A 72089-nucleotide genomic window follows, 5' to 3' on the forward strand; every position below is an offset into this window, starting at 1 on the left:
CATAAAACCATTTTAACTGACATTTCAAACACGATGTTATCGAATGACAAATAGGATTGTACTGAACCATGCGTCGTAACCATTGATCCGTGAACGGCCAAATATTCATTTCATCATGTAAACAAGTCTCTTCTACAACATATAGTCAAACCAAATACCATGCCGCCATTTCGTCGGATGAAAGAACCCTAATATGTTTGAAACGTTTTTGCTCGTTTCAACGAAACCATTTCAAATAAAGCTAAGCAAACACCACAAAGACAAAACCTAAAGCATTAATCAAAGTTTAAAACTTTTATTCTAGCGTAATACTTGATTTTTTAGCTTTATAAGAGTTAGTTAACAACGATTTAACTGAGGAACAAAACAAACTTGTACGAAGGCTTTATGAATGACACATACCGATTACCAGTGTCATTTCACCGGAATGAACTGTTTTACGCACTTCGTCATCAATAAAAGAATACTTCTACATGGTCGCCGATGGAGATTGGGGTTAGAATCGATCTTCAGTAACCCATGCTTGTCGTAAGAGACGACTAACCTGATCGCGCGGTCATCCTCGCTGACTTGGTTGTCACATGTCATCGTATCCCAAGTGCGTAGATTGATGATCAGGCTGTTGATCACTGGATTGTCTGGTCCAGACTCGATTATTTACAGACCGCTGCCATATAGCAGTAATATTGCTGAGTGCGGCGTTAAACAACAAACCAACGAACCAAATTTCTACATGTAATTATTTCATATATTTGGTAAACTAAGTTGAATATTTCATTTCGAACTTTTACAAATTTACAAATGGAAGGAAAAATGTTCAAGGCATAAAAGCCATGGATTTTCTATTTCGGCACAAATTTCAAACACGGTATCATCATTGACCCGATAGTTCTTTACACAACATTACCAGAGACCAGTTTTCATAAACTGTAGAACAGTGATGGCTTATTGGACATATTCAAATTTACAACATTTTTTTCAGCTGTCAAAAGCCAACTTTTCTTTTGCCTCACGCATTCCATTTCAGGGTTCAATTGGTATACCAATAAATCCGTGTCAAAACTTATAGAAATCAATAATAAACAACCAAGCATGGCCTCATTAAATACTGCCGGAGGAAATATGAGACAACTGGAAATAATTAAACGTGAGTCTTGGAAAACACACAGGATATTTTTTAGGTATGGCTAGGATGTTATCTGGGGCAAAAATCAAGAGAGTTTATTTCATCTCTTCGCGCAGTTATCCCTCGTGATGAACTGAAAGATTCTCTAAGAGTTTTTGTTTTCACGAAAGAGGCGACCTATCTATATATTGCAATGGAAAGTGGTCAGTTTTTAAGACTGAAGTATCTCTTCTAAGAAATATTCAGATTTTCAGTGTCGAGTCGCTGGATTTCCTAACAGTGACCTTATTTATTTCAACAGATGCCTAGATCTATTCAACAAAGCTGAAAATCGCACAACCAACAGCAAAAGTCATATTTAGTGTTTCATATTAATGTGTGTATCGAAGCAAAGCAGGATCTGTACCAAGTTGTAAAGGGATTAGAGGGGCGATTTTGATTTTCCAGTCGTACATTTCTACTTCTCCAGTGTTATATATGTAAAGACCATTATCAAAAACCAAAACCACATTACTATTTTGTGCTGCTGGTGTTTATTGAAGGTACTTAATGGTAATATGTGTTCATCAAGGTGCCTTCAATCTGGCTGGGTGATGGGGTATGTTATGAACGTGCAATAAAAAGTCGTCTCACCGAAGACCCGCATCATCAGTAGAATTACAACGTGTGATGCGGCTGTACTTTTACTAACAGCAGCGTATGAATTAAACTCTCTTTCTCACTTCACTCTGAGAACACATCTTTCCTTTCATCTCAGTACATCCACAACATTTTGCAACCCCCATGTCCATTCTATACATACCAGGTAATTTCTCTCTAGTCATTGCCTGTATTGAAAAAACTGGCCCGAGGACAGGACCAGAATGAAAGTGGCGGCGATTAGAGCTGAATATACTCCAGTAAATAGGTTGTGAAGAATATATTTCAAACTTACACATACAAAAATCTCTTTACCGAGATAACCATTTCCCAGGACATGAGAATCAATGGCCTGTTGCCTCCCAGAGGGAGAAAGATTTGTGAAAGGACGTTGACATCAATTCTTGGCTTTGTCGGACTCACTGATATTTATGACTATGGATTGGTTTAATATGAATGGTGATATAAGTCATAATGCCTGATGAATAAAGGGTTTAGACGAAAATACACATGGTCTTGTCGTCCAGCTTTTCTTTCTACACCGTTCTATCACTACCATGGGATGTGCTTGCTTTGCCTGAGTGGTACTGACATGATGGGAGGGAACGTCCTCTCCGACTCATGAATTATCATTTACAAAAGGACCAGAGAGGTTTCTTCCCAACGAGTGTCGATTGGCTGACCTACAAATGTCCCTATGAACTAGAGAAGTAGATATATAATCGAAAGAAGCAACTTCTCATCTAAATTCAATACTAGTTCATGTGCGACTGAAACATTCGTGATGGTGCTCTAGAAATGAGTCTTACACCGTATTCGACAAATCTAGATGTGACATATGCATGTTATATTGATACGAAAATAACTCGTACATTCGGATCGAATTAGAAATATCGAATACCTGGAACATGAGAATTAAACGTCAATTGTTAGGAACATTTATTCTTACATCTATTTAGGTAACCAATTCTATTATAACATGCTCAACGTCTGATCATCTGTAAATGTCAACTGTAATTTAACTATTTTCCCGACATGTAGTTGACATGGATGAGTTGTCGAGATCTGGAACTGGTAAATTCAATCATTCAATGTTTTATGATCTATTTTTGGTTTATTGATTTTATTATGATCCAGAGAAATCACAGCAATAATGTTGGTGTGCATCTTTGAAGTTATATACATGTACCTCATGTGAGTGGAAGTGGTTGAGTGATGATGTAAAGATACACTACAAATATAACGAACATGTTATTGAACAATATTTTGAAATAGCAAAATTCCCACAACTGATATTTTGATCAAGCTGTTCAGTTCAGTAATGAATATATCAGATAAAAAAAGCAAAACTAATACTGACACTTAAGGTTGCCACGTTGCATTCATTTCTTGCTTAAACAGGCATGATAAACCAAAGTTTTATAATGTTCGGAATGTCAAAATCAACAAATTCAAAGAAGTATAATTGGATGCGGCTTGTTGGAGAGAATAAAAAAAAATTTTACAGATAGTTCATTCGTTTTCAGCTAAGATGGAGATAACGTTTGAAAGCAGTTATCAGTTAGCTTCTGAGACGTCATTAGATACGACAACCAGTTTAGCATCCTCAAACGGTTAACACAATAGTGTAGATAGACCAGACACATTCGATATTTCTCAAGACAACTTACCAGCTAACTATAACCCTTAGTATATTTGAGGGAGGGTTTTCTTCATATTTACAGGAAGTATTAGAGACAAGCAGAATATTATGATCATACAAGTCTCTCAAAAGAATTGATATTTTTCGCTTTGGACTACTATCCCACTTGGCAAAGTTGTTAACGATTCCTTGATCCTGTGGGCTTTGGGTACAAAACGTGACCAGTTACATGTGGATATTTAGGGCTTCAGGGCAATTTGTTACAATAGAAGCCATTGGTGTCTACATTTCACAACTTGTGAAGTAAACTAAAGCATGTTCTTTCTATGAAGGCATCAAAGAGCATCCTACGGCTCTTGATCAGGGTTATAACACACACGGCCTCAACAAAACTTCTAAAACGGTTTATGAAAAACACGTGAAGGACATTTCTCCAAATTAGACACTTCGACTCCTTAAGTTGAAATGTATCTTATAATCCCAGGATAAGCTCTTTTTCACGACTATCTTGTCGATTCCCCACATGGACACAATGTGTGAAGCCCATTTCTGGTGTCCCCAGCCCTGATATTGCTGTAATATTGCTAAAAGAACTGAACTCACTCACTCACTCTCTATTCTGTGAGAAGTTTTGATCTGAAAACAATACCGGTGTCAAGCCATAGTTCTTTTTTATTATAAATGTAGTTGCAGGTGTGTAAGTTGTGAACTGTAAGAAAATTGCGAAGTTTAACGGTCATCTTTGATGAGCATTTTTCATTGTTACTGGCTATTTTTTGAATCACAAGATTGCTGTTAATAATCGGTCCGGTATGTCTTCACAACATCTTTATCCATAAAAGTTTTTCTTTGTAAAATACTGCATCCAAGTACGCATGTGGACGTATAAATAGTGGTCTATGAGGGTGTTTGCTTTGAGGAGGCATGTGGGCATCACAGGTGTCCTGTTCATTCAGTTTATCAGAGGCTTCGGGATATCGTGTAATTATTCTAGATCCCTTCTTTGCAATTCACACTGGCTCCTAAATGAGCTCTTAATCTCAAAACCTGCTATAAATACGTCAGTACAGTGTTGTATGTTTACATGTGGGTGTGTAGGACGTGGTACAGATTCATGGCACGGCAACTCGGAGATGTTCCACAGAAATGTCCCCAGGGATGTTTCACATAAATGTCCCAAAGGGATGTTTCACGGAAATGCCCCCAAATGGATGTTCCACAGAAACGTCTGGGTCAGCATGTGTATGCTGGTATTGATATAGTTGTTGTTGACATAATTTTCTCTACCATGATCGAGATTATAGGGAGCTGCCAAAGGAAGTGTCGATATGACCTTGGTGACAACATCAGCAACGTAATGGCAGACCTCAAATTGATTATAGAAACATAAGGTATCGATATTATCGATGTTGACAATTTTACACTTTCTGTATTGATGCATGATAAATTCTCTTTGCATGTGTAAGTTCTTTAATATTTCACTCTCCGCCGGATTGTCTCGTGTTAATGGGGGGTCATTGGCTAGGAGTTCACTGTATCAATTACATGGCTTGAATTCTGCTGAGCCCGAAGTTAAACAACAAACGCTAGAAACCATTCTAGCTCCCACATTATTACCTTGAACTCTCTTGATAAGAGCTGATGGATCTGACTTAGACAGTCAGGGGAATAATAACCTCCTGCACGTACATGTTCTACCTGATCCCAGGGCCAGTAAAATTCAAATTTAATTGGTTCCGTGGGGAGACTACGTAAATTAGTTTTGACGATCACCCTTCGGCTTTTCCATTCTGGTGTTGTTTTTTTCACCTTATTGGATCGTCACAATTGGCTTATGTGATTCACAGTCAGAACTATAATAGTAATATATCTTGTGTCTTCATTGATTGTCAGATGTTAGTAGAGACTTTAAGTGAAAAGCACGTCGTGATGTGTTAACTTTACATGTGTCTGGAGGGTCGTGCTATGACATTCTGTACATGAGCACCATCTAGATAACGGAAAATGAAGTAAGAAGCCTGTCGTCTGTAGACGTTGCATTAACTTCATCGTTAATCATTATGACTTCAACACATGCTGTGACCAGTGAGTTTCATTGGACAATTCATAACCATTCAATGCTGTTTTATCCCCAACAGAATCTCTTTCGCCAGATTATCGAGATTATCTCTAAAGCTGCCGTCCCATATTTCATCAACGGGGAAAACACTGGCTCAATTGTTCGCAGTGATAAGCATTAAAATTCAAATGTAAGTTAATGCATCATCTTGAAAAGGACACTGAACTAGAAAGACCAAAGGGTTAATTTGTGAACAATGCCTCTGACAAATGAACTCATCTCCATTCACGGTAACCTACAACAGTTCGACACCCTTCCATAGTAACAGTTACGTTAGACAAAATCATCCCTCCATCACTTGCAAGGGGCAGGCTGAATAAGCATTAAGTAAACTTTAAGTGCAGCTTTAGTGACAAGACTCTTTTACTTACAAACGTAAATAAGATGTACTTATTTTGAAAGGAGAGCGTTTCAATATGTTTGTGGATCTTGTCACTCGTGATCTCACCGTGGATCATCTTCTCACTCGTGATCTCACCTGGATCATCTTCTCACTCGTGATCTCACCTGGATCATCTTCTCACTCGTGATCTCACCGTGGATCATCTCACTCGTGATCTCACCGTGGATCATCTTGTCACTCGTGATCTCACCTGGATCATCTTCTCACTCGTGATCTCACCGTGGATCATCTTGTCACTCGTGATCTCACCGTGGATCATATTTTGCTGACTGATTACTGCCAAATTTCAAAGAAGTGAGATGGTCTATGGCAACGTTCCTAAGTTGCTAATGTTTTATGAATGCTAGACACCAGCTTCTTGACAATAATCACATAAGTATACACATTCCGGGAAGTTGTTATATTGGATTAAAAACAAAACTGCCCGCACGATGTAATTAATTGACAGTTGTAACATATTGAGCTCGCAAAGGCTTAAAATACAACACAACTAACTAAATTTCCCAAGTGAATACACATGTATTGACATAAGAGTTAAATTTGAAGTGAATTTATTCACTCGAACAGGGAGAGCAATGGTCTGTTTGATCATTGCGCAAGGCATAACTAAGTTATTTTTAGTGTGATGAGGACCGACCTTCTTGTCCTTTGAAAAAATGATTTATGAAAATAATCAACTATCTGCGTCCTTTCAAGTATTAGCCACTTAAAATTCATAGCCGAATTGAACTAATTTCAAATGTAAAGGGGGTTGGGGAGTATTTTGACACAATTAAGATTTAATATCCAAGCTGTAACATTGTACAAGATGCCTTCAGAACCATGATATCCCTATGCTGTATTCCTTATGTGTACATAACACCATAGTAGAGATAGAATCATTCATGAGACACTGAACTTAACATAAAATGTCAGCGCAAGAGAATAACCAGTCTCGTTTGTCCACCGAGGGAACATGATTGGATAACTGAAGACCAGTGATGACCCTTGGTGTTCACGAAAAGGGTGTGCGTGTCAGCCAAAAATGCCAACTCACTTTTACGAAATCATTAGCAGTCTTAGTAAATATCAGAATCTATCCTAAGCATCAATGTACATTAGTTTATTTTTATGGTAGCATTAGACGTCCAAGATATTTTTATGGATTAAATGTCTTTATAATTAATCCATAAAAATATCTTGGACATCAATGTACAACTTCTAAATGCCACTGAAAGACATCGTAGCATTAGACCTTTGAAAATGGCTTATAGCAGGTATTTATGTTCTTGCAGTGTCTATAAATAAAAGTGCATTTTCTGGTCTTGATCTTTAATAATCTGTTTGCAGTCTATCAGTTAAGAAGTAACGTCTCTGGTACACAGGTATATGTTGTCTCTATCACTGAACTCCAAGAATAACTCAAGTTTAGATGAACTATTGCGCAATTGACATCAACGTTAATGTCAACAAAACATTGAATATCTGATATTTTCAGACACACCCAAGCAATATATGTTGTATTTGGGATTACACTTTCTTAGTACACACAAGCAGTGGACCATCCTGATATCCGCAAGTGGCTGCTTCTCTGTCCAAATGGCCTCTGTTTCTTAATAGCATAAAGAAACAGGAAGGGTCTGGACATTCACAGCACCTGCGCCATGGTGTACGTTGGGAGTGATCTGTTGAATCGATTTCCCCCAAATCACAGTCAGCTTAACATATATAATAGTGAAGGTGACTTACTGAGGATCATTTAGTGAGAGTAGAAACGGGAGATAATGTCGCACCTGACACTCATAGAACCAATGCACAGGCTCTGTGATTCAGAAACACATAATATACTCGGAAAATAACCCGTACAAATGATTCTTTTGGTAGAGATTCCTTATGAATGTGTACAATGGTTTGGTTCCTTTTATTAGTTGATTGACTCAATGGAGTCTGGCGTCGTTGCTCATAAAATCGAAGGATACCATTTATTGTCTTTCAGAGACACGCATATTTACAAGGCGCTGTGATAAAGCTTGAGTAAATACTTACTGTGGAGAAAAATCAAAGCTAGGATTCTGTTACTCTGCAGATGGCACATTTCCTTAATCACAAGGCTTAAAGCTAATGGTCAGAGACTTCAACCCTTTTGTATCCAGAGCCTGTGCATAAACATACAAGTCCCTGTCTAAATCTAAGCTTTTAACCTCCCCAATATACAGGCGTAGACATTCTCAGGTCATCCACGAAACCTTGATAGGCTAAAATGTCCATTTACTGACTGCACAAGTCATTCAAGCAGTGTTTACAATAGTTTAATTTGCCAGTTGGCCATCTGGGCCCGCTGCCGCGTGCAGGATTTAAAATCTACAGGCCCTGAAAGAAATCTGCAGGCCCATTTTGTTGAAATCAAACCCACAAAAACAAAAAAGACTACAATGTACATAACTTCACACTGTTTCTACAAGATCAAGTAGCGAAGTCAATAGTGCAGAGGGACATTTTCATTTGTTGAAGACTGGTGTTGACATTAGTATGCGCAAAGCGCTGAAATACCAGGAAGTGAAACTGTAACTTAACTGTAACATGATGGATCATGGATGATTCCCGAACGTTAATAAAGAAGAAAATTATGGGAGAAATTCCAGTTGAAAAAAAACAACAAATGACAGATAATTTACTGAAGGCCATAAGGGCCGGCAAATATTTGAAACTGCCGGCCCGATACAATAACAGCCGGCGCTGGGCCTCCGGGCCGGAGATTATTTCGAACGCTGCATTCAAGTATACAAGATTTCATCTGGCCACAGATATACCCATGGTCACCCCATAAACAATTCAGATGGTCCGTATTTACAATCAAAATATAAAGTCTGGCTCAGAAGGAGGTTATTTAGGATTACCGACTCAGGGTTATGGGAAGCTGGAACATTTAATATTGGGACCTACATTTACACATGACCTGTTCATGATGTCCAGACACTTGAGTGAATCTGAACACTTACAGGAAATATTGACAATGCTGACTCTGTGGTCACTGTGGTCATAACCTCTTTGGAGATATCTTAAATCACACGATCCCCTCAGAATAGGACGAACTAAAGCTCTCTTATGAGACTTTGCTTCTATATTTTGCCCTGGTGGTCTTCACATCTATTGTTGATAAATGTTCTTGAGACTCAAGTTGACTGACCTTGCATTCGCATTTATTTTTCATTTATATGAATTACAATCACTCTCATTTGCTCTTGTGTCGGTAGCCTCCAACACTCATTTGTCTGATGATTCATGATGAATGATTACCGGTCTTTAAACGAGCCAAGGATGGAGGACTAAGTTAATATGTTTGATCCACCAAGTGACGTTCCATTTCAAATCACTGTTTAGTGCTTACGCTTGGATAAAGTTGGCTGTTTTGAAACGTGAAATTTAATGAGACTGTCCAACACCTTCTCACTGGAGGCTCAGCGTTAGCATCTTAAGTCTGTCACATGGTTGCGTGGTACGATCCTCTTAGTACCGTCTTTGACAAGTCATGCTTGTGGTTTTGATTCAAAGGTCCATTCATGGTAGGACCCAGAGTAAGTAGAGGGCGTTCTGGAAAATAACAATAACATAATTATCTGGTCTGTAATAAAAATATGTTTAAACCATAATTATCTGGTCTGTAAACAGCCTGAGACGCGTCCAGACCACCAAACCTGACCTGGTCTTTTTTTTATAAATCCAGTGAAATAATTTTGATCAACCGTTTTAGGCACTTACAAATAGCGTCATTTACCTAATGGCACTCTATATCTAACTGTTGTTTCAGTGCGGAACCGGCAGAGAACTCTTGAAGCTCTTGGGAGGCATCCATCCAACTGTTTCATCCATATAACTACTCCATCCGTACAACTACTCCATCCATACAACTGTTTCATTCATATAACTACACTGGATGCTTTACGTCACCTGAGTTGTGAGCTGTGTATGTACACGTATGTACAAGTACCACCACAACTGAGCCTGTACAGACTGATATGATAACGTCCCTAGAACATACAGGAGTTTGTCTGTTTACTCTAAGTAGATAAATCTAAACTGAAATCATTATTTACACGGAGACAATATATCAGTTTCACACAATACACAATCCATTCTACTGGTTGATAGGCTCATAATATATCTAACTCTGTCTTCTGAGGCAATATTAAAGAGACCGCGTAAATAAGAACCCTGAGAGATGTTTGATTGCAACCCAGTTTAGATCTTCAGTGCAAATATCACAGATTATAATAACACGTTGGGTCGGTGGCGCCAGGGGACGTGGGCATATATGTCTACGTTGATGAGGACTTTCATCTTAAACATCTTAAATAGATCAGTTTCTTCAGTAAATATATTGGTGCCTTGAGGTCGCATCAGTTGAATTTACCCAACGAAACCTTGCTTAAAGAATGTAATTATGCCGTTTCTCTTCTGAAAGTTTCATCTCATAATTTGAACAGTACTGTACAGTCCCACATGGGTACAATATGTAAAGTTATCGACTGGAGTCTCCCGTCATTTAATTGGTGGTCAATTTAAACTTACCAGGACTTTTAAACGTAGTATTCTTGTTATTTTAATTTTGGCAATCGCCAGCAGCTGAAGGGATGGTGTAAATCCAACTAGGGTCCATGCAGGTAGCAAAGGTACTGCAAGTCCCCATGGCCCCTAGTATGATGATCTACCTTCTGTTGTTGGCGATCTATAGCCTGTTTTTAAATTGTATTGTCCAAATAGTGCTCTTAGTTTTAACTTTCCACGCTAGTTTTTTATAATATAAACTCTGTCAAAGAAACGCAACCCCTGTCCTCAGATATGAAAAATTCGTTTGAATGAAGTTATTGCTTCAAACTAAATTTTATTCGAATGTATTGAAATGATACACGTAATTAATGAAGATTACCATCCAAACAACTGCATTTGTACGCATAAGTGTATTTTATTGCTTATTCCGTCACAACGCATGAAATGACCCTCATGGTGACTTCGCACAAAAAAAAACACATGCAAAATCATGAAAATGGCAGTTAATGTAGGGGTGTATAAAGCCCATGTGCTTCCGTATTATATTCATTCATTTGTCGCCGAAAGCTGTGTTAAAATGCCACGATTGAGTGCTGCCGACCGAAATATCGCCATTGGTCGTGTTCAAGCCGGAGAAAGTTTTGGAACTGTTGCACGGCACCTAAATGTTCACAAAACAACGATATCCCGACTTTGGAGCCGCTACAACAACTTCAATTTGACCAACGATCGCCCGAGAAGTGGAAGGCCAGAATCACGACCCCCTTCAAGATCGGTACATCCGGGTCCATCACCTGCGTAATCGGCATGCCCTACCAACCGTGACTGCCACACAAATACCAGGTTTGAGGAGAGTGTCAGCTCAAACGATTAGGAACCGTCTGAAAGAAGCGGGTTTACGTGCCTGTAGACCAGTTGTTGGACCTGTACTACGCCCCTACATCGACGCCGACGACTCAGGTGGTGCAACAACGTAAGGATACGGACTTTACAAAACTGGAGGCGAATCTGGTTTTCTGATGAATCACGTTTTCTTTTGCAACGTCACGACGGAAGACAGCGTCTGTATAGGAGACGTCATAAACGTTTTGCGCCCATCTGCGTCCGACAGGTGGACAGATTTGGCGGAGAAAGCGTCATGGTTTGGGGAACCATCTCATACAACCAGAAATCAGACTTGGTGATCGTTCCAGGGAACCTGACAGCCCAACGTTACATCAACCACGTGTTAGAGCTTCACCTTCTCCCGATTATTGACCAACAGACACAGATTTTTCAACGGGACAACGCCCGGCCTCATACTGCACGTGCAACAATGAACTTTCTGCAGAATTCCAACGTCAATGTCTTGCCATGACCCTCTAAATCACCAGACCTCAACCCTATTGAACACCTGTGGGATACTCTGGATCGACGCGTACGTCAACGTCAGCCGCCGCCACAGACGCTGCAACAGCTCGCCGTTGCACTGCAGGAGGAGTGGAGAGCCATTCCCCAGGAAAGAATCCGGCGTCTTATCCGTTCTTGTCAAGGAGATGCCGTGCAGTGATTGCAGCGCGTGGTGCTCATACGAGATACTGAGAAAGACGCCCCCTGGTGACAAACTGGTGTCTGTGAGATGACTTTTGAAATGACAATTTTAAACATGCCCATCTGGGTTATTATTCTGCCAAATTTCAGACTTCTGTCTTAAATAATAAAAATGCCGTGTCGTCCTAAAACTTCAGATAGAGAAATCTCTAAAATACAGGGGTTGCGTTTCTTTTTGACAGAGTTTATGAAGACAGATGAGACCTGATGTCCCCGTCTACTCATGGTATTGACACCCATTCATCGTTTACATGGACTGGTGTCCTTCATACCACAAACACTGGACACAGTTTCGATTAACGCTAACCAGGAAGTGGCCTTGAGTCGTTTCACAATGTCTGGCTTCTCGGTAGAAATGACAATGTGACTAAGGGATTTGTGGGCGATAAAAACTTATCACAAAACTTTCCTTTCACAATCGTATGATGTGTTGATTTCACTGGAGGTAAGCATGTTATCTGGTATCAGACTGGCTATAATATCTAGACGTCAATGTCAGAGAATAGATTATTTGCCGAAGTAGATTCCATATCGCGTCAATGGCAATTAATGAAAAAGATTCCAAGAATGGATACCTGAAAATCAGTGACTACAGACCACGCTAGCGGTGAACTATTTTTTCCAAAAACAACAAGAAAAAAATCACGGGAAGATCCAGGCTCATTTCTTCACACTGGTGTAATGTATGAAGCCCAGTCCTGGTATCTCCCCTTCGGGATGTTGCTGGAATATTACTAAATGGGGTGTAAAACCAAATTCACTTACTATTTCAAGAAATGAAATGAATAGATATTTTGAAAAGGGAGTATTTCTCTTTTCGGGTCACTGTGTATCCTTTCTTCAATAAAGTTGTTCTTCTACCAACTTCACGCGCCATGGACGGTGGAGAGGGTTTCAACTGTTGAAGCAATGGAAAGCAGAACACACTTAACACAGAGTGAACGCGCAGGGTTTTCAGAATACTGGTACCTGGATACAATGTTGTACAAACAGAGGCAGTAAAAATACGCGGCTTTGTTTAACATGTGATAGCCTGGAACCAGAGCAATCTTAATGATAAAGTGTCGTATTTACACTACAGAAACAGATTACCGCACATGCATGTACGCCATCACGTTGTGAGGTGGTTGAAACAAGATGGGGAGGCAATTACCTCACTTCCGTTCCATTGATCTTTAATTTCCTCTTCCAGTCAAGATGTTTTCAAAGCGTGTGTCTCACTAAGGGTCGTCCTTCTAAATCTCACCTTTTAACTGTTCGCTTTATAAACAAAGCACTGATAATTAACTTACGCGTATTTGGTGCACTGGCAAACGCTTAAGCGAGACTTAATGGTGTTATCATTTTCAGGGTGCTTCAAACGCCTGCGTGTCGAAATAACAGTTCCAACGCACACAGTGTGATACAGTCACAGTGCATTAGTCGAACTTAGGTGAATCGAACTTCAGGATAACTCGAAGTAAAAGCGAGGTATATGTCTATTTTAGTGGTTGTGTCGAACCTTGGACATCTCGAAATATCAATGTAAATTTCTTTAACTTCGACACAACGCTATACTCATATTTGCCATGAATAATACTGATCCATTGCATATCATTACCGGATAATAGTTTCATAGCAGGAACTACCATTATGGAGACCCGTGGTGATCCGGGTTAGAATTGATCTTCAGCAACCCATGCTTGTCGTAAGAGCCAAGGATCGGGTGGTCAGGCTCGCTGACTTGGTTGACACATGTCATCGTATCTCAGTTGTGTAGATCCACACTCATGCTGTTGATCACTGGATTGTCTGGTCCAGACACGATTATTTACAGACCGACACCATATAGCTGGAATGTTGCTGAGTGTGGCGTAAAACTAACTCACTTACTCACTTTGATATATTTGACATCAAAACACTGCAGTGAGGGTTATATTATTCTTAACATGAAAAAATAACTCTCCCAAGTTCTTCAATTTGTAAACTGTAATAGCCAGTGTAGAACCAATTTCCTCCTTGGAATCACCCTCAGCACGACCGCTCGTCAGTATCCGTCGAAAAAATCATTTTGCTTCTTCACAACATCGTCAAAAAAACACCCCACGTATTCCTCCAATACAATGTCTGCTTCGTATAGACAATGTAGGTCTGTACCTTATCTATTAACACAACCAATTGGCTTCATACACGCATCGTCAGCACCCAGCCCTCTGTAAGGTCGTAAGCACTTTCGTTTGCTTTGGTTTTAAACAAATTTCGCTCACCTGCTCCTTTTCAAGGTTTTTAATCGTAAAGTCCACGGCGAATGCAAATTAGAATATCGTATATTTTGATATTTTGATACATTACGCTCGTCTTTTCTTTCCCAAGGTTACTAATCGTAGCAATCAATCCTAGTCGGAATGTGTTCCCAGCATCCTAATTTCTCTCAGCCAATGACGGCTTAATAGATAAGGCTGTCAAGCTCGGTGATTTGGATGAATGCGCGTCATGGTACACGAAAGCGTAATCGATGCTCAGAATATCAATCACTGGATTGTCTAGACCAGATTCGATTATTTCAGGCCGCCATCATATAGCTGCACGATTCCTGGGCATGGAGCACAACAACAAACACATTAACCTTTACCATACACACGATCACAACCTGAGGCTCTTGTACAAAAGCAAACGGGTAGAAATTACCACACGGTTTACGTCATTGACTTCCTGGCACCACAGCTGGGTACCTCGTTACGAGTACAGGTAGCTACACCTGGACAAACCGTTGCTAAAAATGGTACAAAAAGCTGTCGGAAATTAGCCTTCTATATTAAGGATGCACAGCAAATCTGCAATAGAGCGCCTATTTCTGTACCACCTCCAGCCATAGTGGTCTTTGATCTTTGTCTCCGTGTTGAGTCTTGCAAGCTCAGAAAGCCTTACTCCAGGGCAACTCGCCCTGGATTGTATTTAGACTATTTGCTTCCATTCTCAATAACATCTCTATATATAGGGTCCAGACTGATTTCATTTTACAGTGTCATGTTGTGGTCGGAATAGAACTGAATGTGATATCACACACAAAAATTAAATATTTAGTCGAAGTAAACATTCTGAAAAGGTTTCATATTGAATCTTATTACTTTTGGCTACCATTGCCTTCGACTGTTATGTCAGTATCAGTTTTGTAAAAGCCCAACGTTAACATTCGCAAATATTATTTTAAAATATGCGGAATGAATGCTGGTTGCAATATTTGTATCACATTAAAAGAAATGTGTATGATGAATATGCCATTTGAATTGTTGTGTCATAGTTAACGTCGCTTTACGTTTAATGTTTAACATTTATATAACCTTTGTAAAACGTCAAACACAATTGAAGATTTATCGTCGTTTCAATTATTAAACACACAGTCGCATCTTAATTGTTGTTTTACAGCAGATTTAAAACAAACTCATATTGAAATCAGCAATATTCCAGCTATATGGCGGCTTCTGGACCAGACAGTCCAGTGATCAACAGCATGAGCAACAATCTACGCAGTGGGGATACGTTGTGATGTGTTAACCATGTCAGCGCACCTGAACAATACCGTTAGCTGCATGTTTTGCCTAAGACCAATTCCAACCCGGATCTTCACGGGTGACAAGGTCATGCCAGTCTGACTTCACGTAATGCAATGTGAATGCAGGTTCACGTCGACTTTACGTGGGCAGCTGCACAGGCGTATCATACACATCATCTCTATTGATAATTAGGAAGCGGCGAACTGTTTTCAATGTTATTAGAACTAACAATTCGATGAGCAAATTTCAGACGCTTAATTGAATAATACACATTAGAATAATAGTTATATTCTTATTTAGTAAAGATTCAGAATTATCCTGTTCTAACATATATATTGCGCATTTTTAGGAAGGAAGCCAAAGAGTCTAGTTTCTGCTAAACAACAAACATCAGACGATTTTGTAGTTCTCGATTGTTTGACGAACCTGTCTGGATGATTCCGTGAGTTTCTGGGTTTTCTTTTATTGTTCACTCTGGAGAATACGTGTTGACCCAAACTACACAATGGCGCCAGTGATGGATCATCTGCCTGTTGAGATTTTCATGATAAAGATAGAAATACACCACTGCTTTTGTACGTCTCCATGCAAACGAAGAGTTGGTAACCTCATCCACATTTCCGAACGACAATACTCAAACATAACAACAATATCACAGTGTTATGATGACTTACGGGAACATGAGTGAGTGAGTTTAGTTTTACGCCACTTTTAGCAATATTTCAGCAATCTGCAATATCGCGCCGAGAACATGAGGAACGGGCTTCAGCATTGTATCCATGTGGAATCATGTGATTCGGCGTGACGAGCGAACGCTTTAACCTTGAGGCCAACCCACCGCACAAACGCGAACATGATAATATCGAAAAGTAATTTTTTAATGCCTACTTCTTTGCAATACAGCGTTACACTTATAGGTGCAACATGGGTAGTAGTAGTAGTAGTAGTAGTAGTAGTAGTAGTAGTAGTAGTAGTAGTAGTAGTAGTAGTAGTAGTAGTAGTAGTAGTAGTAGTAGTAGTAGTAGTAGTAGTAGTAGTAGTAGTAGTAGTAGTAGTAGTAGTAGTAGTAGTAGTAGTAGTAGTAGTAGTAGTAGTAGAAGTAGTAGCAGTAGTAGTAGTAGTAGCAGTAGTAGTAGTAGCAGAAGTAGCAGTAGTAGTAGCAGTAGTAGTAGTAGTAGTAGTAGTAGTAGTAGTAGTAGTAGTAGTAGTAGTAGTAGTAGTAGTAGTAGTAGTAGTAGTAGTAGTAGTAGTAGTAGTAGTAGTAGTAGTAGTAGAAGTAGTAGTAGTAGTAGTAGAAGTAGTAGTAGTAGTAGTAGTAGTAGTAGTAGTAGTAGTAGTAGTAGTAGTAGTAATAGCCTTTACTCCACTGGCTTACCACGCGAGCTGATGCAGTGGTCGTCGAAGGTTGAACAGAAGGTTGTTGTAGATCTTTCTAAGCTTTTACATTTTGCTTCAGTGGTGAATCTCACTTATCCTCGGCAGTTCTGTTGTCCCACGTGAAAGTTCCAAATGTACCATATGTACATATTTTGGCAATTTTTCAGGCAAAATGCACCATTAATAAATGACAAAAGAACACGATATTCTTTATGAAGTGAGTTGAGTATCACGTCACTATTGGCAATGTTCCATCAATAACACAGCGGGGACATTAGAAATGAGCTTCACACAATTCATCCAGGTGGAAAATCAATGAATATCCAATTTATATTGCGAACACTTATGTTTCACTGAACGTGTAATCACATTGGGACCACTGTGTTATTTTCAAATATAGTGAAAATGTATTCGATCAGACAGTTCGAAACAATTACCAGAAAAAGGTTTACCACAAAAGAATACATAAAACTGACAGCTTATTACTGAATAGAACAATCTCGCAATTTTCGTTCACGTAGATCTCGATCACTTTCAGTTCAGGTCTTTTTTACCTTCCTAGTTTCTTCTTATTGGTCTTTCATTAAAACCTCTCCTTGGTATTTACCCCTAACTTGTAGGTAACCTTACCTAACTCTTCTGATGGGAACAGCATCTTACACCACGTGGAGTGTTAATGTAGATGGCATCAAAGGACATGGTACAAGGAACCATTACGTCAGTAATTGCTTGGTCAGCGATATCCTTCCTCATTGGCTGGATGACTGACGGGTTAATAATAGCTCCTGGACATTTCAATTTTAGATAACATTTAACAAACATAACCAAGTATCTGGTATCGGACATTCGATACCTACAAGATGTTCCCGAGGTTCGTGGTTCTTGTATGGGGAATGTGTCACAGTCGTATTGCAGGATGGTACCTTTTACTTCGATACCATTCCTGTCTGTATGAAGATCTGACTTTGTCGGATGTCACATGCTAAGGAACTAAAGCGAACTTTCACTGCCCAAACTAAATGAAAAGTACCTGACGTTTTGGGCAAAGCATTTGTCATATTTCTAAAACCATTCGCTTTCATTTCTCCTTTGTGAAAAATGACAGCAAATGTCATCCGAAGTTGTTGGTTTGTTTTGTTTTGTTTTTTTGAGAAAAGGAGGAAGGCTGGACTTCTTCGTTGATACTGTTTTTGTAAAGTGTGGGGTTAAGACTTAAGGAAATACGAAGGCATCCCCATTGGGAGGCCTACTTGCTGATCCGTTTCTTTGTGCACGTGAATTTGAAGTTCTGCTCTGATTAACAAAGTCTAACCAAGCGGACGCGGCCAAGTTTCACTTAAGCTTCAGGTATATCGGTAATCTGATATCGTTTAATATCCATTAAATAGCCAATTGCCTCCACTGATTTATTCGTTTAAACGAGAAATAAAAGAGATCTGTGAGGCCAACTCATCTAGTTCATATCTAGATCAATGCATAAAGACACAGAATGCCAAAGCACTCGGCACATGACTGCACTTCAGTATATTTGTTGTGGCGTTCACTTTAAGAGCGTGTGGGTCACATCAGTGTACACATCAGGTAGAAGCTAGTTAGACTCGAATTTTCACATAGAATTTATAACCATGTGTGTTCATAAGCTTAGAGGTAAATACTTTATCGATTTGTCACTTTCCGCAAGATCACGGTGGGGGACACCAGAAATGGGCTTCATACATTGTACCCATGTGGGAATCGAACCCGGGTCTTCGGCGTGACGAGCGAACGCATTAATCACTAGGCTACCCCACAGCCCCATAAATCAAATGAAGTTAACGTCGGTCTCAGAGAATATTTGGATGGCTAAACAAACGCTTGCTTGACCGTTGAGCGTTTTTGTGACATCGCTCCTATGCAAATGTGTAGCGTCTCCGTGTTCGAAATGTGCCTCATTTCACCCTGAAGTAGGTGGGTACCCGGCAGGATGAACTGGAAGTGAGGTGACGGTTTACCTTCTTGCGTCTCACAGGCAGATTGGGTCCATATACCCATGGAGCGCGTTCACATGATTCATGGCATGGAATTGGCGCAGTATAATGCTCTGACAGTTGTATAAATGCAGTGTTGGATGATGGACAAGAAAACTGAAGTGAGCAAACTGTTTCTTTAACACTGGTACATTTCGCCCGTATTACAGGTTTAATAGCTTATGTATTTGAATACAAATACTTTGAACAGAAACATAATAAAAAATCTTTTCAGCATGAACGTTGCATGTTTTGTGACGGGTGCAACAGTGGTTCACGATACGCTTACCTGTTCGCGAACACATGGTACCATCTGAACACCTGGTATCACTATTTGAAAATTATTCATAGTCACATACTCATATACAGAGGGAAGCGCACAATGGAGATTGGAAATATTTTCGTCGCTTATTTTTCCATATCAGACATTTTTTGCCATAAAACCTTGGCCCGCAGCCGTTTTTCAATCAATTATTACAGCCAGTTTGTGCTATACATGTCTGGGCTACGTTGACTTCACTGTCTGCACGTCATCATGGCGAAGTCAGACAAGACTCATCAGGGCACCGATGGCACTAAGACTTTGACGTAAATGGGATATCCCGTGTATTTCAGATTTGGCCACCTATCCATCGTCTAGATTAGTGCATACAAGTTGCATACAATGCTGCTGTAAGAGCCTCGTCAATAATTGGTGATGGCTGCCTCCTAAGATGACGATAAAGAGCAAAGAGATGTATGTATATTTAAGTTGGAAATATGTCCCCTACATCCCTGTTTACAGGAGTATAATCAATTCTAATAGCTATCACGTTCACGCTTGTCTTGCTGTGGGTATTAGTAGGGCAGTAAACACTGCGGGCGGGACTATACATCATGGGCTATGAATAGAGAAATCGTGAGGGGTGACCTCTATATGAGTTCCAGAACGGGGAATATTGCCATAGAGATATATTGGGGTGACGTCTTTGCGTATTCGTCGGTTTTAATGAAGAAGCGGTAACTTCTTTATAGGTGTCAGTGATATAAGTTCTTCGTGAACATTCAGCACTCTGGTTTTTAGCATAAACCAGTATGCATATGTCAGTGTCATCTCCTTACACGGGGGTCTGTCACCAGCACACTCGTGTTTGCGTCAGTCAACACGTGTCTGTCACTGTTTGTGCAATCAGTAAACACGTGTCAGTGCCACTAGTATGCTCGTGCTTGTGTCACTCAACACGTGTCTGTCATTGTTTGTGCAATCAGGAAACACGTGTCAATGCCCCTAGTATACTCGTGTTTGTGTCACTCAACACGTGTCTGTCATTGTTTGCGCAATCATGAAACACGTGTCAATACCACTAGTATACTCGTGTTTGTGTCACTCAACACGTGTCTGTCATTGTTTGTGCAATCAGTAAACACGTGTCAATGCCACTAGTATACTCGTGTTTGTGTCACTCAACATGTGTCTGTCATTGTTTGTACAATCAGTAAACACGTGTCAATGCCACTAGTATACTCGTGTTTGTGTCACTCAACATGTGTCTGTCATTGTTTGTACAATCAGTAAACACGTGTCAATGCCACCAGTATACTCGTGTTTGTGTCACTCAACACGTGTCTGTCATTGTTTGTACAATCAGTAAACAGGTGTCAATACCACTAGTATACTCGTGTTTGTGTCACTCAACACGTGTCTGTCATTGTTTGTGCAATCAGTAAACACGTGTCAATGCCCCTAGTATACTCGTGTTTGTGTCAGTCACCACGTGTCCGTCATTGTTTGTACAATCAGTAAACACGTGTCAATGCCACTAGTATACTCGTGTTTGTGACACTCAACATGTGTCTGTCATTGTTTGTGCAATCATGAAACACGTGTCAATACCACTAGTATACTCGTGTTTGTGTCACTGAACACGCGTCTGTCACTGTTCGTGCAATCAGTAAACACGTGTCAATGCCCCTAGTATACTCGTGTTTGTGTCACTCAACATGTGTCTGTCATTGTTTGTACAATCAGTAAACACGTGTCAATGCCAGTATGCCACTAGACTCAACACGTGTCTGTTCGTGTTTTCAATCAGTAAACACGTGTCAATGCCTCTAAATCATGTGTCACTCTGTCTGTCATTGTTTGTACAATCAGTAAACACGTGTCAATGCCACTAGTATACTCGTGTTTGTGTCACTCAACATGTGTCTGTCATTGTTTGTACAATCAGTAAACACGTGTCAATACCACTAGTATACTCGTGTTTGTGTCACTCAACACGTGTCTGTCATTGTTTGTGCAATCAGTAAACACGTGTCAATGCCACTAGTATACTCGTGTTTGTGTCACTCAACACGTGTCTGTCATTGTTTGTACAATCAGTAAACACGTGTCAAAACCACTAGTATACTCGTGTTTGTGTCACTCAACACGTGTCTGTCATTGTTTGTACAATCAGTAAACACGTGTCAATGCCACTAGTATACTCGTGTTTGTGTCACTCAACATGTGTCTGTCATTGTTTGTGCAATCAGTAAACACGTGTCAATGCCACTAGTATACTCGTGTTTGTGTCACTCAACACATGTCTGTCACTGTTTGTGCAATCAGTAAACACGTGTCAATGCCACTAGTATACTCGTGTTTGTGTCACTCAACACATGTCTGTTACTGTTTGTGCAATCAGTAAATACGTGTCAATGCCCCTAGTATACTCGTGTTTGTGTCACTCAACACATGTCTGTTACTGTTTGTGCAATCAGTAAATACGTGTCAATGCCACTAATATACTCGTGTTTGTGTCACTCAACACGTGTCTGTCATTGTTTGTGCTATCAGTAAACACGCATCAAAGTCACTAGTAAACTCGTGAATGTGTCATGACTATAAACGTGTGTGCATCGCTACTTTACATTTCTGTGTCCCCAGTATATATATTCGTGTCTGTGTAATTAGTAGTACACGCGAGACTGTGTCAAACGTTTAATCGTGTCTGTGTTACTACTATACATGTGTCTGTGCCACCAGTGCACACCTTACACCTGTGGAATTCAGTCGATAACCAGTTTATACACGTGTCTCCAGTATATGGGTAGATCGATCTCTGAGACCTGTGGTTTCAACTACACCAGTGAGGCAGTGGGAGTAGCCTAGCGGTTAAAGCGTTCGCTCGTCATGCGACCCATGTTCGATTCCCCACATGGGTACGTGTGAAGCCCGTGATATTGCTGGACTATTGCTTAAAGCGGCGTAAAACTAAACTCTCTCACTCAACTACACGGAAAAGGAAGGGAACTCTGCTTATCCGTTGAGAGACGAGAATTGATGCTGATGCCCAGTCCTCGAAGGACACTGATTCCTGTGTCCGGGCACATAAGGGGGCATAACTCGTGTGTGCCTATATTTGCACGAACGTAATTCTGTTGCCTGTGTGGTCAGATTCCTGCAACAAAACTCATCAATAGTTAATGCACACCCGTCCGGCTGTCCCATATACCTAAGAGGATTGTTTTTCCACCTCAACAAGCACTTTGAACAGGTCTGAATATTGTTCGAGAATAATTTCAGCTTTACAATAGTTTCATAATCGATAATTGTGGCGACTATTGCCCCATCAGGTATCATCGATCCCCCCCATATTGTGGTTACACCTTTGCGTAAGATCAGAACGTTAAGAAACTAATGTCTTTTTGCTGTTGGCAGATATTTTGAGAGCCCGGAACGACTATCTAGAGAATAACATATCCGTCATCTCCGACATTAAAACATATGCATTACCTTCCATCTGCTGTAGTCGTTTCAACACCTCTCAGGAATCACATTCTGTTATTGTTGCGTGCGTGTGAAGCGTTTTTGAAGCGAGTTTACGACATCTCGTAAACCGTTTCTCAGACACAATATGCCCATAGTTCCTCGAATGAAAGCCAGGCAGCATATGTCTTCTAGATATTGAACACATTAACTTGACTTGAGTGTATGTGTAGGCTGCAGATAGTGAACACACATTAACTGATCATTAAACGTAAAACAGGCTCAAGTAGAGTTATTACCGACTATACCGGGATATAAAACCATATTATAAAAATACTGCCGTGAACATTCTTGGGATATTCTCGATTCCAAGACTGCAGAAATCTTACATTTGTTTTTACTGTGTCTTTACCTTTGATGATTGAGCCGCACAAAGCCAACAGCTTTTCATTATCAGCCTCAAATTCATTACAGTTTCATGCCGTGCAGTAAGATAAAAGATATTCAACGTTAGGTGGTTTGATATTTGTTTAGATATCACCATTTGATGTAAATGTTGTATTTTATTTAAACCAAGGTTTCAGGTTCCCCAAAGTGAACATTGGTATCATGTGCCTATTTTCATGCCATACTGATTGAAAGGAGTAGTTGAGTGAGTGAGTGAGTTTGGTTTTACGCCGCTTTTAGCAATATTCCAGCAATATCACGGCGGGGGACACCAGAAATGGGCTTAACACATTGTACCCATGTGGGGAATCGAACCCGGGTTTTCGGCGTGACGAGCGAACGCCTTAACCACTAGGCCACCCCACCGCCCAAAAGGAGTAGTGGAAGTAGTTGGTAAAATAGGTGTAATGTGGCGTATGACATGAGGCCAACATTTCTAATGTGAAACTTAACCTGCTCGTATAGTTGATAGTGTCCGAAGATATATATGGTGAACAGGTTTGCTGACGGCGTAAGGGGAGCTTTCCCGATTGGGTAATATCAGAAAGTAACTCTTCCACCTTCCATAGAAAAACACATGCACGCACATACGCAAACACCATCACCAAAAGTGAAAACAATGCCAGGTGAACATTTGTAATATTGCGAATATTGATCAGTGATGGTTTATTACATATTTTAAGATTTTATACTTTAATATTGTAACACAGAGATCCAGACAAAACTGATCTTCATCAACCCATAAGCGATCGGATGGTCAGGTTTTCTCACTTGGTTGATGCATGTCATCGTATCCCATTGCGTAGATCGACGCTCATGCTGTTGATCACTGGATTGTCTGGTCAAGACTCGATTATTTACAAACCGCCATGATATAGCTGAGAGTAGCGTTAAACAACAATCAAACGAATATCACACGAGACTTGATGTTCCAATCCATGATGCTTGATTTTTATGACTTAATGCATCTTTTTCACGGCTAATTTGATATTATTTGGCACTTTATCGGCGATACTTGATGTCACATATATTTGGGATTACAATTTCTTCGTAAAGTACAGATTCTAGTACTTTTGTTGGGTTGAGTACCACACCCTCAGAGTCAGGCACCTAATCGCCAGCACACAAAGTCAGACGCCTAGACCGCTCAGCCACAGCGGCCTCCACAAAAATGGAAGTCGGACAACTGGTAGTCTAGACTGCGGACTTTGTGTACCCCTCTGATGAGTGTTAATTGGCACGGCACCCACGGCCGAAAGCCATGAAATACACAATGCCCTTTAGAAAGTGGTCAAATCTAGCATATGTTATATTTGGGATTACACTTTCTGACTTTGTGTGCTGGCGATTAGGTGCCTGACTCTGAGGGTGTGGGTTCGAATCCCGGATGGGACTCAACCTAAAAAAAAGTACTAGAATCTGTACTTTACTAAGAAAGTGTAATCCCAAATATAACATATGTTACATCTGACCACTTACTAAATGGCATTGTGGATTTCATGATACTTGATGTCATATTTTAACTGTTCATACTGTAATATGATAACAACTCATATTGTAATATGATAACAACTCATACTGTAATATGATAACAACTCATACTGTAATATGATAACAACTCATACTAATAATGTCCCTCCCTTTTTCAAAAATACGACTTAAAATATTTCAAGGCGTTAACAATACTTATACCTCTAACTATTACAAGGCCCCAATGAGATCTCAATCGTGACTACTACCAGTTACTTATATAATATAATATATCCTAATACGTACTGACTGCCTCCGTGGTGTAGTGGTTAGAGCGTCCGCCCAGAGAGCGGAAGGTCGCGGGTTCGATCCCAGACCCCGTCATACCAAAAGACGTTAAAATATGGTACTTGTTGGTCCCTGCCTGGCGCTCGGCATTAATGGGTACAACAAGGACTGGTCGGCTCGGAGTCAGTATAATGTGTCTGAGTGGGGTATTCATGCTTTACTGCGGCATGGTATCTCAGTGGGCCAGCACTATAAAACCAGCTTCAGTCTGGGCTAGTACAAGCAGCAGCACATACACATACACACGCATGCACGTCGTCATATGAGCGAAATATTCTCAAGCACGACGTTAAACCCAATTTCACCTCACCTCACCTAATACGTACCTAGGCGACTAACGGGATCTGACTTAGTGGAGGCATGTATAATATACCGTAGACCTATGCTGATGATATCAATCACTGGATTGTCTGGTCAAGACTCTATAATTTACAGGCTGAACTCTAATGACACTAAATTCTATTATACGACAAAAACACGTATAAACTCTCGCGTGATCAGGAATGAAAACGTGACCGCACACGCACACGCACACGCGCACGCACACGCAAAAGCAGACATACACATTTTTACACACGAGGAAAACGAGACCAAAAAGTCTTCAACAAGTACTTCGACACGATATGTCACTCAAAAGAATTCGTATGTGTGTTTAAGGTTCTGTGTTAATGCAGCGGTTAGAGCAGGTTATGTATTTCTGTGATCAAAACAAACTTCAAGCAAGATTAAACCCGATTCATTCTCGTTAGAACGTTTCACTGAACAAACTATCTCCATCATATTCGAACGTCAAACCATGACAAATACGATAAAATAGCCGTGTAAGGACGATTAAGCAAGACTGATTACTGTTGTCAAGCCTGACCCCCCTATTTACAATCATGCTTCAGCCATTAAAAGCGATTCATTATCCCATACAGTTATGTACGGCGATTTTCAAGCTGTATCAAAACATTCTATTTTTTTGACTGCCGATTGACTTGATGCACCATTCATCGATCACTTACATAAAACACAATCCGACAAAATAATGAATCAAGAATGATATGAGTCTGCTCATGCGAGTTGTTGCATCAATGGTGTATTCTCCAGGCTCCGGGACGTGTTAATGATGTCAGTGACAAAACCGTCGTAATTAAAGCCTTGTGTGTGTTGCTGAAGCTCATCGTACATACATAACACATTGATTTCCCCAGCGACAAGATACTGAACCTAACAATACCCTGCACACACGGGCATCCTTACATCCAGGGAGGGAGAAACGGTACATGGACAGAAGCCAGTGTGTGGTACCGTCAATGCCAGAATTTTGGACCTGTCAAATACACAATTCGTTGGATTTGATTGTGTTGTGCGCTTTGTCCAATTTGATGACCAACTTAACAGTTTAGCCGTGTATTAATATTCCCGCCTAATTTAGCCGGTCTAACTGTTTATCTACATACCAGGCCAGCTATTTAACAATAACCAATACTAGTATACTAGCCTAGCCACCCGTGAAGATCCGGGTTAGAATTGATCTTCAGCAACGGTTACCCATGCTTGTCGTAAGAGGCGACTAACGGGATCGGGTGGTCAGGCTCACTGACTTGGTTGACACATGTCATCGCATCCCAATTGCGAAGATCGATGATTATGCTGTTGATCACTGGATTGTCTGGTCCAGACTTACTTACTTACAGACCGCCGCCATATAGCTGGAATATTGCTGAGTGCGGCGTAAAACTAAACTCACTCACTCACTAGACTAGCTGTCTACCAAAATACCAGTCTAGCTGTCTATCTATATGCCACACTAGCTGTCTATAGATGTACCTGTTCAGTGATTTGATTTATTCATGTCTAGCTGTATATCTATCTACCTTTCAGGGTTTATATATAACTATATATTTATGTACCAGTTTAGGTGTTTACCTCTCAAATTGTCTACATAAATACTATACGCTGTCAACATTCTCCATACCTGTGTAATTGAATACTTTCCAAGCAATCCAACAGATCGATTTACCATCTAACATGCATGAAGGCACAACAAAGACAGGCTTGTGAAGAATGTGATTTATTGAGTGCAGAAAGCCCCAGGGCGGGAGACGGAGTCTACAGTCGGAGAACCAGTTTACATGGTGGCAACGTTTGGAGACAACCTAAAGTGTTATGCAGAGAACAGGTGACCCTCCACTGTAAACGTAGAGACATTCTTATTACAGTCAGAGAACCAGTTTACATAATGGCAACTTTTGTAGGCAGTCTATAGATTTACACTCTTCGTGTACACGTCTTGAAATATCATGCTGTTTAAACACGCCATGTGTAATTTGAACTGTATGAATTACGTTATGCGTTATGCATCGTCTTAGATGATGGCGAGTATTGTGTACGCCGCTTTTAGAAATTTCCAGCAATAAAACGGTTCATGGCTGGGCAGACCAGAAATGGGCTTAACACAATGTACCCATGTTTGGAATCGAACCTGGGTCTTCGGCGTCATGAGCAACAACTTAACCACTAGCGTACCCTAATGATAAGGATAACGCATAACGTAATGATTCGTGTATTGTGCCTGGCACAATGTATACCTTTACAGATAATAAAATGCATTCCTTAAATGATCCGCTCCAGAGCAACATTAATCTGCCTAACACATATATGGCATGAATCAACTAGTGGTACCTCAGAGTAGCATGGATGATATATACGACTAGTCACATTTTGTATGGATAACCGAGTTTTCTAGTCGCTGTACAGTGTCAACCGTGTACAGTCTGAATGGTGTACAGTTGTACAGAAGTCTCGGAAAGTTTCGCCACAGCATTGATTGTCATACTGAGTTCAGAGCCCTCAGGAACAGGTGATGATATGAATATCATGAACATCATAAATAACAATTACTAAACTTTCAAATTGCAAAATACACAACAATAATGCATAATGTACTATACAGTGAAGATATGAATGTAACTTGTAATTGTGCTATATTACATCTCTTGGGCACAGTTCTAGTATCTAATGAAGTTAATAAAAGTTAATGGTATGTTTAACGCCAGAAACATCTTGTGCTCAACATTATATATGTACATAGTGTATATACATCATTAGACACGTATGATGATAGTGTGTAACATCTATCTGTGTCATATTCACATTTGTAGGATTACCTCTGTGAATTAGAACACAATTATATCCCTGAATAATATTCCAACACGGACACCATAACCGTGTCGCGAGTAGGGTAGTGGGTGTGGACATGACGGGTTTCTGAGTTCGGATCTCGGGTAGGGGTCACACTCGAGACCAAAGCCAGAAGCTATTCATTAATTCACACACAAGCTCCGTACAACACAGACAACATATTATCACTGCGGGTGTTTCAATGTACACTGCGTTCTTTCGTCCTTAAAGAACAGCAACGCTAATTCTGATATAAAAGCATATAAGTGTAAAAGGTGCATAAGCTTGTTCGTATCGATGTAAAAGCTATGTTAATTCATATCATATATACAAACACGTATTCATTCAAACTTCATACACACCTGAAATATGGAATTTAAACATGCAAGCAAGCAAGCAAATACTAATTGAAGCATCCCGATGCTTGACTTTGCAAATGTCTCTGTTACATGCCTCCTGTTTTCATCTAACAATGAATTAATTTTCCATCCTTGTCTCAAAGTTAATGAAGCGTACATAAATGATAAACCATGGCGAATTGTTTCAAAGGTTTTTCTTAAAAGGAACGTGTAGCGCTGGTTTGTGGGTGAAAAGGATTAACGCTACTCTAGTTACGTCAGATTAAGATGGAAGGACAACCTTAATGAAGCCTACGATCAAGGAAATGGTTCTGACATACCTAGGAACATGGGATTCGGATCTATGAACGTAGGTTCCTGGTATGCCCAAGGGACGCAACCGTGGGCAGCGAATCGTCGGGGCTTGGAGTTCCTGGCTACCCCCGTCTCCCCACCCCCACTAAAGAACATGTAGCACTAATCCGTATCACAGCAGTGACAATGTCACTCCGACCCATTGAAATAGATCTACTTACTCATTAAGTGTGAGAGTAGATTCGGAATTGTCTGAACGTTACTCGAACAAAGAAAACATTATTTTATTGTCAAACCCACTGATCGATGGCAATAAACTGCAGCCTCCGTCTGCTTGAATTAGCCCTCACTCCAGTACACAGCAGATGCTCTTCCTCCCCATCAGTATTGATTGCACCATATAGTTTCCCAACTTGAGTCAATTTCCTTAATTTGTTAGTCTTGGGTTCTAACTCGATAATGTCTGAATTATCGACTTATATTACTCTATATTTAACATGTGCACTCGCAATAAACGACTCGAAGGCGAAATAGTTGGTTTCCAAGTTCGTTTCTTCCTAAATAAGTTCAAATTTTTTAAAAAGGATATCCATTATCCAATTTCGCAAAATTTTCTTTTGTGTTTCGATCCTGTTTTTTCCCTGGAATGATTAGGGCTTAATTTACCTTTTTCTAAAGAATCCCATTCCGTTCTGGAAGCTTGCGTTTTAAGTTGCTCCTAGTCAGACATTCCTGTTTTAGAGTACAGCCTTTCTCAAGCTACTTAACACCAAATTTCGATCTGCCCGAAATAGTATCAAGCATCACTTATCAGTAACACTGACACAGAGACTGATTTTCAGTCTCTTTCTACCCTGCTGTCAGTGATCAGTTCGTCCTATATTGCTTAAGACCATGCGGTTAGCTTCTATATTATTCCATCAAACATCCATTGATCGTTGGCCTAGAAGATTAGAAATTAGACACAATATGTCTCCATTTTCCTATAATTGCTATTTGAAAAGCAGGAATGATGGAAGTATTTTAAGCGTGTCGTCATTTCGTCAGCTGATAGATACCAGGGCCGATGTAGCTTGTCTGAGGAAACGTCAAGTTCAATTAGAAAGATCAATACCATCTACATGCCCAAAAGACCCGAGACTAGAACGAACACAATTAACTCTCCTCGCGGTTGGCATTTAACCCACCTCGTCTTCACAATGAACCCCTAACGTCCATTCCAATATACAGGTCCCGGGAGAGCGGGGAAAGTATCCCAATGTTCAACACTGAAGAACTCTGAAAAGAATTACCTTAAACACAGGAGAGCCCTCTGAGGGTTTAGTGTCATCAAATAACAGCTCCCTAAACGTATACTCTCAGCCCACGGACACCATCTGAATGTTTACGAGAGTGGACGTAAATTGGCCAATCCCCCGGTCGTTCTATAACGATAAATGAATATGTGTTTCTGTCAAATAATAATAAGCATCCTCATCCCGGGTTTTCCTAATTTGCCTAGACGCTGCAACATGTCTATGATTGTACCGCCACCCAGATCAAATTCTAAACACTACCGGGCAAAAGAAAGTATACGTTCGAAAATTGGATATGAAAAAAACCTTACGTCATCAAAACGTTTCTGAAGGCCACTGGGTTGAAAAGAGTCGCCATAACACTGTACACATATGGTCTAAAACACAAGCATGGCATCCGTATGAAAAACTTCATCATCTAATGACCTTTGTTTGTTACATGTCCTGCCGGCTGCAAAATGGGGTGCATTTTCTTTTTGGCTCAGCTGTAAATTTCCATCTGTGAATTATGATGACCAAATCGTTTAATCAAAACACAGTCGAACCTGTTAATATGTATTAACACGGAATATCTACCGCGGATTCAGCCAATCAGGTGAAAGTTGATAGCATTGATATACAATAATATTCTTCACGTTAAACACTTATCTTGCTAAGTTCTTGTTCGAATTTCTTTAATTTGTTTCAACAGAAGTTCGACAGTGCATAGAAATATTTTGTGTATGCGAGTATGAATACAGTACTACATCCGATTGAAAACCACGGTAGAGTTGTAAACATGACGTTTCTTATCAAACCTCAAACGTTTAATAGCAAATCAACCTTGATTTTCGCTTTAACGAATGGTGGACATTGACAATGGCATCGTGGATTTGTCGTTACTGGATTAGGTATGATCAGAGACCGTCGGTATATGGTCTCTGGTATGATGGAACCAGATGTGATTCTTGGTGACCTTTACTTGAATAAAGTAATGTACCTGCTATATGTACAGATATTGTGATCTCACCCATAACAATAGGACTCTCACATGTGGTGAAAATCCCACTGGAGGACAAGAGTTACATACCCTTCTGTCTACTGCTTGATGAGTAACCTTGACCTTCAAAATAAGCCTAGCCTACATGGGACACTAATACTGTCAGAGTGATGCTACATTCGACCTGCCTGGCGCCGTATACATCCTCACACGTACATGATTACAATATAGTTGACATAATAGACGCTGAACATGCACTCAGTCACTTCAGACGAAAACCAAAATTGATATAAGGGAATTGATAGGGCATAACCGATACTACTAGTTGGTCGTACAAACGGCAGCGGAACCTCGTTTTCGTCAGGACCCTGTTTAACCTGGACAAAACATAGTTCGGATTAATGAGGTTCTGAGTGCAGATGCTCTAGGGTCTTCTGTGACATACATTGCACTGGAATATGCTGGGACTGGAATGTTGGTGTGGGGGATTCTGGTCCGAGTGGCATGGGTGAGGGGAGAGGGGTGGGGTGGTGTCGGGGGTGGGATGGGGTGGAGTTTTAAGGTGATGTCGTGGTGGATATGGCTAGTTGTATATATGTGTAAGGTGTCGAGCTAGATTTAGGATTTTCCGCAAAACCAGTTAGGATATAATGAATGTTTAGAGTGAAAACCTTACCCTGAATATCTTTTTTCCATTTTTGTGTGTAAGTTATGATCATTATTATTATCAGTTCAGTCACACCTCTCGTCTATGGTGTGAGAAAAATAATGACAGACAGTTGTTGATATCAGACAGCGAATGTCGTCAGGATAATATGATCTCCATTTCGTATTTTTCGAAAGCGAATAGTGACAAAGTTTTACTTTTATTGCTTTTAATACCTCATTTCATCTAACGTAAGTTAAACAAACAACTGCAAATAACAACAACGATGTAAACGTGGCAGATTACTGCGGGTATCGCTCATGATGAGAGCGTGAATGACGTCACGGGTTTGCGTGTGGATAGGATGGTGTGAGTACAAGCCAGAAGATGTGATACTTATCTAAAGGTACAGCATAATATATACACACATATTGAATAGTAAAAATAAAGCATTATCCTTTTAAATGGACGATATATAATTATATAATAACATTGCATACTTTGAAAAATAAGTTCTGGTTAAAATCTGTTGGCTTCACTTTGATGGAATATTGGAAATGGTTGTAAAATATACCCCATCGTGTTGTATACATTCGAATCATACAACCATTCTCGGCTCTGAATGATTGTAACACAGTACTCCAAACAGGAACATGAGTATTTACACTAATATATAGTTTCACGTGAGTGGTGTAATAATATCATCGCTTGTGACTTTTTGTTGATGACGTCATGGCACTGTTGTTGCTATGGTAACATTTTAAAGGATGGCGTTTACAGTTTACTCCTTGGAGAGGAGGCTTCACAGGGAGCGCGGAAAAGGGGATGGTCAGGTATTAAAAAATAGTTTCATGATCGACACGAAGAACTGTTAGACAGAGGTAGAGCTGAAACTGTTGTCATGAGAGACAAGGGTCGGACTGGAGATTGGAGTTATGTGAGAGACAAAGATCGGGCTAGAGATTGATGGCATGAGAGAGAAAGATCGGGCTAGAGACTGACGTAATGAGAGAGGAAGGTCGGGCTAGAGACTGACGTAATGAGAGACAAAGATCGGGCTAGAGATTGATGGCATGAGAGACAAAGAACGGGCTAGAGACTGACGTAATGAGAGACAAAGGCCGGGCTGGAGAGTTATGTCATGAGAGACAAAGGTCGGGCTGGATACTGATGTCATGAGTGAAACAAAGATCGGGCTAGAGACTGACGATATAAGAGACAAAGACTGACTGACTGACTGAATTTCGTTTTACGCCGCTTTTAGCAATATTCCAGCAACATCACGGCGGGGGACACCAGAAATGGGCTTCACAAATTGTACCCATGCGGGGATTCGAACACGGGTCTTCGGCGTGACGAGCCAACGCTTTAACCACTGGGCTACCCCACCGCCCCATAAGAGACAAAGGTCAGGCTAGAGACTGACGTAATGAGAGACAAAGTTCGGGCTGGAGAATGGTGTCATGAGAGAGACAAGGATCGGGCTAGAGACTGACGTAATGAGAGACAAGGGTCGGACTGGAGATTGACAGAATGAGAGACAAAGGTCAGGTTAGAGACTGGCGTTCTGAGAGACAAAGGTCGGGATGGAGGCTGACGTAATGAGAAACAAAGGTCGGGCTGGAGACTGACGTACTGAGAGAGACAAAGGTCGGGCTGGAGACTGACGTAATGAGAGACAAAGTCGGGCTAGAGACTGACGTCCTGAGAGACAAAGGTCGGGATGGAGACTGACAAAATGAGAGACAAAGGTCAGGCTAGAGACTGACGTACTGAGAGAGACAAAGGTCGGGCTAGAGACTGACGAAATGAGAGAGGACGGTCGGGCTGGAGAATGGTGTCATGAGAGAGATAAAGGACGGGCTGGAGACTGACGTAATGAGAGCCAAAGATCAGGCTAGTGACTGACGAAATGAGAGAGGAAGGTCGGGCAGGGGATTGGTGTTATGAGAGAGACAAAGGTCGGGCTGGAGACTGACGTATAGAGAGCCAAAGATCAGGCTAGAGACTGACGTAATGAGAGAGGAAGGTCGGGCTGGAGACTGATGTCATGAGAGAAATAAAGGTCAGGCTAGAGACTGACGTAATGAGAGACAAAGGACGGGCTGGATAATGGTGTCATGAGAGAGATAAAGGACGGGCTGGATATTGATGGCATGAGAGAGAAGAAGGTCGTGTTTTTAGACTGGTGTCATGAGAGACAAAGGTCGGGCTATGATGATGTCATGAGAGACAAAATAAACTACTTATCAAATCAGATGATAGAATCAAAGGTCAGGCTAGAGACTGAAGTCATGAGAGACAAAGATCGGGTTTGAGACTGACGTAACGAGAGACAAAGATCGGGCTGGAGACAAACGTAATGAGAGACAAAGGTCGGGCAGGACATTGGTGTCATGAGAGAGACAAAGATCGGGCTGGAGACTGACGTAATGAGAGACAAAGGTCAGGCTGGAGACTGATGTCATGAGAGACAAAGGTCGGGCTGGAGACTGATGTCATGAGAGACAAAGGTCGGGCTGGAGACTGATGTCATGAGAGACAAAGGTCGGGCTGGAGACTGATGTCATGAGAGACAAAGGTCGGGCTGGAGACTGATGTCATGAGAGACAAAGGTCGGGCTGGAGACTGACGTAATGAGAGACAAAGTGATCTACTTGTCAAGTCAGATGATATGATGACAGGAATACCAACCGGAGCTACATACCACGCACGACACCAGTCAAAAACCGGGTTTGAATTGGTCTTAGCACCCAGTGTATCTTTGGAGTTCAGGGAGTGATGTAATAGCAGGTAAACTGATTATCTTGTTAATGGGGTTGTGGTTGTATCGTATTCAGTATTATAGCGTTATTATGCTGGAAAATGTCCGCCCATTGTCTGGATGCGTGGAATGAGCGAGGAACAGTGATGATTATGTACCTAAACCACAAACACACTTCAGCAGTCTATTACCCACAACTGCCATACTGATTGCGGCGTTTGACCCAACTCATTCCGCTACAAACATACATCAGTATGTGTCACCATCCCTACAGTCTCCACATATAAATGATCTGTTGTTCAATATACCGTTTACAGCCGTTATGCAACTGACACTAGTGACTGACTGAATGAGTGAGTGAAGTGAGTGAGTGTGCGTGAATGAGTTCGGTTTAGTGCTGGGTTCAACAATATTTCAGTTAGATCCAAATTAATGCCAGCCTGAGGTGTTGTCCGTTCCAGAGCCGGAATAGCGACAGCAAACCCACAGACATGACCAGGTTGAACCAGTTTAGTTTCTGGCACGGCTAAGACGAGAAGATTGGATATGGATAGGGGGTCGGGCACTGCTGATATCATGTAAGAACAGGAGGTCGGATATAGGTGATATCATGTCAGATCAGGAGGTCGGATATACGTGATATCATGTCAGATCAAGAGGGTCGGATATAGGTAATATTATGTCCGATCAGGAGGTCGGATATAGGCGATAGCATGTCAGATCAGGAGGTCGGATATGGTGATATCATGTTAGATCAGGAGGTCGGATATAGGTGATATTATGTCAATATAGGTGATATTATGTCAGATCAGGAGGTCGGATATAGGTGATATTATGTCAGATCAGGAGGTCGGATATAGGTGATATTATGTCAGATCAGGAGGTCGGATATAGGTGATATCATGTCAGATCAGGAGGTCGAGACAAGTACTATTATGTAATATCAGGAGATCGGGTGGAGGTGATATCGCGTTAATGTTTTGTCGGGATGCGTGATAGTGTGATTTGATTGTAAAATATTTAGCTCTCCTTTGTTAGGAAGTTAGCACCACGTGGCTATTTGGGGAGACACTCTGTGTCCCGAGTAGACGAAATATGATGTGCCAGAGTTTGTTGTAACATCATGTAAATATCTTCACAACTAATCATTATTAGTCTACCACACCAAATGACACAAGATGAAAACGTTGTTTACACACAGGAGCTAATACGTCATCCATGAACCCGGAATCATTCAGAACATCCTGATGTCCTCGATCCTTATGCACACTGGTTCACTCGGGTATTCTTACGTTACTTCCTTTGTCCTTGTCAGGTTCTGTACGGTCGCTGTATTCACCATCCAGCACAACCCATGTGGTACTCACTCGTCTTGTGGCTTCTCTTGGTTCAAGAATCACTTTACTCCACAATGGACATCTAACTACTCAACCAATCAAACCGGGCTTCACAATAGCTTAAGATTGCAATATCCAGGGCAAACCTTATCTTAAGCATCTCGTCCTTGGCCACCGTCGTTCTTGTCGACTATAACAGTAGATATACCATCGTAAGTGGGTTATTTTCACACACGGTTAATATCACTCTTGTCATTACCACAGGTAGCCATCAAATTCGGTAACCCTCGCCAATGTTGACCACCTGCTTGGCATGCAGTCATCACACCAGGTATCAATCACTCTAGGTAACCGTGACACCGGGTGTCGAACCCTGAATCAGCCATCGCTAGTTGTATAATAGCCTAGGTATCAATGACGCCATGTGTCCACCATTTGGCACACAACTTTTACCTTGTGTAATATCGTCTAGGAATCTCTGACACGTGCGTCCACTACTAATCTATTCTTACCTCGTGGTCAATTCTTACATCCTTTAGTCAACAATAACAAATGTCCAAATCCTTGTCCACCATTACCCCATGTAAAGTCTATTAGGCATCCATGACACCTTGTGTCTAATCCTAGTCAACCATTTTCCTATATAACACACCCCAGGCAACACTAACATCGTGTGTCAATCCCTAGTCAACCATCGCTTCATGTGACCATCCTTGGCAACACGAGCAGGATCTAGACTCCTTGTCTATTCCTTGTCCAGGATACCCAGCTTCATCCCCAACCAGGCAAACTTAGCCCGCACTTCCTCCTGCATCAAGTTAAAGCACATGGCGATCAGAGAAAGTCCGAACACAAGATAGAACGCACAGATAATGAGTTTCTCTTGACTGTCCCAATCATCGGCCGCGCCCGCGGCCCCGGGGACGTAGTCGCCGAAGCCGATGGTGCTGAGTGTGATGAAACAGAAGTAGGACCCAATCAAGTAGTCCCACCCCTCCCATTTGGAGAATATCAAAGCACCACCAAATATATATATAGCTATTATCATGAGACTGACAAACATTGGTACTCTCACAGGATCTTCCTTTTGAGATTTCTGGTCTTCCTCAACCACCACAGACACATCCGTCCCCTTCCCCTCTACCACAGTCTTCCCTCGGAGGGGGTTCTCTTCTTCTGAGTCACCTGACTTCCGGTATCGTATCCTGGCGGAATATGACTTTGATCGTGCTGCACGTGCCTGCGGCGGGCAACACAACCACATGAGACCGATGCAGATTTGCTTGTACAAGCACCGGAAACAGTCTCCCATGAAACTCCCGAGATTGGCGAGACACAGTAAGGTGAGTGGGATTCCGATCAGAGCATACACCATGGTCACCAGCTGGCCGTAGAATGTCTTGGGGGCTATGTGACCGTAACCTGAAAATACAGATGGACATGGTTATCATATCAGCAAAAAACATAATTGAGACGTTAAACGGGGCATCCACCTCTCTACACTGAGTGTGTCTAAAACAAACTAAGTATGTATAGCAAACAAAAACATCCGACAGCTTTACCCGTAATTCATGGTCCCCGTTCCACTAAGCGATCTTAGCGCTAAAGGGGTTCGTAACGCCCATACTTTAACATTAGCCTACAATAGTCGTTAGGTTAAAATTGCTCTGTGAAAATGGACCCTGGACAATACTTCGATGCAGAGTATTATGGCCATACTGGGAACATAACCGTCTACACTCGTCACTCGCGTCGAACGCGCCCGACACGTAAAATATACTACTGTCAGCGCAAAGTCAGTTTATCAACTTATAACACAAACACACACATGCAAACGTGTTACTCGCGCCACTCATGTCACGCGCGCCATACACGTCATCGCGCATGTGGTAATGTCTGTCGGGGCCAGCTACGTACTGTGATAAGATGTCAGTTGTTCCGTCACATAGCACGCAGTGTGATATACATATATCCTTTGTCATAATGATTATGTGCCAGTGTGTATAAAGACTCATGAGTATGGTAGAAAATGCAGTTTCGTGTTTTCATTGGCATGAAACGGAGAGATCTGTAAAGATACCGAGACGAGTTATACAACAAATGTTATATTCATGTGTGTAGATTATACTAAATGAGATGGTCACTGATACACTGGATTCATATTTTGTTCATTTTGAAAAAGTTCTAACCAAAATGCCTAAGCATGCCATGCAGGAACCGCCACACTCTGTCCAATACCAGAGGTCCTGCACCAGCGCCCTGCATCGCCCTGCCCCATTCAAACCGTGGCACTGCTTTGACAATACTTACATGGCCCAAGCCCCCCTGGTCCGCACTGACCAGCCCTGTCATGCCCTGCATCACCTTACCCTTCTACTTCCCGAGTTGCCCTGATCTTCCTTTAATAACTTGAACCCTATCCACCCCGATCTACATTGAATCGCTCCACCCTGCCCAGAACTGACGTTCTGACTTAACCCTACTCACCTTTGCCTTCCAAACCCATCTTGCCACCAAATCCTGCCCTGCCCTGCCCTGCCCTGCCCTGCCCTGCCCTGCCCTGCCCTGCCCTGCCCTGCCCTGCCCTGCCCTGCCCTGCCCTGCCCTGCCCTGCCCTGCCCTGCCCTGCCCTGCCCTGCTGGAAAGCGCTAAAGCATTTAAAGTAAAACTTTATGCAGATCTGAAGACCCGTTACCTTTAAGAAAAGGACGCATTGCCCGATATAAAACTGCGATTAATATTCTCGAAGACATCATGCTTTTACTAAATGTCACGTGAATGAGTCACGTGGGAATCTGGGAATATAAGACGAGTAGAATATTGATGGTGGTTATCAGTTATCATTAGACCACAAGTTGACTCCGGCCCAGCAGAGCATGGCTGAATGGACTTGGTGGATCATTAAAGACACATCAGTTCTGTTATACATCCATCAGTCTGTCCGAGGTCACACGCGCCTATACCCGCCAAAATCAATGGTAATAAACTCAGACAGCTTACACAATTATATCCCCCTCGTTGCACATGCCATTGGAAACGATATCGGCTAAATAATGTCAAACTGATGATGGTCAATATATTGCGAAGTCTTTTAGTTGATACCAGTTGACCGTATCTTCGTCTAAATATCCATGCGGTATGAGCGCCATAGGTATCATCAGCAACATTCAGCAGGATCAGCAACTTTGGCATCATCTTCAGCATCATAGGCATCAGGCGAACCATCAACATAGGCATTATATCACCAGCAAGCGCATCCTCATCGACATAGATAGCATTTGCAACATTCAGCACCATCATCAACATACATCAGCATCGGCAACATTCAGCATCATCAACATACATCAGCATCGGCAACATTCAGCAGCATCGGCAACATAGGTAGATCAGCTAGATACAGCAAGCAGCACCATGCATCATTTGACCGTGTCTTCGTCTATATAAGCATGCGGTATCAGCAATATAGGAAGCATCAGCAATATAGACATCACCTTCATCAACATAGGCATCAGCAGCACCAACAACATAGGCAATATCACCAGCATTCGCAACATCAACATACAGCATCACACAGCAACATTCAGCATCATCAACATATATCAACATCATCAACATTCTGCATCATCAACATATATCAACATACAGCAACACACAGCGACATTCAGCATCATCAACATACAGCAACATTCAGCAGCATAGGTAGAATCAGCAACACCAAACAGCATCAGCAACATAGGCAGCATCAGCAAGATAAACAGCAAGACATACAAGCAGCACCACACAGCATTGCACGGCAGGAACATATCTGCAGCAACCAGTAGCAAAGCCCTACATCAGCATACATTGCTGCTTAGCAACACAGACATGAATCACATCCTCTGAACTCATGTCTAACCCAGCTTTGTCAGGTATCATCGAAGAAATATTACAATTATTCCTGGATTCCAGACGTCATCCATATCAGAGACGTTGTCGGATATCAATAAGGATTTACCGTTGGGTAGACGGAAACCACTCACTATGTAAATACAGAAACACATTCGGGATTCCTGTAGTTGACCGTGTCTGTCATTGAGATCACAACTCTAAATGGTAACGCTTAATTTCAACATCTTATGGTTTTGGATACGGACACAAATTCGCCACATATTACATTTTTTCTGGAGTCATTATAACACCGAGGAAGAATGTTTCTAAAAGTATTTTTTTCAAAGCTTCTTTCAAAGATCAGCAATATGTTCTATCTGCAAACGTTATCCCTCCACAAACAAACATATTTAGATCATATACTGATCATTAGAAAACAGATTCAGGGTTTAACCTGTTTGTTTGTTTGTTTATTTATTTATTGTATGACGCAGCAGTAGTTCCAGCTATATGGTGGCGGTTTGTAAATAATCGAGTCTGGACCAGACAATCCAATGAACAACAGCATGAGCATCGATCTACGCAATTGGAATACAATGACATGTGCAGACCAAGCAAGCGAGCCCGACCACCCGATCCCGTTATAGTCGTCTCGTACGACAAGCATGGGTTGCTGACGACCAAGTCTAGCCCGGGTCTTCACGGGTTTAAGTTCAGACGTATGGGGAGAGACTTACATACTGTTTCGCAAAAAGATCTAAGTGAAATATGGAAGTAATATCACAGTTTCGTTTTCGTTTTCCGAACTAAATCCGAAGAGCAAACAATAAATTTATGGCGGGTGTTCAAGATTATTGCACGTGAAACGAGTGTACACGTGCTTGTGTGTAAGTGGTTGCGTGTGACAACAAGTGCCATCTTTCAGCGCATCTTTGGCCTCACGGCTGGGGAACGAAACAAACACACTTATTCCACTCACTCGATGGTGAGCCATAATCACTCCTTTTAGTTACTTGTATCTTGAGCGTTGGCTCAATTGCCCAAATTGGGCTCAATTCCCCAAATGGCTAAAATATGTGAAGCCTATTTCTGGTGTCCACCTGTCGTGATATTGCAGGAATATTGCTAAAAGCGGCGTAAAAATAAACTCCCTCACTCAATCACTTATTAACAGGGATTCTAAATCTAGTCAGAAACTCATTCTGACATCGAAATATCGAAAAACTTCAAAATTATAATATTCATATATGCAGTCTTCAGAAACAATCATTTCAGACATACATTTAGGTAAGCCAAGTATATTGGCCTGCCAAGTCGAGTTGTTTTGTCCAGTATATAAGTCCTGACAATTCTAAACAGTTTATCTAATAGACTGTCATTTCTTCTCTAATCTTGTTTTTCAAGGCAGAAGGTGTAAAGTCAATACTACTGTCTAGAACGCCGGCGTTCATCTCTAAATCGCATTCCCCAGGCAACTGTTTACTTTCAATTTCAACCGAGTTCCAGCGCTTAGACGGAACAAAACTTTCCAGAAGACCATTCAGGGCAAATTGGTGCTAAATTTAGTTTCCAGCGTTTGGTTGTGTGTGTGAGATTAATCTGATAACTCCGACCTCATTCTTGACATAAACACTTGACAAAAACGAGGCGGACCGGACAAGCTAAGGCAAGCCTGTGCCGTAACCTTCATTATCTTCGCGGAAATGAAAATATAACAAGGGTCATTTTCACCAATCTCGTACCGTCGACGAGACATCACGAGAGCTGCGTAAACAAAATGGAAACGTCTTTTTAATCTATCACTTTTTGCCGGATTTTTTTGTTTAGATGGCGGTTATTAGGTGTCCCTTCAAATCGAGATAGCGTGTAGCGGGAGATCAGCCTTATACGGTAGAGGTACCAGTGATCACGTTTAAAACTGATAAACCAATCGCCAAGCTTCCAGACAGCCCGAGCACGTGTTCCAAACGTAATCAGCTGAGTTTATCGATATTTATGACTTCCCTTTTCATCTGTTATCCATCACAATCGTTCACGTAACATCAAACTCGAACTATCTCGGAAACGATATATTTGGTTGGTTTTCTTCTGAATCATATTCTGAAGAGAAAATGTGTTTTGAGATTCCCATTTCTAAGGTAATTGATCTTTCTATTTAGGTTTTAGAATCCTATGTCATAGTGCAAGGACAGTTTTAGACTGATTGACTTTTAAATGCTGCTTAGATATCCTGTTTAAACTGAAATTAGAATAAGTTCAAAAGATTTCAAAGGAGTCTGCAGTGAGAGGGATTTTTATAATGTGTCTTTGCAATGGGGTCAAATCCAGGCGAAGCCGTAAAAGGGACTATAGATCAACGTATTGTCACACGAGAAATTGAAAATTATCCCCGTTTCTCAGAGTGAAAGATCACGATAGTATGAATGTTAGCTCCACGGGCGTATTAGTTTATTGGTAACCTGTACATCTGGAGATATTCCGTCAACGGGTTTCTTGTCTACATAAGTCGGCTCCCTGTCTCGTACAGTTTGACAATCGTGACACACATGTGACAGTCACGTCTTGTGAAGGCCTTCACATCCACACCTGGGAGAAGCTTGAAAAATGTAAGGGTGCGTTAGGGTGGTTGGGTGAAGTCGTGGCTCGTTCACTCACTCACTCACTCACTCACTCCCTCCCTCACTCACTGTGACAAAAATGAAGAGTTAAGATTTTATTGACGCAATATCCACTCACTGACCAATATTAGCACAGAGAGCAGCATCTTTACAGGACATAGACCATATAAGGTTTCGGGGATATTGCGGCGTTTAATATTCTCCCATCACCCACTCATCCACCACACGGTATTGACAAACATGAAGGGTTATGGTATTATTTACAGACCACGGAAGCTAATACCGGCAGAGGCAGCTGTGTCTTTACAGAACATTGATCAGATGAGTTTCCAGGGATATTACTGAGTTTCTCACTCACTCACTCACTCACTCACTCACTCACTCACGCACCCACCCACCCACCCACCCACCCAAGCACGCACGCACGCGCCCGCTCACTCACTCACTCACTCACGCACGCACTCACTCACTCACGCACGCACTCACTCACTCACTCAAGCCACCCACACACTCACTCACTCACCAGGACAACTTCAGTATGTCACGACTATTACCGCACAGTATTGCTGGATCATCCGATATGTTCTCGGGAACATTATATTAACGAGGTTTACTGACGGCAGAGTTGTTGTTCTAAACAATCTTTATGGCATCATAACTGTTGCTGTTATTACCATCCCTCTGAAGCAAGACTTCCTCCAGGACAGTTGTAACGGATGTTTCAGCGGCAGGTCAATGCAAAATTTGCTAGATCAAAGATCAGAAATCGTTTGTGATAAAATCAGCTACTAAAGCACCATCGTGATTTTACGGGGACAAGGAAAGCCGATGTAATTCAAGATTTGACATCGCTTGACTCCTAAACCAATAAAACAGATGAATGGAGAAATATTTCTTGTTGATGAACGTGGTGGTCTTAACTCTAGCGATTACAGGGACGCTGAACATGGATGTTTTATGATGACGACGGTTTGGAAATGTAGAAATAATGTTTAAGATGTAATTAATCATTTTCACTCAGGACGGAAGTTTACAGGGAACATTAGGTTCCTCCGCCGCCTCGAGACTGGATAAGCAGAATTGGCAGGACAGACTGTTTCCATGGCTCCAGAACTGAAGGGAAGCAACTGTTGTCTTCACAGTGAACAGATCTGTCGGTTGCCAATTCATCCATGGCAAGAAAGGGCTGATTTTTGGAACTGTCTTAAGGGTTCGACAACTAGCAACGCTTCGAGAACTGTCCAAAGTTGATCGTAGCCACATCCACGATGGCAAGGAAGTATAGAATCAATGCTTGTAGGGCTGGAGTAACAGACACCAGGGTCCTGACAGTTCCTAGGGATGGACTGTTTTGCCACCGACTCGAATACTGGACACGTCTGACTGTTGCACAACCTCAGTGGCTGGGCAGCATTGACAACTACTACTGCTTCGAGTGCAGTACATTGTTCCCATCACCTGAATGGCAAGAACTGGATGACTATTACCTCTGGTTGATGGGCTGGGCAGGATTGACTGTTGTCATCGTCGCAATGAGTGGACAGGATTGACTGTTGCCATCACCTGATGGACCCCACTCGATTGACTGATGCAACCGCCTCAAAGAATGGACATTATCGACCGTTGCAACCGCCTCGAATTCTGGACAGGATTGACTGCTGCCACCGCCTCAAGGAGTGGACAGGATACTGTTTCCACGACCTTGAGGACAACTGAATTAACAGCTCCCACTGGACAGGATTAACAGCTGCGATACAATTAAGGCACTGGACATTGGTTACTCTCAACTTCCGGAGAGCAATGTCTGATATCAGTTGCAGATGGAAAGAGTAAATAATTCAGCATAAGTGCTTCTAAATAATCCACTCGACTGCCACGGTGGCGTCCGAAACGAGGCAGGATGGACGTGCATGTCAACGTCCCATAAACACTTCAACCGACGCAATAGCCAGTGACGGTACACAGCAACAATCACTATCAGAGTATGGGCCTCGCGTGGAACCATGATACAACCGAGATAATGCGCTAATGGTACCGTCCTGCTTCAATCGACCATCAGTTAAAACATACGATTATTTGATTGAGTTTTTACAGTAGAAATTACTTCATGTTTCTTTCATAAAGCTTTAATCACTTCCGCTTGCATTTCCACGCATAACATTTCATGACATATGACTTAGACTAGTCTAGGCACACGCTGGACGTTGATTATACGCTTCGTAGTTACATATCGCACAAATGGTTTGATGTGGATTTAAGCATTAACTTCAAAGGGTTGCCACAATCACGTGACACATAGCATGGTTACCCTAATTTACAGGACGAATCAAAACTGGACTTTTTTAACAGGGAAAGTGAAGTTCTAATAGTTGTTCGCTGATCTGTGCCGGACAGGGTGTAATACAGTGCGTAGCTTACTGGAGTGGGTGCACTGCTTGACCAGTTGTTGCGAATACTACAGGAATGAGCACGGTGAATAGTGTAAGGCTTAGAGGGATTCAATGCACTAAAGATTAGAGGGATTCAATGCACTAAATATTAGAGGAATTCAATGCACTAAAGAATAGAGGGATTCAATGCACTAAAGATTAGAGGGATTCAATGCACTAAAGATTAGAGAGATTTAATGCAATAACTGCTCACAAAGCAAAAGCATTTCATATTTATTCTACATAACCATTGTTAATAATGCTAATAATAGCCACATTAATAGAAATAATATCCATCAGCGAAGAGTAATATAAACTTGTCAGAGGCCCAGTTTTATCAAGGGAAGGCTCTCTAAACGACCGCTGCATCGAGGTTATGTGCAGTATGTTTGCTGCCCAGTGCCAGTCACTTCCCACCCGTAATCGAGTGTGTTTTGCATCAAAATGTAAATTTGAATTGTTGACTATGTAATGGTTTTAACAAGATTGTCCAACACCAGACGCAGTTTCCTAAGTGGCATGATGGGGCGAACCGTTCCTTTCACTACCGTCTTCAACTTGCTGGTGGTTTTGACTCTGTAGTCCCTCCATGGTTCGACCCAGACTGTGTTGAGGACGTCAGATAAAATGACACTTATACTTTCATAGGAATAGGTCCGTGTACGAACTCAGACCTTCCCAAGCCAACTAACCTACATTGTCGTCATTGATACAAAACTTGTTTATTTTATTTGATTTTCTGTCCTTTTTCTACGTTAATGTGATTGACACGATTCAGGAAAACTTGACGAATATGTTGACCTCGCATTGTCACGTCTGTATTCCGAGTTTTAAGTTGTGCTTTGAGCCTCAGTTAGGTACCTGCCAATCTCTAAACTGACACTGGGAGAGTACCGGAGTTTACTGCCAGGAACACAGCCCTCCTGTAAAGAAGACAGGTGCGCTGGAGGCGAGTCTACACATTCTCCGAAAGTTCTTGGTAGGTTTGCCATGGGACTGCTTCTTGAAAGAAGTCACATTCTCTGACTGGACAGAGTGTAGAGGGGCAAGGGCCCTGGGCTGACGATGAACCAAACTAGCCTGACTGTCATAAGTCTTGCCATCTAGACATTCGGTCAGGTCATGCGTACTGTAACATTAGCAACATGAAACATCAATAAAATTACCAGGAATTACATCATACACCATGGCAACCCATCCAGCTCATTCTGCTCCTTGTACCAGTAAATACAGGTACCATCAAGGCATCTGTCCCTGTTCACGACATGTACCAGAAATTACAACATGTACCACCAAGGCAACTGCTCCCGATAACGACATCTACCATCAAGTGGACTAATCATGATTACGACATGCACCAGCCTGTTAGGCGCTATAAGTGCCTCTCAAAGGAAGCACTAAGAACCAGGTCATCAGAGAAAGATGAAAACATATGCAATCAGTGCCAGGAACTGTCTCCCAATCCATACAGAAACAGATCAATAGCAGCTCCAGTCTGCAAGATGTTGTACCGATGCCCAATCTAACAACCACCATTATGTGTGTACTTGACTCGTGTTTTTTATCTCTTTGATAGGTTACTCGAATACATCGGAACTCGCCGACAAAGCTTTCGCGAGGTTTTTGCATCACTAACGACAATTGCTTCTGATTAATAGCTAATAAATACCACTAGTAATCATGATACATGCATCTTTATAACGGCAACTTCTCATATATATCCAGAGCACTTTTTCTTCTGAGGATAGCGGACTTAGCAACGCTGGAATCAATTTACAGACGCCATAAAACACCTTTACTCCTTCACAAACGCTTTACTACTATTCATAAAACGCCAGGGGAATGGAATATCTATATGTTAAAAGCGGAATAGAAATTGATGATAAGAAAACCGTGGATGAGAGTTGGTGTTAAGACTAGTTTCCATGTGGCGCACTTGAAGTTTTTCGTCAGTGTAAGGAGTTGATAGGAAAACGCTACGATTCCAATATCCATTTCGTCCGCGCTGAGAACAATGGCTGTCGGAGTTTAGCCTCTATACACATGTAATAATGTCATTAAAGCGCACTCTCATCATTAGGCAACATTACACATTGCGCCACCCCAATAGTCGCAATGTTATATTTCAGACGCAAACATATTGATTAAGCAGTATTGCCTTGTTGGTTTTCTTCTCTGATAAAGGAGATATTTTTGGAAGACTCGTAAATGTGGTATGGTGATGGTTGGGGAAATAATTGACACTGCAATTGTGGTAACAAAAATCCGAAAATTGCTTTGAACTATTCGCGTAGGTCCTTTCCTGTAAATGCAGCACGTGGAATTATGGCTCTAGGATATTTACCGTTACTTCTTTTCGGACCTTTCACAGTGAGACTCGTTTGTACACAAGCCAATATGGCGCTCTGGTGTTTTCCCATAGCTGAGGGACATGTGGATGGTGTACAGGGATGGATTTAGTTGTCTATATCAGGAACCAAACCCGGTGGCTGAAAGTGTGGAAAGTCTCAAGTATCTTTTCACCGTGGTCACAACTGACCCGAGGCTATCGGCTAGCAACAACTTCAGGTGGCCCTTGGGTTCCGGCAAGCAACATTTACAAGCGTCCAAGTCTTACATGTGCAAACATAATCTCCAGACACGGATCATCCATATTCCTACCCCTCAAAATATGGACTCTCTAAATTCTGACCCCCTCCACATACTGAACCCTCCTTGTCGTTGTCTTCTATATTTTGACCCCTTTCCTTAACGATCCCTCTACAATTTGACCCCTTTCCTTAACGATCCCTCTACAATTTGACCCCTTTCCTTAACGATCCCTCTACAATTTGACCCCTTTCCTTAACGATCCCTCTACAATTTGACCCCTTTCCTTAACGATCCCTCTACAATTTGACCCCTTTCCTTAACGATCCCTCTACAATCTGACCCCTTTCCTCAATGACCCCTCCACAATCTGACCCCTTTCCTTAACGATCCCTCTACAATTTGACCCCTTTCCTTAACGATCCCTCTACAATCTGACCCCTTTCCTTAACGATCCCTCTACAATTCGACCCCTTTCCTTAACGATCCCTCTACAATTTGACCCCTTTCCTTAACGATCCTTCTACAATCTGACCCCTTTCCTCAATGACCCCTCCACAATCTGACCCCTTTCCTTAACGATCCCTCTACAATTTGACCCCTTTCCTTAACGATCCCTCTATATTTTGACCCCATTCCTTAATAACCCTCCACAATATGACCACTTTCTATACATCACTCTATGCATTTTGAGCCTTTTCTATGCCGACCCATCTGCACATTAGAGAACGAGTCAACACTCGTTAAGACTAACCCAAACTGATCCAAATTTTCCTTTGAAGTAATCCCGTGTGGGTTTTGTGGACTGCCTAGCGACATTTGGAGAAATAGCTGGAGAATGTTTCAAAGCATAGCCATAAATCCCAGAGTTCGTTATAACTCTTGATTGCCTCTGGGTCCTTTATCCTTAACCTGTCGCAAGTTGTTAAGTGTTTGTTCATGTGTTTAAGCCGTTTCCAAGTGACACTGTCCACAAAGGTTACAAAGATTCAATGCAATGCTTTCTGTGCTGATATGATGTGATTGTGCGTCTGTGCGTATGTATGTAAGAGGGTGGGGGTGTTGTTGACGGATAATAGAAGAAACTTCGATATGAGCTGGGTGGTAAAGTGAACGGAGGTGAATGAACCTTTATTGACTATGATTCTCTTAAGGCAGTCAGATATCGTACTTGAATTAACAAGAGTCCAAGGTACATGAGGCCCATTCGTCACCAGGCCTGTCCACAGGGGGATACATGAGGATTGTGTGTCCACAATGTCAGACCTGGTGCATCGTGCTTCATGGACCTGACCTATGACTAACTGTGACATAAAAAAAACATTATTTTATTTGTATTCCGAATTGAATGTTCATCAATTTATGAATTTGTTATTATTTATGAATTTGTAATTTTAAACAGTTACACCCAATTAACTATAACTTTATGTGAACTGGAGCTCAGTTGAAATAATACCTGTTACATCACGCGCATTGCTTATTGTAAGTCAAATTGTGGCAGTTGCAGCTTGCAGATGTGTTGAAGATTACCGTATACACTAAATGAACTGAAGGTGCATATAAACATGATTATCACGATTAAAGTATAAGACAAATACAATCAATCTTACCAACAGCTTGTGACAGAACTGTCGATTTCTATCGTCTAAACCAACGATGTTAGATCAATAGTCGTGTACTATTCATATTGTAAGATTGTATCGTGTGGAACTCGTAAACGTGATTTTCCTGCTTTCAAAGATGCAATTTTGCTGATGCGGCTTAAAAGAACATTCACTCACTTACTCTACTAGGGCAAGTGTTGCGTCGAAAAGGTTCGGTGTACGTCGTTTTCGCAACCTTTAACAGCTATATTCGACTTAAACAGTTCGCGAAAAGCCCGTTTGTAGTCTGAAAGTTCGAGCACTGACATTGGTGTAACTATTTTATGTGATGATTAACATTCACGGTCATGATAATGTAATATTGGTCTTTTTCATATGTATTTATTTATAACCGTTTATAAATATTCGGTAGTTCAATCATTACCATTTTATTAAATCACATAAATATCATGGACATGCATAGTAGCAAAACAAAACCCCAAAGATTTCAAAAGCTGGTTGCAAAACATCTATCCTTATCATAATTATTAATCATTCCTTCGAAACAGGCAGGTACTGGCAAAATGTGAACGAACATTCATAGTATCATGTTACGCAAGCTTGATCGTGTCGGGTTAGAATTGATCTTCATCAACCCATGTTTGTTGTAAGAGGCCACTAACTCGTGGTCAGGCACTCTTTCCTGGTTGACATATGTCATCGTACCCCAAATTGCATAGATTATGCTAATGATGTCAGTTACAGCATTGCCTGGTCCAGATTTGTTTATTTACAGACCGCCGTCATATAGCTGGGACATTTCTGAGAATGGTGTTAAAAAAGAAACAAACAAAATATGGTTGCATCATCTCGCTCAACCACCAGGGCCATGTCATCAAGGCATAGTAGCTTAAACGCCAGGGTGTACACCTAACTGGAGTCTCTTAACTGAAATAATATAATAAATCTCTTTTAAGTATGATAGAATGTGTTGTTTGACGTCACGAAACACATCTTTACTTGACATACAACGCGTTCGGTTTTTAAATTACATTTAGCGTTCTTAAATCAACGATAAAGGTCTGCAAAATTGAAAACAGAGTAGCTTTATCTTCTAATTATAGCCTTGCAAAATATGTGTCAAGACGGGTCATCGGATACTGTTAAAACATTAAAACAAGCTTCCCAGGCCTGTTTCTAATGCATCTGACTCGACTGTCATTGTCTATACTAACGTGCTATGCGTGTACCGAACAGTGGATCACTTATGACTTGATGATAAGCAATTTGTTTCAGTATTACAATTCCCGTTATAAGATTATGGAGAGACCAGCTGATATTGACGACATAAATTATGTCAGTAGTCTGTCATGAAATGTATGTATGGGGACTTATTACTGTCTATCAACCACTGGGATCAATATCACTAGGCTGTCTATGGCATGTACAAATGTATCCTTTAATCTTTCTCATTGGTTCAAAAATATGTAGGACACATAAAACTCCGCGTATGGACCTTATGCATAGGTTTACATGTTACTTCATTAGAGAGCCCTGAATATTGTTATGAACGTTATAGTACAAGCAAACTGTTCATTTAAATAGTTCAATATTCCAGCTTTTCCAGTCCGGATCTTCACGGATTCCCGTAATATTTACATATTTCATTGTCTCTGTTACAGATTTGTGTATTGTGAGAGATGACATATTGCATTGTTTCTGCTACAGATTTGTGTATTGTGAGAGATGACATATTGTATTGTTTCTGCTGCAGATCTGTGTATTGTGAGAGATGACATATTGTATTGTTTCTGCTGCAGATCTGTGTATTGTGAGAGATCACATATTGTATTGTTTCTGCTACAGATCTGTGTATTGTGAGAGATGACATATTGTATTGTTTCTGCTGCAGATTTGTGTATTGTGAGAGATGACATATTGTATTGTTTCTGCTGCAGATTTGTGTATTGTGAGAGATGACATATAGTATTGTTTCTGCTACAGATTTGTGTATTGTGAGAGATGACATATTGTATTGTTTCTGCTACAGATCTCTGTATTGTGAGAGATGACATATTGTATTGTTTCTGCTACAGATCTCTGTATTGTGAGAGATCACATATTGTATTGTTTCTGCTACAGATCTGTGTATTGTGAGAGATGACATATTGCATTGTCTCAGCTACAGATCTGTGTATTGTGAGAGATGACATATTGCATTGTTTCTGCTACAGATTTGTGTATTGTGAGAGATTACATATTGTATTGTTTCTGCTACAGATTTGTGTATTGTGAGAGGTGACATATTACATTGTTTCTGCTACAGATTCATGTAGTGTGAGAAGGGACATGTTGCATTGTTTCTACTAAGCATCGGTTAGAGCTGGAGATGATCGGTTAGAGATGGAGATGACAGATCTACTGGTCGGATGATCTATGGAAGGTGAAAACGGTCCTTCGGAAGAAACACCCATCATCAGCATGATTTTGAAATCCAGGCCCGGATTTCTCGAAACAAACTTAAGTTTTTACTCAAATTTCAAACTGAGTTGGACAATTTGAAAGAGATGATTTTTTAACTCAACTGCATTTTTTAAATAAAAAAGCCCAAACAACTTAAGTAATCTATCCACCAAACTCAAATTGTCTACAATGTTTGAGTTTAATATCGATTTTAGTTCATTCGGGGAAATGCATTTTCTCAAATTTGAGTAAAAACTCTAACTTACGTCGAAACTCAGACTTAAGTTTGATTCGAGAAATCGGGGCCAGGTATTTTACGACGCCAGTATGATTGGTATTCAACATACAGCAGTCTCTACTTACCAATTGTTGTTATGACCGTTACCGAGTACAGCAGAGCCCCGGCAAACGACCACTGGAGCTCCCCCTCCCCATCCTTGCCATCCCATCCTTTCTCCTTGGTGGCTGTGTAAACTTCCTTCTGGAACGCCTTCAACACATCATCAGCCAGTTGAGTCCAATTCTCCTCATATAACACATTGAGATCTAGAGTCAGGTTCCACAACGCATGTACTTGCCGCTTCCGGTTAGCCGCCATATTGTTTCTTTCTACTACTTCAGACGGAGCCTCCAATTTCATGAAGATAAATCCACCCAACACCGAATAAGCCACCACTAACGAACACAAGCCTATATGTGAAAACACGAAAGTCGTGAAACGTTTACAACACACCAAACATGTCTCTTTCTTTTTTGCCTGTTGTCTTGCCTTTCTGTCTTTCTTTGATGGACAACACGAACAACATCCGGTGCTTTTTTCGGTTCCAGAATCCGGTTCCGTTTCCGGTTCCGATTCCGTACCTGCAACCTTGTCTCCAGTTTTGCAGCAGCAGCAGCAGCTGCAGCAACCATTACAACACTTTTTCTTTTTTTTCTTCTTGTCCCGTTTCCGGGGTTTTCGAATGGGTCTGTTAACGGTCCCGGCATTTGGTGCCACCAATTGTTGTCGAAGAGCTCCGGGCTGCTCTACGACCGGTGTTTCGTTTCCGCTGTGATTCTCAATTTTGAATAATCTCAGGAAAAAACACTATCACGAAAAGTAGATTATACACGCACTGTGTGAGATGTTTACCTGAATCACATTAATATGTATTCCATCCAGAGTGACACACGTCTTTGTTATTTCCGACATTGGACCGTATCTTCAGGCACATGTCAGCAACAAACCTCTCAGTGTTGGTCCTAACTATCCTGTGGAAAGGAAAGTTATCCTACTCAGAACAAACCACACGGGTGAATGGCACGCAACGCTGTATAAATGTTTTAGTTCGTTCGGCACTGAAAACTATCTTGAATCAGCATCCCTCGAGCTTACCGTACATTTATCACCAATAAAAATTCTGTTTTAAAGTTATGAATCCCTTTTCGTATCCTGGGGACTTTATCCTTTGAGTTTTATTTTGAAGATTCACTTGGGCGTCACTAGCTGAACGGTCTCGTTGACAACATCACTTCGACGGTGTAAGCTGTGTAGTAAACGATGACGCCGTTACTGGAGACGCTGCTCGTGTTGACTTCTCATCACTGAAACATATAGTGACAAACAGTTACAAACAAATTCATCGAGATAATTCAACAGTTAATATACAGAGACCAAACTATGGCTGTTCTTGTTTTACGCTGCACTCAACAATAGGCCAGCTGTATAATGGTTGCCATAAATAATCGAATCTGATCCAGACAATCAAGTGACTGATACTGAGAATAACTATCTGCCAATGACACTCGATCAACCAGGCATGACCATCCGATTCGTCTGGTTGCTTCAAACGACCAGCATAGGTTCTGATGGCCTGTTCTAACTCTGCATAGCGACGAGCGGTTGATGGGTGCATACGACACGGTTAAATACTTAATGCCTATCGCACAAACATAGACTATCTGGCTAACGACTGTGATCCCGTTATTGTCCCAGCGCCCGCTGAACGAAGTGTTAATGTTCTATAGCAAGACGTGATGCAGTGAAGCACTGGGGGATGTTCCCGATACGTTTTCGATACATTGTCCGTCAGCCTCCCATCACTGTAATTACACAACCCGTACTCCACTGGGTACAACCAAACATCGTAAATCTACAATCTATCAACAAACTGGCTGTGCGTTTATCGCCCGATCGAACACTATAAACTGTGAGGTACCAAGTCAACCCACCCTCGATAACATCCGAGTCGCGCTTGAACCTTAGCGAGTCTACAAGACTATCATAAGTTTGCCTTAATCATCAAATATCATTATTGTCTCCAGGGTTTCTGTATCAAGTGCTTGAACCTCCTCTCGTTAAGCCCGAGAGTACTATTCAGTTGAAGTTAATACACAGCATCAATGAAAGCACACAATTCCAGTGTCCATTGAAAAGATCGCCGTCCGGCCGCTAGTGGTCACTTCCGTTTGGCAATCAATACAATTAGGTTGTAACTAATTCTCATCAAAGAAATACATTTCCTTTGAGCGGAACCATTTATTGATACAGTGGCTAAGGCGGTGTTAAAGATTACAGATCGCCTGGACACTTACACGTGTATGTAAAACGCGGAATGATAACGCTGAACTCTTAAGGAAATGTGTTAGTGTTTATAAATGGACGGTTAAACGTCTGTTAACAAACGTATAGTGGCGATTTTAAAAGACTGCTACAGCACTTGACTGACTCCAAGACATACGGATTGATACACTGAAGGATTGATTGAAACGAGATCATGAGGACAGATGTGCTGTCGGACTTTATTGGACTGGGGATCATGCTGTCGTGCGGACGTAAATTATTTACAAGCTTTAATGGAGATATGACATAGGACAGATGTACTTTAATCCTTGACTGACTCTAAGACATGCGAATTGATACACTGTAGGCCTGAGTGACGCGATAACATGACCACAGGTGTGCTGTAGGACATTATGGAGGGTCTGGCATTAGACTATGTACAGTAAGTCGTCATTGAGATGTGACATAGGACAGATGTACGTTAAGGTTTGACTGACCCGGTGACATGCAGACAGACATACGGTGAGATTTAAGTGAGATGCTACGATATGCTGACTGATATACCTTGACTAATTCATTGAGGACAGGACATAAATGCGATGTTTCACTGACAAGACGACGTGAGATCAGATATACTGTTCCTCGGGCCTCAACTGACTGACTGACTGACAGATATGTAGTGAGATTTACGTGAGATGCTACAATATGCTGACACTTATAGTCTCACTGACTCACTGAGACAGGACATAAAGCAGATGTTGTCATATGATGTCCGACACACTGCTGAGTTTCCGTGACAAGATGACGCGTGGACAGATAGCATCATCAAAATCTTTATTACGTATGAAGGCCACAGGCCCATATACATATTAATATACATATTCGAAACAAGTATGAAAACAGGAAACAATTTCTTAAAAGATTTAGCATTTACCTGTCTACCTGAGTAGATTTTCTTACACCCCCAGTGAAAAATATCAGTTACATATATATGTACATGTATAGCTGTAATGGATTTTGTTTAATAATTTTAATACCTATTTCTATTTTTCTAACTTTTTTCTTATTTTGTATGCATAATAGATAAAGCGAGCTAAATTATTTATGTCTTCAGTTTTGTTTTGTTTAAGGACATGTCTAAACGATATTATATTTACTTGCAAATTCTTAGGCAAAAATCTATCCCGACGATCTTTATAAGCTGGACATTTCAACAAAAAGTGATATTCATCTTCTAAATCTACTTTACATGCAGGACAATTTCTTTGAGATACATCAATATTCTGCCACCTACCTACGTTATTCTTGAAACGTAAGACACCAGCTCTGAATTTGACCAATACTTTACGGAATTTATATTCAATATTTGAAGACCGATACCCCTCAGGCTCAAGAAGACTCTTATATTTTGCATATAACGTATAACGTGAACTGTTTTCAAGAGTAGATGTCCAATTTTGGTAAAACATATTGATCAAGCGTTCTTTAAAAAAGTGAATAAAAGCGCACGGATCACCGACAGCTTGTGAAAACCAGACAAATCCAAAGCCGTGTGAGCAAAGTATATGGCGGATCTCAGACGCCTATGTGTGGTACCCAGCAGTATCTAGGTAGTATAACATATTAAATGCCTTTTTCGGAATTCGTCCATCATGCATTGTCATTAACGTAAGCCAATATTTCATCGTTCGAACGTAGGAATTAATATAAACTGGAAACCGTCCACACTCTCCATATACTATTGCATTTGGTGTCTGTGGACCGACATTTAAAAATATTTTACATGCTTGTAAGTGAACTTTTTCAATGCTGTCGTATCTTTTAATCCCCCAAACTTCTGACCCATACAAGTATATTGGCTGAATTTGGCTGTCCAATAATATAAACAATACTTCCAAAGGTATTGGTCCTAATTTCCTTAAATATATAATTAATTCCATTAAGGCCTTCTTACTACGAGCTGCAAGTTCTGAGACAGCTTGCCTGAGACTACAATTACACGTGAACACAAAACCTAGATATTTGTAGCTGTTTACCGTTTCAATGTTTCTCCTATTATAAAGCCAGTTTTCCTCAACCGCTAATTTCCCACCTTTCCTAAAGACAAGAACTTTAGATTTATCTAAATTTATAGTTAATCCCCACTTATCTGCATACGATTTTAAAGTGTCTAGCTGGCACTGAAGACCACCAATAGTATCTGACAAGAATTACATCATCAGCAAACAACAACATTAGAATTTCAAGTACATCTGGAAACAATTGGACCCCATGCTTACCATAATTTGGGATTTCTCCTTAAAGTTCATTTATAAACAATGAGAATAACATTGGACTCAACATACAGCCCTGCCGCAAACCAAATGGACAATTAAAATGTTCCGTTAGCTCGGATTGTACTCTGACAGACGATTTCACTGTGTTATATATGCTCATAAGAGCTTTTAGCATATTACCGTTTACGCCGTATGATGAGAGTAATTTCCAGAGTTTATCTCTATTCACAAAATCAAAGTTTATTAAAGTCAATGAAAGCAACGTATATCATTTTCCTTCTTCTACATAGGTTTTTCTCGATGATAGCATACAATGTGAAGATATGGTCAACAACTGATCATGAATAGCCCTTCCGAAACGCAGCTTGAGTTTCAGACACTTTATTCATAACATATCCACGGTAATTATCGGGAATATTTACATCACCTTTTTTGTGCAGAGGAACTATAATGGCTTTACGCCACTCTTGTGGAAAACAACCGTTTTAAAATATTTTATTGAACATTGCCACTAAAAAAGGCATTATTTTAGTTTCGCTTGTTTTAATCATTTCTATGATGACGTTATCAATTCCTGGAGATTTACCATTTTTCATATGCTGTATAGCCTTGTGGATTTCTTCCTCAGTAATAATGGATTCAAGTATCTGCTTATCAACTTCACTCATTTCTACAGATATACTACAGCTGACTCACTGTATAGTGTATGTTGGAACCATGCTGATTGATTCTGATTGACGGGATATGGCCACAACGCCCCGGTACAACTATTCTTTAACTCCGATAAAACCGCATAAAGTTTGCAAACTTCACATTCAAGACAATTTCGACGTAACATCTTTGAAGTTTCTGGAACACGATGACACGAAGCTTTAGTGGATAACAACTCCTTTATTCTCTCCAGTGACGCCTCCGCGCCTCCTTGGCCCTTCATCGCATTGCAATGATGCTAGAAACAATAAAGAGGATGTTATCCATAAAAGCTCCATGCCATCAATTCGAAATAATCCATTTCATGAGGTCTTTGATGTTGGGTGTTTGTTTATACTGTAAACACAATCCAAGTGTTCCCTCGTTCGCCACAATGACGTGGTCAGAGTCAGAAGTTATATGGACCAGCTCCCAACGTAAGACTGCATCATACTTCATACTGAATTCAACGGGAGTGAGTCGGTAGATTATTAGTTGCATTTTCCAGGTTAGTTCTGGCATTTGTGGAACAGGATTTTGTATTTTCACTTTAAATAATTCATTTAAACAGCATATATGTTCTTCAAATCAATGCTTATGAATATGACCAAATATGTATGCATGCATGTATGTGTGTATGTATGCATGTATGAATGGATGGATGGATGGATGGGTGGATGGGTGGATGGATGGATGAATGGATGGATGGATGGATGGATGGATGGATGGATGGATGGATGGATGGATGGATGGATGGATGGATGGATGGATGGATGGATGGATGGATGGATGGGTGGGTGGGTGGGTGTATGGATGGATGGATGGATGGATGGATGGATGGACGAATGGGTTTGATGGATGGTTGGATGGATGGATGGGGGCGTGCGAGTGTGTGTGTGTATGTGTGTGCGCGCGCGTGCCCGGGTGCGTGTGTGTGACGTATAGCTATGAAGAAAACTGTGGGGCCTAATCACTAATGCCATATTCTGTCGGTTCTCCCACCGCGTCTCCATACAATCACAAACTTCTGGGACATCTGGGAAGAAACACTGACAGATAGTTTTACATGGCGAACATATATTTTGATAGACATTTAAAGAAATGAAATTAAAATCCAGCCATTGAACGAGGGGCGCAATAATTACTAAGGCATTGGTATTTCCTTCTCAGATCTCCATTTCAATTTAAACTTTAGTCTAATATGAATTTGATTACATACACACTAATATATCCCTGGCGTTAACACTGTGTTACCGCTGTCAGGCTTTCAACGGTCCCACTAGCACTGACAATCAATCTTGTTCCGATAGACCGCATTTCTAATATTCCACGACCTTGTACTACCCGCTGCGTTTTACATTTCAATTATATTTTTCTTACACCATTTTGTATATGAAACCTATTTCTCTCGCTACTGCGCAGTGACGACGCGGGAGGTGCATGACCCTTGGACTCGACGACAACAACGACAACGAGTGTTGCTGTGAGGTATGGTGATGGGAAAGTTTGGAGGCAGGTGGAAGGTTACACTTGATGGCGTCCTGTCGTGATCCCGAGATAGATCCAGTAAACAGGAAGTACATGCGCCGCCATTGTTCATAATAACGCTGTCCTCGACAGCTCACGTGTGAATCCCCGTGGGGTGCATTTATACTGTAATCTATCTGCAGCCCTCGTGGACATCCCTGATGACGGCAGATCTGCAAACTTAGAGACATCTTGCCACTGGTTTTAAACTCAGCAGCATCCACAAAAACTCATCTAGGAGATGTCCTGTAAAGATGCAGCGGACTGAGGAATTATTGGACTATGGGAGGACAGTGAGCCAATGAGATCTGAACCTTATTTTATTCTCGTGTGTGAGTGACTTTGTGTGTGGGTGAGGTGAGTGAGTGAGTGAGTGAGTGAGTGAGTGAGTGAGTGAGGAAAGTGCATGGTAGATGTTTGCCACTTTATTGAAATCCACAAGCATGGGTATGGTGTTGGCACGCCTAGAATTCATTCTCGGCGAATAGGAATTCGAACCCCCGGGCCCTTATCATAGATCTCTGGCACGTCCACGTTCCCTGCACATCCAATTTCAGTGCCTTAGAGAACTGGGCAACCGGTGATCCCTGACTCTCAACCTAGTTGTGAAATATTTGAAAGTTCGCATGTGTTTAAGGACGCTTTGTGGCAACAAACAATATGTCTATCATCGTGATCGTTATGATCATTATCTAGCATAAACATCTACATAGTTGAAGTGCTTAGAAGTGCTCCCGAACTCTACAATTGGATTGTTATAGATCAACATGGACATCGAGCATTCAATACCAATCTAATTGAAAATGTAAAATCAATATTGATCGATGCTAAAAGATAGAAATACTTCTTGTAATAAGATAAGACGTTATTCGGAAGCCAGTCGATATCACAACAGCTCGTCCGACTCCCAGACCCTATAGGGTACATTAAGAAAGAGGTCCAAGTCTAGTATTTTAAAATGATCGGGCAAATCCAGATTGCCTCGGTGAAGAGCACACCAAAAGTCACAGTCGTGTCTTGTATATCACACCAGGGAGAGAGAAAGGAGGTTGGGATGGGAGGGAGGGAAGGGTCAGTCAAGTGGAGGCAGGCAGTGTTGATAAAGATGCAGGTTGACTGGCAATGGCAAGTGAACAGACATGAGGATTGACGCGACATGAATACAGAAATTCCAACAAATTGATGAGTTTGTTAATCCATGAAATTAAGGATCGTTGATTGGTCGATTTTATGTCGATACTTGTTTTGAAAGATCGGATAACCATTTTTCTGGAGCACTGTAGGAGTTCATACTTTCAGTGGACTGCGGAAGGAATCTCTCGGACGTGAGTTTGACAATTCACGTAAACTGTAATTCAAATATTTACATTGCTGTAAATCATGAAATTGAAACGTCTAGGAAATATAAAAAAGTCATAAAAATCATGCGAATACTTTTTTATATTATAAAATTAATCAGACTGTATATTCCATTACAGAGTTAGGGAAGAAAGCAGCAGGATCTCAAAATAGAGTTTTCTTCTTGTCACGTTATCTAACTTCCCTGAAATGAGTAGAATGAAGTTTCAAACAAGGCATATGAGACACTTAAACGTATACGGGTCATAAATCAACTAACAGACTTTATAGCTATAAAATGTAATCAAATGATGACGTAAGAGCCTCGCATTCAGATTGAAAGAATTACCGTAGGTAAGACATTGCCACTCTGCTACAGCTCATAGGTAACAAGCGGGAAACCACACATGGTCAACGCATGTCCAGGTCGATAACCGCTCCTTTTCTTACCTTCATGTAAAATACTTAAATTTCATTGGTCAATGACGGTTTAATAAGTTTCCGTGTCACCCTCCCAGGAGGTTGACAACTGGAAAAATAGTACCCGCCGCCACGGCGACCGCCAAGCTCTCCGCCGAGAAGCTGAAGCGCTAACAATCATATGACGTCATAATACGACGCATGCCGTGCCCGGAGTTCGAAAACCGTTCGATCAGCTGTTTTTGTGTTCACTTTGTACAGATATATTTTATCGACTTTCACTGCTTTATTTAAGCTATTTTATACATTGAGTGGTTTGCACACTCAGCTTAAACATAATTAACAATTTTTATAGCAGTTTTATGCTTGTCAGTATATGATTCACTGATGTTAAAAATCCAGTCGAGGGGCAGACGCCATTTTGTTTGCATGTCATAAAGAGCGATCTTTACCATAAAATAAAATGATATTTTGTACATTTAACATGGCGGTAAGATAAATACGTTGTATGCTTCTCCCTCGTGTAATACGGTCTGATGTACGCCTCTTTGTAGCAGTGTCATCCCTCGCCTACCGTATCAGACCGTATTACCTTCGAGAGAAGCATGCAACTTATAATATCCCAAATATTTATGAGTGAGTGAGTGCGTTTAGTTTTACGCCGCTTTTAGCAATATTTCAGCAATGTCACGGCGGGGCACACCAGAAATGGGTTTTACACATTGTACCCATGTGGGGAATCGAACCTGGATCTTCGGCGTGACGAGCGAACGCTTTAACCACTAGGCTACCCCACATATGGCTCGCTGACTTGGTTGTCACATGTCATCGTATCCCAGCTGCGTAGATTGATGTTCATGTTGTTGATCACTGGATTATCTGGTCCAGACTTATTTACAGACCGCCGCCATATTGCTGGAATATTGCTGAGAGCGGCGTAACACTAAACTCACTCACTCACTCACTTACTCATAAGCGTTCCATTGGCATAGATGCACTTTAACGTGACAATATAACTTCATAAAAATCCATTCCTTGCTGAAACGGTGTGGCCTAACGCCAAGGAACCTTTGTGGGAAGTTTGGACATACAACACCCACATAAAGCCAGAGTAACACAAATAAAGCAGACTTTTCATTTTGCTAACTGTTATCAGACAGAGATCACCTGTTGAACCAATGATAGCACCAAACCATTCTTGCTGCCATGGTAACGTAACATCAGTAGACTCGTTCCTTGCCGATATGGCGACGTTTTGCTCACAATGGATCAACCATTACCCCAATACTGCGCAAAGAAGTATCTTTGATGTACATCATCAGGAAATCCATCGACTCCCAAGCACAACCGTTATGTCGATGATTGCAGTAAATAATACATATCACTATCAATGTTGATCACAAAGGAAGAATTTTGTTCGTGTTTGCTCTGGCTATTACACAAATGCGTCCATAACTTTACTTTAAGTGGACAGTTGTCAACGGTAGAGTGGATACACAGTGTCTCCAGGAACTCTTCCAGCCCAGTACTGGGTGATATACGGGAGTCTACCATACAGTCTTGTTCGCTGGACTGGGATAAACAGTGATGGCGTATTTCCAAATAAACATATATATGCCAAAATGGAGCTAAAGAAAAGAGTAAGAGGTCAAGCATCTCTTTGAAATGTTCCCTAAGATCAGTTATTTACTGCTAATGTACGCAGAGTGGAAATCAATAGGTTCTAATGTAACGGGAAGTCCGCCATTCTGCCACGTAACTAATGAATTTCATGCATTCGACTTTGAAAAAGACAAAGGACAGCTTTGAAGTTAAATATGTTCTCAACTCTTACCAACTGTTTATTGCCAAAACGTCACCTCGTGGGTTGCGAATACCCAACTTATTTCTTCTGTGGAATGCCGTTGGTTCAATTACATTTGGACCATATGTGCGATGTGCACATTCAGCGTCACACGGACAACACAATACAATACAATTCTTCTTCCTTGCATGTCATTTATCACAGGAACATATAATCTCAAATAGTTTTAGGGTAATATGGCATATGGCGATGTGCCAAAGACATAGGTCTTATGTGAGCTGTAACTTTTCCTTATGTCCTGGGGCGGGTAATTGTTGATTAAAGTGGTGGATCGAACCTCCACGTAACCCAGTCAAACATTAATTTTATGATGCACGTCGATGAAACGCCAGGAGATGTAGAATTTTGGTTTCGATATAACGCCACGCAATATTGAATGTATATCCCGACGTAACGCCATACTATATAGAATGTACATCTCGACGTAACGCCACATTATCTGGAATGTATATTTCGACGTTACGTAACGTCACACTATGTACAATGTATATCTCGACGTAACGCCACATTATGTACAATGTATATCTCGACGTAACGCCACATTATGTACAATGAATATCTCGACGTAACGCCAGCTCATTCACAACACCACCACGTCACGAGATAGATACAGGGAACCACCACTCTACACCACGAAATGTACTTATCGAGAAGCACCGCTTTATGTACCCTGATACAAACAGGGCAGATTCGGTATCTCGATATATCGCCCTCCAATGCATCACGCCATACTACGCCAGAGCACAAGATGTAGATATCGACAACACCGCTTGATGTATCATGAATCAAGCAAGGCAGATGGCATTTAGATGACACGCCAGGAGATGTTAAATGACATAAAACGATTATTCGACCCTCCGCATGGCGCCCAGAATGTCCTGTTAACAAATTTCTAAAAAAAGCTTCTTGATGTTTCACATAGAATGTCACAGTAAAACCAGTTCAAGTGATGCCATGTAGAATGTGTCTCGATGTAACGCGTCACGAGGGAAATATTTCTCAAAATAACGCGATATTATGTGAATTGTGAATCTCGAAAGAACACCGTTACAACACCAGTTCACAGCACTTCAGAGAGTCCACACAGAGGCGATAACTACATTAATATCATTTAGTACAATTTATTGTCGCGGCAGAGAAAACAATCAAATTCATTATGAAAGCGAAAAAAATATATTGAATTAATTCAATCAGTATGCTTGCACGGCATGAATAATACTGATTAATCCATACTCATTGACAGCAAAGTGTATCAGTTACTCGTGTAAATAAATCAACTTCTACGCCCCATAACGTCACTAAACACTATTTACTGATACCAGGATCAGCGGGTGCGTGTGCATCATTATGACCAGACTGCACTTGGCTACCAGAGGGCCATCAAATCAAGGAAAACAATTTCCACGCGTGCCGAATCATCAACAACAATGACATTGTACACACCTCTGCAGTTTACGTCATGATGACGGGAACACGGAATTGCCCATAGAGTTCATTCTTCCTGACGTGAGTGAGTATGGTTTTACGCCGTATTTTTAGCAATATCACAGCAATATCACGGCGGGGGACACCAGAAATGGGCTGCACACATTGTACCCATGTGGGGAATCGAACCCGGGTGTACGGCGTGACGAGAGAACGCATATACCACTAGGCTATCCCACCGCCCCCATTCCTGACATAAACACGGTTATGACGCACATATTAACTCGGCTCGACTTGGACCCATAGAACCTCTACCATCGCTGGCAGGAATCCATGGATTTAGACTGGAGCACGTGACTATCACATGACTTGGCACAATACACCATTCGACAGTCACGATCTTCGTGTAACACCTCAAATTGTTTCCGCTTGTTATTGTAGTCAAATCAAAGTGTAGTCGTAATGTCTTTTAAATACAGAATTACCAGTGAAGATCCGGGTTAGAACTGGCTTGTCTCAACCCGTGAAGATCCGGGTTAGAACTGGTCTTCAGTAAGGCATGCTTGTCTCAACCCGTGAAGATCCGGGTTAGAACTGGTCTTCAGTAACCCATGCTTGTCTTAAGAGGCGAATAACGGGATTGGGTGGTCAGGCTCGCTGAGTTGAATGACACATGTCGTTTGCGTAGATCGATGCTCATGCAGTTGATCACTGGATTGTCTGGTCCAGACTCGATTATTAACAGGATGCCGCCATATCGCTGGGATATTGATGAGAGTGGCGTTAAACAACAAACCAACCAATCAACTTGTCTTCGAAACTGAACGTCACGTTGCAGGAACTGTATGCAGTGGGATTCCATCGTTGTAAAGTTTACAGCATACTCAACACTGCTGCACGCGGTAAATGTATGAAGCAGAATTCACCAATTGGATCCGACTGGTCACGAAATATACTACAAACTGGTACTACCCCTATTCTGGAAGAAGCTGCAACACTGAAGCTGGATATTTACAGTCAACTCACACCTATCCAATTACTCCACCTTCCCAGATCCCTTAATACCCCATCCCCTTCATCAATCCGCCCCCTGCGAATAGGTATCTGTTAAACAACACCGCTTGAGCTGTGTTCACAGTGCCAACCCCGTACGGTCGACTATCAACATAATAAAACAAGATACCTCGTCACCTCTGAGCGATTAACTTTGATGTACGCTGACATTGGGCTTCTAAATAGTGGATAGTGCTTAGGTTGATATAACTCACATAATTTTACTTTTTGTATTTTATTTTTTTCATTTTCATTTTAATGATTCATGGCAAGGGGTCCTTATGGCTCATTTATTCCGTGTAAATGATAGTCCAGTAAAATCGGGGTTAGAATGAAACCCGTGGATTCAGTAATCACTGTCAGTCATCAATGTTTCTCACGCCATATTGTTTTAATTGATAAAATACTGCTTGTTAGTAGTGCGGGGTTTTGAGTGAATTATACGTCAGTTACCGTACCACACATTCCACTAGGATATAATTGGGTTTTGTTATGCAATTAGGCTGTTCAACCCGGATGCGATATTGTTTTGTATGTTGGTTTATTAACCTGGATACATTAATCATAATATGTGAACAGTTGCAATATTCAGAGCATGGCTAGGTCGTCAATACAGTCATCCTTCATACACGGGGTTAGTTGACTGAGGGCAGACACGTGATACATAGTTCGTTACACTTCAGTGCAGTTACACCATGTTAGTCGTTACTAGGTCTCCTTACTCGGTGTTAAAGACAATTCGCAGCGCGTAACAGACACATGACCTTGACTTTAGACCATGTGGCTCGGTAGGCAGTGCGCCACAGTGTGTTTGATTTCACTTTGTTGCTGACGGGACAGACCTTCACCAAACGAGGGTCGTTGTAAAGGCTCTTCATGCTCTGTTTTAACTGTGCTGCCAGTCTTGGATGGTGGGTTTATATGGAAAAAACATTTGATTTGGAGAGACAGCTTTTAGCTATTGACATCAGTTTGACTTGTAGAGCCAGTTGTCACTTATAGATATCATCTAGGTATATTAAACCTGTGTTACAGCTATAGATATCAACTAGGTATATTAGACCTGTGTTACAGCTATAGATATCAACTAGGTATATTAAACCTGTGTTACAGCTATAGATATCACCTAGGTATATTAAACCTGTGTTACAGCTATAGATATCAACTAGGTATATTTAACCTGTGTTACAGCTATAGATATCACCTAGGTATATTAAACCTGTGTTACAGCTGTAGATATCAACTAGATATATTAAACCTGTGTTACAGCTATAGATATTAACTAGGTATATTAAACCTGTGTTACAGCTGTAGATATCAACTAGATATATTAAACCTGTGTTACAGATATAGATATCAACTAGGTATATTAAACCTGTGTTACAGCTATAGATATCAACTAGACGTTGTAAAGGCTCTTCATGCTCTGTTTTAACTGTGCTGCCAGTCTTGGATGGTGGGTTTATATGGAAAAAACATTTGATTTGGAGAGACAGCTTTTAGCTATTGACATCAGTTTGACTTGTAGAGCCAGTTGTCACTTATAGATATCATCTAGGTATATTAAACCTGTGTTACAGCTATAGATATCAACTAGGTATATTAGACCTGTGTTACAGCTATAGATATCAACTAGGTATATTAAACCTGTGTTACAGCTATAGATATCACCTAGGTATATTAAACCTGTGTTACAGCTATAGATATCAACTAGGTATATTTAACCTGTGTTACAGCTATAGATATCACCTAGGTATATTAAACCTGTGTTACAGCTGTAGATATCAACTAGGTATATTATACCTGTGTTACAGCTAGAGATATTAACTAGGTATATTAAACCTGTGTTACAGCTATAGATATCACCTAGGTATATTAAACCTGTGTTACAGATATAGATATCAACTAGGTATATTAAACCTGTGTTACAGCTATAGATATCAACTAGACACACAGAACCAGCGTATACAAACCAACCTGACGTGTAGAACCAGTCTTCAGTTATACACATCAACTAGAGATATTTAACCAGTGTCTCGGTTATTTACCTCAACTTGAACTGTACAGCCCGTCTTCAGATATACACATCATCTAGGTATATGATCCCAGTAATGCCGCTATAGGTATCAACTACACATACGAGACCAACGTTTAAATATAAAGTATCGACTAGGACCTGGTGTTTCAGCTATGCAAATCATCGAGTTGTACAGGAAAGGTGTAATACGAGGCTTGCCCTCCATCACCCCAGAGTGTCGCCAGTTGCACTTGTCTGCAGCTGCCCGGTGTTGACACATGCCTCAATAAGTGAATGTAACACTTTGTTACTACACGGTAAGTAATGTGTACATAACCCACGACCTATTTCCCTCCCACCTGGAGCTCTGATTGTTGAAAGAGGAGCGAGGCTTTCATCTGACATGACACACACACTTCATTTCATACACACACACACCACACATACACCTCACTCACACACACAACACATACGCACATTCCATTCACGTGTATACCCTTTATACACGCTCACAACGACGTGCACACATGCAACATGCATTCACATAACACACATATACACACACATATATATACACACATTACATTCACGTGTATACCTTTATATACTCACCACGACGTGCATACACGCAACATGCATTCTCATCACACACATACACCACAAACTTACACACACTTCCTACACGTGAAAACACCACATTATATATACATAATACGTTTACTACACTTGTGTGCAGTCATGTGACACAGTATACACTATTCATAAACATATGCACAAACTATATATACATGCACTCGTTGTTCACACACCGAATGCAAACATCACTACAATCATATGTATGTATGTATGTGTTTATGTGTGTGCGCGTGCGTATGCACGTATGCACGTATGCACGTATGTATGTATGTATGTATGTATGTATGTATGTATGTATGTATGTATGTATGTATGTATGTATGTATGTATGTATGTATGTATGTATGTATGTATGTATGTATGTATGCATGCATGCACACTGCGTACAGACCAACCAGATACACATAGACTGCATGGACACACATAACCTCCTCACACAAAGTAAACGTCTCTCCATCTCAGAATGTTATGAATGTTCAAAGGTTCTATACCTTTCAGTGCTTCAGTATACAGCGTTCATACAATAATATCATTGATTATACTTTGTCAGATGATGAAGCGTCAATCAGCACCGATAAGAGCAACGGATACCCTTTCCGATGGACGTTCTTCCTCAAATGAAAAGATGCAAGTTATCCTGGAAAGCTATAGAGTAGTCGGACTGGAATAGATCCCCACACAACGACAAGTACCCAGCCAGTCAATGGATAGTGTTGCCAACAGCGTTGGCCTGGTTGACTTTGAGTCATCGTACCCCGACGGCGTTGAGCAGTGCTCATAATATTCATCACCCGATGCTTCACAAAACGCCGTCACACAACAGTTGAATACTGCTGCTTTAAAATCAAAAACTCCCACTCTGTAACATGTAAATTGCACAGACTTTTGCACACAAAACACTACAGATGTTTTCCATGGAACTAACACAACAAAACCAATGGATGAATCCAGGCGTAAAGTACATTTGTACCCATTGTTCACATCGACGTGTGTATTGATAACACTGTTAGCTAATGACCAACAAATACCCCACAGGCATCTGATGCCCAGAACACAGATGACTACAGGAAGGACAGGTATCAACAAACAATCGGTAAATAGAGTGTAATATTTGCTGATCACATACCTTCCTGCTTGATCAAATACGATTCACCAGCCAGGTTCCCAGCGTTCGTACACTAGTTATAAAACATGCATGTTCCAATCTGCCGTGAAAGCTTCAAGTTCAGTCATCACCCTGCTGTAGTCGATCGACACCGCCGCTGTTCATACTAGGACTAGATCCCTTCCGCGCTGTAGTTTAGCAGGACTCTTAACAATGGACGACTTCAAGTAGGGCGACTTCTACAATGCTCGATTAACTGCGCTTTTTGTGAGTGAATGGTTTGGTTACAAACACGGTAGATCGTCCTCTAGTATAGAACCACAGACCCGAGATGACACCCTAACGTGACTCAACCTGGAGGGTTTGTGTGTGGTGGTCGAGGTATATTCTCAGGTTTATAATTGAGATGAACGATCTTCACCAACCTTTCGCTCATTTTCATCTGTTTTGACACGATGCATTCTCATGCTGTTATGAATGACGTTCCAATAAGGTATTTGGGGACAGGCTTAATGCAAGTGCATTGGTTTACGAGGCTTACGTGAGTTGCAGGTGCTAAAATGTACGTTGGTTTCTATTTACTTGGTCGTGGAGCAGGTATAGATCTTTAATCAGGTGCATACTTTGACTTTATGGCCTAATTCCATCATTACCGTCAACCGATAGCAGATTTTCTTGAGAGCAAGGCCGATGATCTCATTGCTTCTATTCCACACATAAGCTACTGGGTTCAATACTCTAATACATTTCGCCATCGATCTGTTCAGCATAGGCTGCAATGTGGCTTAGGTGATAAAGTACTATATAATCTTTCGTAGCCTGCAACTATATAGCAATATACTATGGGTTATGATTCTGCAATAATAAAGATCTGATACTGTTGGTCATCATTTAATAACTAATATTAATTACACTTAAATGTATTATTATAATGTTTTGCGGCTACATACTTGTCAATTCAGGCACATCTCGCAACTCATCCATATTCATCGACATATTCACTTCATTGAACACCGAATGCCCTGTTGTCAGTCCTATTAAAAAGTGACGTGTCTCACACATAATGTCATCACTGAAGCGTATTTAATGCAGAGGTTGTAATATCCTAAGATAACGCAGTCTCAGAACTGACAACGCCATCGCCCGATATATGATATATGTTCATCCAATATTCATGTCAAAGAAATAATAACCTGATTGCATGAGTTTCCTAAATAAGAGAGACACTGTTGTCAGGTGTCAATGTTGAGCGCTTCGAGTTGCCTCCCTAGGATGTTTAGGAAACGTTAAACCGTGGTTCGAATCCCGGATTCGACCGAGTTATGGTTCATTTGTCAGTATCATATCCATGTTCGTTGGTTTAATTAAAATGGTAAACGTCTTTGAGAGTCAGCGCTTCACGCCAAACCTGCTTTGTTTACAAACCAAATCAATTTCGATACATGAAAATAACAAATCCAACATTTCAGAGAACAGGAAACGGGGATATTCAAGATAACAGAATTACACCTGTGCACGCGACCAAAAAATTGGTCTTTTGCAAACGGGATCGGACGTGGAAGGTCAAGTTATTCGATGAATGGGTAATGCATGTCATCGTATACTGGTTGCATCAATGATCATGACGTCAATCACTGGATTGTCTAGTCCATATTCGATTATTACAGATGGCCCTTGTATGGTTGGAAAATTGCTGAGTGTTATGTACACGCACATCCACGATCATGGAGAACGGAAGTGGTTACCACATAATCGACGGTGGATGTTTCGACGACAGTGCCAATCGACGATGAGTTGTTTTCTTTCAAACTCATAAGCATCCGCCACCAGTTCTGGTAAAACCTTTACATTGGCGTATTTGCAGAATGTCTTTAATTGCCCCCATTGTTTAAGCTAAGTGGGTGCCTTATGTTGAAAACTGAAATATCAATAAATATAAAAGATGTTTCCAAAACATACCAAAAAATAAATTACAGAAATACATAAATTGTTTTCTCGGTAAAGACTTAAGTGGATTATTCATATTTTAATTGGATGTTCAGAGTATGTAGAAAATCTTCAGCCCGAAATAAACACGATTGATGTTTGTTTTAGAAATATGATTATGAGAGTAATTGATCCTGCGAACGGTAGACTCGGGGCTAATAAGCGAACATATAGAATTAATTGTGTTTGCAGTAAATAAAGCGGCAAAAAATACAGTCTCAAGGAATAATTCGCGCACGGACCAACCGCGGTCTGCCTGGATCAGCCCGTTAGTTGTTTCTTCACAATGCCAGACCTAGTGTGTGTTTACTTACTTTGGGATACTTTGAGCCATTTCTGTTGTGTCTACTTTGGGATACTTTGAGCCATTTCTGTTGTGTCTACTATGAGATACTTTGAGCCATTTCTGTTGTGTCTACTATGAGATACTTTGAGCCATTTCTGTTGTGTCTATGTTTGGACAGAACAGAAACCTACTTTGTCTGTGTTGCCGACACTGATCGAAAAATAAAATACATGGCAACAGTTGTGATACTTTCCAAGGGATTTTTAGTTAATTATATCCAATTTTCCTATGCACCCATTGAAAAGGATTGTCGCAGGTAAAGAACCAGAAATGTTATAAGTTCTTGCGTTTTTATTTGTGTTTCAAGCACTCATTTTTTAACGCAAACTGTTGCAATATAAATACTTCCTAAATTATGTCAAAAATGTTTAACAATTTGATGTTTAATGTGGTAAACTGAAACATATCCCGATCCTCAACTGAAGGGGCTGACTGGAGTGTCAGTTGGAAAATGACTTGGGGTAGAGATGTTTGTGACCCATGACCGACCTGCGAAGACACCTTATTCTCTGGCCATAGACACGTTTATAAGTAATTCATGGGTAAGAAACACTTCTAGCCGGGCTAATCACCAGTACACAACATACCCTAGATTAAACTCTGACTCAATAACAGAATAATAACTAAGACGTGTCATTCATCCGAACCTACAGAGCTTCAGATCAGATAGGAAAATATTTGAAAAAGGATGCACCAATATTTTTCAGTGCTGCCAAATTAGAAACTAAATCATCACTAGCGAGCGTATCCTAGTTCAAAACAAGTCATGAGTAATAGGAAGGCACGATATAAGCAATGATATAAGCAGCAAGGCAGTATGATATCAACAATAGCAACAGAGGAAGTACGAGGGCAATCATTAGGAGGTACACTCACTGTGTTGGAAAATCAGAGGTATATAACGAAATTATAATATCCATTATACGATTATAATAACCACTACATGTATGTCAAGCTGGACGGCAATGCTGGTTACAGGAGAACTTTGAGAGTAATAATAACCACAAGGTAACATTATCGACAATATGGTTACAAAAATAACCACTTGGGCAGTGTGGTTGCAAAGTACTTGGGTAATATGGTTACAAAAATAACTACTTGGGCAGTGTGGTTGCCAAGTACTTGAGTAATATGGTTGCAATAATAACTACTTGGGTAGTATGGTTGCAATAATAACTACTTGGGTAATATGGTTGCAATAATAACAACTTGGACAATATGGTTGCAACAATAACAACTTGGGTAATATGGTTGCAATAATAACTACTTGGGTAGTATGGTTGCAATAATAACTACATGGGTAATATGGTTGCAATAATAACAACGTTGACAATATGGTTGCAACAATAACAACTTGGACAATATGGTTGCAACAATAAAAACGTGGGCAACATCGTTTCGGCAATAACTACCTGGGTAATATGGTTGCAACAAAACCTACTTGGGTAATATGGTTGCAACAAAACCTACCTGGGTAATATGGTTGCAACAAAACCTACTTGGGTAATATGGCTGC

General features: G+C 41.0%; 1 protein-coding gene and 1 long non-coding RNA gene across 2 annotated transcripts; one reads left to right on the top strand and one right to left on the bottom strand.

The window, feature by feature from the left end:
- The first annotated feature begins 31680 nt into the window (after positions 1-31680).
- Positions 31681-32779, top strand: LOC124263268. Its single transcript, XR_006894797.1, has 2 exons — positions 31681-32612; positions 32649-32779. It is a non-coding gene; the product is annotated as an uncharacterized LOC124263268 (long non-coding RNA).
- Positions 32780-35196: 2417 nt separating this feature from the next.
- LOC124263272 (TWiK family of potassium channels protein 18-like) lies at positions 35197-54148 on the bottom strand. Its single transcript, XM_046697864.1, has 4 exons — positions 54069-54148; positions 52902-52932; positions 51712-52435; positions 35197-37221 (listed from the first exon to the last, which is right to left on the bottom strand). Exons 1-4 carry the CDS (start codon positions 54146-54148, stop codon positions 36545-36547), a joined length of 1512 nt encoding a protein of 503 aa, XP_046553820.1. The 3' UTR covers positions 35197-36544.
- Positions 54149-72089: the final 17941 nt, after the last annotated feature.

Source organism: Haliotis rubra, unplaced genomic scaffold, assembly GCF_003918875.1.
Source record: "Haliotis rubra isolate DU_JTF1 unplaced genomic scaffold, ASM391887v1 Scf876, whole genome shotgun sequence".
NCBI lineage: Eukaryota > Metazoa > Mollusca > Gastropoda > Lepetellida > Haliotidae > Haliotis > Haliotis rubra.

What these genes read in the sequence shown, in the direction of transcription:
- LOC124263272 (XM_046697864.1), bottom strand. Translation starts at nt 54,148, where the DNA reads ATGATCCCCAGTCCAATAAAGTCCGACAGCACATCTGTCCTCATGATC. An exon ending in ATCCTTCAGTGTATCAATCC is followed by an intron (nt 52,933 to 54,068) that starts GTATGTCTTGGA and finishes TATATGTTTCAG; the next exon opens with TGATGAGAAGTCAACACGAG. An exon ending in AACGGTCATAACAACAATTG is followed by an intron (nt 37,222 to 51,711) that starts GTAAGTAGAGAC and finishes CTGTATTTTCAG; the next exon opens with GTTACGGTCACATAGCCCCC.